This window comes from Neoarius graeffei, chromosome 9, assembly GCF_027579695.1.
Source record: "Neoarius graeffei isolate fNeoGra1 chromosome 9, fNeoGra1.pri, whole genome shotgun sequence".
NCBI classification, from domain to species: Eukaryota; Metazoa; Chordata; class Actinopteri; order Siluriformes; family Ariidae; genus Neoarius; species Neoarius graeffei.
In genome coordinates, this window is record NC_083577.1 from 1,232,918 (window position 1) to 1,305,006 (window position 72,089).

The following is a 72,089-nucleotide window of genomic DNA, read 5'->3' on the forward strand; positions in this document are numbered from 1 at the left end:
CTTAGGAATATTAGTAAAATGTACCATACTTTTGAAGTGTTCATGAATCATGATAAGGGGCTTTTTTTTTTGAGGTTGGTTGGGGGCCCCCCTACAACGACCGCTGGTGGGGGGCCCCAAGCAGCTGCCTACCTATGCCTCTATGTTAAGACCGCCCCTGCATGTCGGTCCTTGTTGCACATTCAATTGAAACAGTGATTGTGCCTCTCTCATTAGTGGAGTAGAAATGTTTTCAACACAACTCTGGTTTGGGTCTGTGAAGTTCTCCATGCTGACCTGTGCCATATTGAATCTCAAAATATTTCTGTACTTGTCCTTGATACAATTGCCACATCTGATGCTGTGTAAAGCTTTGAGGTCCGTGGATCTTCGTAGTTTAAAGTGCCGGCCATGTACCATGTGATGCACAGAGCGGAATGTAGCATCTTGGTTGAGCCGTTTTTTTATAGTTTGCCTTCCCACATGCAATTTCTCTCATGCAGAAAGCAGGGACATTTATGTAACGGTGTCTGATGCATTTCTTCTGCCTCTGTCGGAAAGCAGAGTCAGTCCTGTAATGATCTTTTATATGTTATTTCCTCTTCTGCTGGATAGCAGAGTCAGTCCTGTAACTATCTCTGAAATGTTGTTTCTGTCTCTGTTGGAAAGTAGAGTCAGTTCTGTACCGCTCTTTGATATCTCATCTCATTATCTGTAGCCGCTTTATCCTGTTCTACAGGGTCGCAGGCGAGCTGGAGCCTATCCCAGCTGACTACGGGTGAAAGGCGGGGTTCACCCTGGACAAGTCGCCAGGTCATCACAGGGCTGACACATAGACACAGACAACCATTCACACTCACATTCACACCTACGGTCAATTTAGAGTCACCAGTTAGCCTAACCTGCATGTCTTTGGACCAGATGTGTAAGCTGCCCATGCCACACGCACCAATGTAACCCCATACCATCAGAGATGCAGGCTTCTGAACTGAGCGCTGATAACAACTTGGGTCGTCCTTCTCCTCTTTAGTCCGAATGACACGGCGTCCCTGATTTCCATAAAGAACTTCAAAAAGCCTTGGCCCAGAGAAGACGTCTGCGCTTCTGGATCATGTTTAGATACGGCTTCTTCTTTGAACTATAGAGTTTTAGCTGGCAACGGCGGATGGCACGGTGAATTGTGTTCACAGATAATGTTCTCTGGAAATATTCCTGAGCCCATTTTGTGATTTCCAATACAGAAGCATGCCTGTATGTGATGCAGTGCCGTCTAAGGGCCCGAAGATCACGGGCACCCAGTATGGTTTTCCGGCCTTGACCCTTACGCACAGAGATTCTTCCAGATTCTCTGAATCTTTTGATGATATTATGCACTGTAGATGATGATATGTTCAAACTCTTTGCAATTTTACACTGTCGAACTCCTTTCTGATATTGCTCCACTATTTGTCGGTGCAGAATTAGGGGGATTGGTGATCCTCTTCCCATCTTTACTTCTGAGAGCCGCTGCCACTCCAAGATGCTCTTTTTATACCCAGTCATGTTAATGGCCTATTGCCAATTGATCTAATGAGATGCAATTTGGTCCTCCAGCTGTTCCTTTTTTGTACCTTTAACTTTTCCAGACTCTTATTGCCCCTGTCCCAACTTTTTTGAGATGTGTTGCTGTCATGAAATTTCAAATGAGCCAATATTTGACATGAAATTTCAAAATGTCTCACTTTCGACATTTGATATGTTGTCTATGTTCTATTGTGAATACAATATCAGTTTTTGAGATTTGTAAATTATTGCATTCCATTTTTATTTACAATTTGTACTTTGTCCCAACTTTTTTGGAACTGGGGTTGTATTATTCAGCTAGGGTTTTCATATTTTAACTGAATTTGGAGAGTTGGACAGACCAATTTCTGTGACCACACCAGGTCATGCCAATGTCACTCAGTTGCTACTAGCTTCGTTGCACAGTGGGAGCTCTTGTCGGTGCAGGCTACAAATCAGTAACTTAAACAAATGAATATCACTTACCTTGTGTACCGATTGTTGAGAATATTGTATGTGTGATGTTATCTATTGGAGTCCGGTGGTCTCTAGTCAAATGGTCTTTGATAAGTTCTTAAGATTGCCAGAGGTGCTCAGAGCACTTTCAGCAAAGGGTGTCAAACCGAGTGACACAGATATGACGGCTTGTCATCATTATTGGTCTCCTCAGAAATGTGAGCCAATCAGTGTGAATGGAATGCCAACCTAGAATTCTAAAGAACCTTCGGTTGCTGGGTGGTTGCTATGAGAAGTAGGCCTAAATTCAAGGAATTTTATTTCTGAAATTTAGTTTAGATTTGGGGGCGGCACGGTGGTGTAGTGGTTAGCGCTGTCGCCTCACAGCAAGAAGGTCCTGGGTTCGAGCCCCGGGGCCGGCGAGGGCCTTTCTGTGTGGAGTTTGCATGTTCTCCCCGTGTCCGCGTGGGTTTCCTCCGGGTGCTCCGGTTTCCCCCACAGTCCAAAGACATGCAGGTTAGGTTAACTGGTGACTCTAAATTGAGCGTAGGTGTGAATGTGAGTGTGAATGGTTGTCTGTGTCTATGTGTCAGCCCTGTGATGACCTGGCGACTTGTCCAGGGTGAACCCCGCCTTTCGCCCGTAGTCAGCTGGGATAGGCTCCAGCTTGCCTGCGACCCTGTAGAAGGATAAAGCGGCTAGAGATAATGAGATGAGTTTAGATTTGGGGTTTTTTTTAGTTTAGACTTAGGGAAGTGAAGGGAAGTGCAGTGAAATCTCCTCTTTTACATGTTTTTAGCTCACCTGTGTGTGTGTGTGTGTGTGTGCAGGGGTGCTTTAAGACCACCTGAGGCCCCTGGGCTACAGAGATGGCCTACAGGGGGCCTCTCTTCGCTCTACCACCACCAGTTGTCACTGTTGTGCTCAAGGGCAGTATATCGGCTCCGATGTGAATGATTTCACACCTCCAATAATGTACGATTACGGTCGTTTTTATTAATTATTATTTCTTATATTACGAGACCCCTGATTGGCCGAGGCCCCCGGCCAAAGCCCAGGTAAGCCCATGCATTAAAGCGCCTCTGTGTGTGTGTGTGTGTGTGTGTGTACGCACGTGCCCACGTGGGTCTGGTTCTGTGTGTGTGTGTGTGTGTGTGTTTGGTAACACTCACTTTTTCTCTGGGTCTCTTATTAGCAGCACCTACCAGGGCAGAGTGTTCTAGAATCCTTCTAGAATGTTTGTAGTAGCTTAATAACCAAACATTCTCCTGACCGTTACACCAGAGAGGGTAAAAGCAGAGCGAGAGGTCCAAACGTTCGTCAAGTTCCGTGTTCTATTTTCGCAAGGGGGAGGGGGAAATCCCCCTTTATGCAGACCAAAGTCGAGCTCTCATACACTGATATGAAAGTTCGTTGAAAAGTTCATATTGTGACGTGATGCACTTATGCAGAATTATTCACGTTTGCTCCCATTGAAACGTGTTATGTTGCTCTATCTTGGTCAGTATTCCAGGATCTTTGGTTACACTCTGTGTGTGTGTGTGTGTGTGTATCTTGCCTATATATATACACACACACACACACACACACACACACACATATATATATATATATATATATATATATATATATATATATATATATATATAATGTGTGTGTGTGTGTGTGTGTGTGTGTGTGTGTGTGAGTGTCTGTGTCTGCCTTGTGTGTGTGTTTTGTCTGGCAGGGTTTTTATAGGCTATGTTTGTTTGTGTCTGGGTCTCTTATCTGCATTGTCTACCAGTGCAGAGTGTTCTAGAATCCTTCTAGAATGTTTGTAGCTTAATAACCAAACATTCTACTGACCGTTACACTCTGCTGTAACTGCCACAGTCTCTGCTCTCTCTCTCTTTCTCTCTCTCTCTATCTATTGCCGCTTTTCCACTACAAACGCGGCTGAGTTGGGCTGAGCCGTGCGGTGCTGAGTCGGGCTGAGCCGTGCGGTGCTGAGTTGGGCTGAGTCGGGCTGAGTGGGGCTGTTGGAGTTGCATTTCGACTACAACCGCGCTGAACCGTGCTGGCTGGAAGTGGGTGGACACATTGGGTGGAGTTAGCGAAAGTGGGTGGACGTCACGTGATGTCGTTAAGCAGCGCAAACAGTGACATCAGTGAGCTTTTAAGCGGTAGTCTCACGACCCGAATAGTAAACAATAAACATGGAGTCGTTAGTGTTGCTGGTCTTGGTGCTGTGGCTTGTTGTCACCGACAATGCCAACAGATACTGGCAAGAGCGTATAGATGAGGCGAGGCGCATAAGGCTTCAGAAATTCTCGTAATTCGTAATTCTTCTTCCGGGTTTACGGTGTTTACAGATCCCAGCGTGCTCGCGGGGCATGTGTGGGCATGTGAGGACACTCCTCCTCACCAATCAGTGCACAGGGGAGTGTCTGCTCACGCCCCCAGCCTCACTCGGCTCGCTTTGGCTCGCTTCAGCCCCACTCCAAAACGGTGCGAGTTTTAGGGGCTAAGCAGGGCTGAAGCGAGCCGAGTCGTGCTGTTCTTTGGTAGTCGAAACGCGAGCCGTGTCGGGCTGAAGTGAGCTGAAGTGAGCTGAAAAAGGGTAGTGGAAAAGGGCCATATCTATCTTTCTCTCACCCAATCACCACCCCCACACACTGTATAACACTATCATTTTTTAAATGGTTTTGGTCAACAGCTCTCACTCCTTTTCTTGCTAGAAGTGTCTTTTACTAGTTAAGAGGAGAAATTTCTCCTCTTCCTTTTTACATGATTTTCAACTTTATTCAGAGGTTTTACATGGTTTAAAACGTGGATTTTGGCTCTGTAATCTCAGTTTAAAATGGCTTTTTCTGGTGGTCCCCACTCTAACGTCTAGAGTGGAGGAGTGCACTATGACATCATCATTCCAAAGTTTTACCATTCATTTCAATGGGAAAAAAATGCCAAAAAACATAGATTACGGGCAAACGACAAGCGATAGCTTAACCATTTGAACAAGTGCTCATGTCCAAATCGGGCCAGACGTCTCAGAGTTGGAATGGTGTCTCTATCTCAAACACCCTAGGAGGAGTAGTGGATCCAAAAAGCGTGCCGGAATAAGGCAGAATAATAAGTAAACCTAGACTGCATTTCCGCAGAGAAAATGCAAAGTGTGCTTGCTGAGCTGTACCGTAGCAGAACAGCTAGCATGCTAAAAGCTAGCATGCCAACATGCTAATGCCAATATGCTAACAACTAGCATGCTAACAGTTAGCATACTAACATGCTAACAGTATACTAACATGCTAAAAGCTAGCATGTTAACATGTTAATGCTAACATGCTAATAGATAATGTGCAAACAGCTAGCATTCTAACATGCTAATGATTAACATGCTATTTGTTAAAATTCTAACATTTTAAGGCTAATATGCTGACAGCTATCATGCTAACAGCTAACAGGCTAACATGCTAATGGTTAGTATGTTAACTTTTAGCATGCTAACACGCTGAGGGTGACATGCTAACAGCTAACATGCTAACAGTTAGCATGCTAACATGCTCAGGCGAACTTGCTAACAGCAAACATGCGAACTCTGCATGCTACCATGCTAATCCTAACATGTTAACAGCTCTCATGATAACATGCTAATGGTGAACATGCTAACAACTCACGAGCTAACAGCAGGCATGATATCGTAATGGGTAACATGCTAACAGCTAGCATGGTAACACATGAATGCTTATATGCTAATTGCTATCATGTGTGCGTGTAAGTATTCCTAATAAAGTGGCCATTGAGTTGAAGTTGATTTGCTGTCAAAGTTTTAGATGAGCAGATCCTTGCCAAATGCATCATCACCTACGGGGGAAGGGAGGAACGACTCAGTCAAGCTTCCAGTGATTAGCGGCAAAATGGAGAAAAACTGGACGGATGAAAGGCGAGAGAAAGGCGAGTGCGGGTCAGAACCGATATCATGTGTGTGATGGTGATTTGGCCTGAGGTGCCGTATGAAGTTTGGTGGATGTGTGCTGAAGTGTTACTGAGCAAAACTCCATTCATTTGAATGGGGCCAAAAATCAATGGAAGCCTACGGAGGTAAAAAGAGATGCGTGAAAACCAAGGAAAAGACGAGTGCAGGTCTCAGATGAGGGGATGGATCTGTGCGGGACTTGGCCTGAGGCATCAAGTGAAGTTTCTTGAAGTTTGGTCACTTGGTTAAAAAAATTGATGGCGAGTGAAAGTTTTTTCTCCTGAAACTCCATTCATTCTCAGTGGGGCCAAAAATCAATGCAAGCCTATGGAGGAAAAAGGGATGAGCAAAAAGAAAGGAAAAATATGAGTGCTGGTCAGAACCAATTGCATGTATGTGTCGGGGGAGTTGGCCTGAAGTATCACATGAGGTTTGGTGCATCTGCGATGGAGCGTGTCCGAGTAGGATGATTCGATTCATGAGCCCTATTCATTCTCTATGGGAAAAAAACAAAAGAAAAATGACAAGAACAAGAGAACGGGCACATTGATCCAAAAGCTGTATACAAGCACACTACACCGCTTCGGGCCAGACGTCTCAGAGTTGGAATGGTGTCTGTATCTCGAACGCCTTAGGAGGAGGAGTGGATCCAAAAAGCGTGCCGGAATAAGGCAGAATAAGTAAACTTAAGAACAACAATAGTGTGCTTGCCTTTGGCAAGCACAATAATAATAATAATAATAATAATAATAATAATAATAATAATAATCCTGTCATACATATAAAGTGCAGGGTCTAAGAGAAACAGAGAAATAATGAAATAAAAAGTAGTCAAAAATAAATGAAATGGTAAATAATAATACAGAACAAAAAATAAAATCAGTGTGAGAAAGGGAAAAAAGCAAGATAATTTGAAAAAGTATGTACAAATAGAACTAGAAGGGCACTTGGTACATTGGATACCTCCACCAAGCTACATTTTATCAACATCAAAATCAAATCACTTGAACCGAGGATAATACTAAAGCTGTCCATCAAATTTAATCAAAATCTGTTCACTACTTTTTGAGTTATGCTGAGGCCAGACAGACAAATAGAGATGAAAACATCACCTCCTCTGAAAATGTTGGTGGAGGTAATAAAAGTACAATCATTAAAATAATAGAAAAGTAAAGTAAAAGTAAGGCAAATAATAAAAACTATTGAAATATAAAGTGAAAAAAGCTATTATGTTTTTTCTTTATAATTTTCTAGAACAATAATGCAGCTTTTAATCAAGGGTTTATCTTAGTGCTTACATTCCGTACGTTATTGTTTCCATAGTAACAGCTAGTTCAGAGGGACTTCTATGGCAGATGGTCAGCATAATCTTAAAATGAATGACAACACATGAAACATGAATAACATTTTAGGATATACTGTAATCACTGATGTGGTGAAGCTTTCTCTAAAGAGATATTTATTTAACATTTCATTGGAAGGAGCCCTGCGATGATCTGCCAACTTGTCCAGGGTGTACCTCACCTGTTGCCCATAGTCAGCTGGGATAGGCTCCAGCTTGCCCACAGCCCTGCACAGGATAAGCTGCTACAGACAATGGATGGATGGATGGATGGATGGATGGAGTCTCCAGTGTCAGGGCTTTATAACAGTCAGTCAGAGGTCAAGTGAAGTTTCAAAAGATTTGATGTTTTCCAATTTCAAGAGAGAGGAAAAAATAGATTGTACTGTACGTGTTTATAGCTACAGAAAATACATAATATTGATACTATAATTGTTACTTGAAATTCCTCCTCTGTATTTAACCCATCTGAAGCAGTGAACACACACAAGTGAGCAATGAGCATGCATGCACACACATATATCCAGAGCAGTGGGCAGTTATGCCACAGCACCCAGGGAGCAGTTGGGGGTTAGGTGCCTTGCTCAAAGGCACTTCAGTCATGATACAGAGGGAATCAAACCTGTGACCTTTTGGGCTCAAGGCTGCTTCTCTAATCTTCATGGCTACCCTGCAATTACTGTCATGTAAAAAGAAACAAAACACTTCAGGACATGCTGTTATAAGAAAACAAGACCATCAATGAGGACATAACTCACTCCGACCCCGTCTAGTCCAGAAGGAACACTCTAAAGTGGGCCACCTTGCGCAATAAATGTTGCAAGCCACACTATCCATCCATCCATCCATTATCTGTAGCTGCTTATCCTGTTCTACAGGGTCGCAGGCAAGCTGGAGCTTATCCCAGCTGACTACGGGCGAGAGGTGGGGTACACTCTGGACAAGTCACCAGGTCATCACAGGGCTGACACATAGAGACAAACAACCATTCACAGTCACATTCACACCTACGGTCAATTAAGAGTCACCAGTTAACCTAACCTGCATGTCTTTGGACTGTGGGGGAAACTGGAGCACCCAGAGGAAACCCACGCGGACACGGGGAGAACATGCAAACCCCATACAGAAAGACCCCCGTCAGCCACTGGGCTCAAACCCAGGACCTTCTCACTACCGCTGAGGCTCGCCCACGGGAGCACCACTCCTGTCCGCATCACGTGCCGAACAGGTTTGCTCTCCTTAGTGATGCACCCGCTGAGAAACCTGAAAGAGCTCTGGTTATAGGGGACTCTATCATATGGCATGTGAAATTAGCTCAGCCTTTAGGGGCACCAGCAGCTTTAGTCAGGTGTATACCGGGAGCCAGGGCGCCGGACATAGCAGGTAATCTTAGGGTCCTAGGCAAGCATAGGTTCTCAAAGATAGTTATCCATGCAGGAGCTAATGATATACGCCTTCGTCAGTCTGAGGTTACCAAGAGTAACTTTGTAGAGGTGTTTAAATTAGCGAAGGCGATGTCCGATGCTGTAGTATGCTCTGGCCCCATCCCAATGCGGCGTGGCGATGTAGCTTACAGCAGGTTATGGTCGCTGAACTGCTGGCTGTCCAGGTGGTGCTCTGAAAACAGTGTGGGCTTTATAGATAATTGGGCTAATTTTGAGGGCACTGCTGGCCTGTTAGGGCGGGACGGGATCCATCCCACTCGGGAAGGTGCTGCTCTCATTTCTTGCAGCATAGCTCATAGTCTCAGAACAGGCCTAGTTAATTTCTGACAATCCAGAGCCAAGGCCAGGGAGCAGACGAACAGGCTAAACCGACTGTCTGCTAGCTGCACAGAGTCGTCACTCAGGGTCCACTACATCGAGACTGTGTCTGTTCCCCGAGCTCAACAAAAAGGTAGAAATTTTCAGAGAGTTTGTTCCAGTAACCTAATCAATATAAAATTAGATCATACTGACTGTACAGCTGCTGCCAGCACCTTTGATCTAAAGGTGGGGCTATTAAATATTAGATCTCTTACATCTAAAGCGCTAATGGTTAATGAACTCATTACTGATCAGGAGTTTAATGTACTTTGTTGAACTGAAACATGGATTAAGCCAAATGAATATATAGCATTAAATGAAGCGAGTCCTCCTGGATACAGTTATATACACCAGCCTCGTCTAACTGGCAGAGGAGGAGGCATCACGGTTATTTATAACGATTATCTAGGTGTAACACAAAAACCTGGTTATAAATGTAATACATTTGAAGTTCTTCATACTCATATAATGTATGTAGCCTCGAAAAATAAGTCTACCCAGTTAATTCCATTGCTTATTATTTACAGGCCCCCGGGGCCATATTCTGAGTTTCTTTCTGAATTTGCAGATTTTATCTCAGATCTGGTTATTTCCTTAGACAAAGCTTTAGTTGTCAGAGATTTTAATATTCACTTCGATAACCCAGAAGACCCTTTAAAAACAGAGTTTGTGTCCATTTTAGATTCAGTCGGGATTAATCAGAATGTCATAGGACCGACCCATAATGGTGGTCACACCCTTGATCTAATACTAACATTCAAATTAAACATAGACAATATAGTCACACTTCCACAGTCTGAAGTTATCTCAGATCATTATCTCATCTCATTCAAAATATGTCTGAGTAATAATATATGCACCTCACCACGCTACTGTATTAAACGTACTTTCATGTCAACTACTACACAGAGCTTTATAAATGATCTCCCAGAGTTGTCAACTTTGATTGGGTCACTGTCAGCCCCTGCAGAACTTGATCAGGCAACTGAATGCTTAGAGTCAACATTCCGCCGTACTTTAGATAATGTAGCTCCTCTAAAAAGGAAAATGGTCAGAGACAAAAAATTAGCACCCTGGTATAATGATGACACTCGCACATTAAAACAGACCACTCGAAAATTGGAACGTAAATGGCGTCAAACAAAATTGGTAGTGTTCAAATTAGCGTGGAAGGAGAGCTTCCTGAAGTATAGAAAAGCTCTTAGTGCTGCGAGATCAACATATCTCTCCTCCCTAATAGAAGATAACAAAAATAATCCTAGATTCCTATTTAATACTGTAGCAAAATTAACCAGGAATAAGTCCACTATCGACACATGCACACCTGCAGTATGTAGTAGCAACGACTTCATGAATTTTTTTTTCAATGACAAAATTGAGAATATCCGACAAAAAATTGAAACTACTAATTTAAGGTCAGACAATGAAAGTGACCTTGTAGTTAACTATATAACTGTATCAGATCATCAGTTAGAATGTTTTACTCCCCTAAAAGAAACTGAATTACTTTCATTAATCTCTACATCAAAAGCCTCAACTTGCGTACTAGATCCCTTACCGACACATCTATTCAAACAGATAATACCTGGAGTAATTGAACCGCTTCTAAAAATAATAAATTCTTCTCCTAGGATTGGCTATGTACCCAAATCCTTTAAACTAGCAGTTATCAAACCCCTGATTAAAAAACCTGACCTTGATCCCTGTCAGCTGTCCAATTATCAGCCGATATCAAACCTCCCCTTTATCTCCAAGATCCTTGAAAAAGCTGTGGCACAGCAGTTATGCTCATATTTACACAGGAATAACATCCATGAAATGTATCAGTCAGGATTTAGACCTCATCATAGCACAGAGACAGCTCTGGTTAACGTAGTAAATGACCTACTGTTGGCGTCTGATCAGGGCTGTGTCTCGCTACTTGTGTTGCTTGACCTTAGTGCAGCATTTGATACCACTGATCATTCCATTCTTCTGGATAGACTAGAAAATGTTGTGGGAGTTAAGGGAATGGCCCTCTCCTGGCTCAGGTCTTATCTAACTGATCATTATCAGTATGTTGATATAAATGGTGATATTTCTAGAAGTACCGAGGTAAAGTTTGGTGTTCCACAAGGTTCTGTCTTGGGTCCACTGCTTTTTTCTCTATATATGTTCCCTCTGGGTGATATTATTTGTAAACATTGTATTAGTTTCCACTTTTATGCTGATGACACACAGTTGTATGTCTCTGCAAAACCTGATGAGAGACACCAGCTTAATAGAATTGAGGAATGTGTAAAGGACATTAGACACTGGATGCTTATTAATTTCCTTCTGCTTAACTCTGACAAGACTGAAGTACTTGTACTCGGACCACATACAGCTAGAAGTAAGTTTTCTGATTACACAGTAACTCTGGATGGCCTTTCTGTTTCTTCACGTGCAGCAGTAAAAGACCTCGGAGTGATTATTGACCCCAGTCTTTCATTCGAAACTCACATTGATAACATCACCCGGATAGCTTTCTTTCATCTCAGAAATATTGCAAAGATAAGAAATTTAATGTCATTGCGTGATGCAGAAAAACTAGTCAATGCTTTTGTTACCTCCAGGTTGGATTATTGTAATGCCTTACTGTCTGGATGTTCCAATAAGTGCATAAACAAGCTCCAGTTAGTTCAAAATGCAGCAGCAAGAGTCCTTACTAGAACTAGAAAATATGACCACATCACGCCTGTCTTATCCACACTGCATTGGCTCCCAATCAAATTTCGTATTGATTATAAAATACTACTGTTGACCTTTAAGGCACTAAATGGTCTCGCACCACAGTACCTGAGTGAACTTCTGCTCCTCTATGACCCACCATGCCTACTTAGATCAAAAGGTGCAGGCTATCTGCTGGTACCTCGTATAGTGAAGGCTACATCAGGGGGCAGAGCCTTTTCTTACAAAGCCCCACAGTTATGGAACAGCCTTCCAAGTAATGTTCAGGAATCAGACACAGTCTCAGCATTTAAGTCTAGGCTGAAAACATATCTGTTTAGTCAAGCCTTTTGTTAATGGTGTTCATGAGGTAAAGGTGTAGATCTGGAGGGTCCTCAGACATAGAGTGTTTTGGTAAACTGGGATGTATGGATGCTGTCAGTCCCCACTCGCTTGCTCACTCGAGTTTGTTGATGGTGTAGTGGCTGCTGCTTTATGTCCCGGGGCTCCCTCATGCCTGTGTTACCTTCTGGCTCTCTCCTTTTAGTTATGCTGTCATAGTTAGTTGCCGGAGTCCCTGCTTGTACTCGGTGCAATATGTATACTGCTCCTACTTATTCAGGTGACATTGGGCATACCTAACAACCTGTGTTTTCTTTCCCTCCCCCCCACCCCAAATCTGTCCCTCTGAGTTACATGGAGTCAACAGGAAATCTTTTGGTGGAGAGGGTGGAGACCTCGACTGGCTATCGTAGCCTGCAGGGAATCGGCCATCCGACTTTCTGTCGCATGTCCCAGACCCGGTGAAATGTAACTGAATTGTCTTGGCCAGCCCTAAGGGTCCCATCTGCATCCCATCATTGCTGAGGAGTGTGCTCCCATCACCCAATCAAGCATCCAGCCAGAGCAGGTCATGATATATTTTTACCATATTAACATGCCATTGTTGTGTGTTATGCCTGATGTAAAGACTCACATCTCTGCAAGCCTACCACACAGATTTAATACTTGTCATTTTTAGGGCATACCTAACAACATGTGTTTTCTTTCTCTCTCTCTTCCCCCCCCCCCCCCCCAATCTGTCCCTCTGAGTTACAGTACAAGTTGGTCCTGGGATTGAGATGCTGGCCTCTTCTGCCCCTCGGACCTGCTTGATCCATCCTGGTGCCCTGTGTCTGGTCGGAGTTTTATCACACCGCTCCTGTGAAGGACGGCCCCATGAGGACAGTTGAGGGTCATACCTGGAGGATGCTCTGGACTCTTACAGTAATGCTTTTATGGTTGAGGACTACAGTTGTCTTGCTAACTTTAGGACTGCAGTTATCATGAACAGTTTTGCATTCAAGTTTCCATCAATGAAGAGTTTATAACATCAACAAAACTGTCCTCATGTTAAAACTGTTAATATTATAGTCAGGCTGTCTGTTGTTGCCCAAATGAGGATGGGTTCCCTTTTGAGTCTGGTTCCTCTCAAGGTTTCTTCCTCATGTCGTCTGAGGGAGTTTTTCCTTGCCACCATCGCCACAGGCTTGCTCATTGGGGATACAACCCCGATTCCAAAAAAGTTGGGACAAAGTACAAATTGTAAATAAAAACAGAATGCAATGATGTGGAAGTTTCAAAATTCCATATTTTATTCAGAATAGAACATAGATGACATATCAAATGTTTAAACTGAGAAAATGTATTACTTAAAGAGAAAAATTAGGTGATTTTAAATTTCATGACAACAACACATCTCAAAAAAGTTGGGACAAGGCCATGTTTACCACTGTGAGACATCCCCTTTTCTCTTTACAACAGTCTGTAAACGTCTGGGGACTGAGCAGACAAGTTGCTCAAGTTTAGGGAGAGGAATGTTAACCCATTCTTGTCTAATGTAGGATTCTAGTTGCTCAACTGTCTTAGGTCTTTTTTGTCGTATCTTCCATTTTATGATGCGCCAAATGTTTTCTATGGGTGAAAGATCTGGACTGCAGGTTGGCCAGTTCAGTACCCGGACCCTTCTTCGATGCAGCCATGATGCTGTAATTGATGCAGTATGTGGTTTGGCATTGTCATGTTGGAAAATGCAAGGTCTTCCCTGAAAAAGACGTCGTCTGGATGGGAGCATATGTTGCTCTAGAACCTGGATATACCTTTCAGCATTGATGGTGTCTTTCCAGATGTGTAAGCTGCCCATGCCACACGCACCAATGTAACCCCATACCATCAGAGATGCAGGCTTCTGAACTGAGCGCTGATAACAACTTGGGTCGTCCTTCTCCTCTTTAGTCCGAATGACACGGCGTCCCTGATTTCCATAAAGAACTTCAAATTTTGATTCGTCTGACCACAGAACAGTTTTCCACTTTGCCACAGTCCATTTTAAATGAGCCTTGGCCCAGAGAAGACGTCTGCGCTTCTGGATCATGTTTAGATACGGCTTCTTCTTTGAACTATAGAGTTTTAGCTGGCAACGGCGGATGGCACGGTGAATTGTGTTCACAGATAATGTTCTCTGGAAATATTCCTGAGCCCATTTTGTGATTTCCAATACAGAAGCATGCCTGTATGTGATGCAGTGCCGTCTAAGGGCCCAAAGATCACGGGCACCCAGTATGGTTTTCTGGCCTTGACCCTTACGCACAGAGATTCTTCCAGATTCTCTGAATCTTTTGATGATATTATGCACTGTAGATGATGATATGTTCAAACTCTTTGCAATTTTACACTGTCGAACTCCTTTCTGATATTGCTCCACTATTTGTCGGCGCAGAATTAGGGGGATTGGTGATCCTCTTCCCATCTTTACTTCTGAGAGCTGCTGCCACTCCAAGATGCTCTTTTTATACCCAGTCATGTTAATGACCTATTGCCAATTGACCTAATGAGTTGCAATTTGGTCCTCCAGCTGTTCCTTTTTTGTACCTTTAACTTTTCCAGCCTCTTATTGCCCCTGTCCCAACTTTTTTGAGATGTGTTGCTGTCATGAAATTTCAAATGAGCCAATATTTGGCATGAAATTTCAAAATGTCTCACTTTCGACACTTGATATGTTGTCTATGTTCTATTGTGAATACAATATCACCTTTTGAGATTTGTAAATTATTGCATTCCATTTTTATTTACAATTTGTACTTTGTCCCAACTTTTTTGGAATCGGGGTTGTAGATTAGGGATAAAATTAGCTCATGTTTTAAGTCGTTCAAATTCTGTAAAGCTGCTTTGCGACAATGTTTATTGTTAAAAGCGCGCTACAAATAAACTTGACTTGACTCGCTGTGAGGTGACAGTGCTAACCACTACACCACCGTGCCACACTATATACACTATATACAAGCTATATATAGAAGCTATATCCACCCTAGGAATACCGACCTATTTGCCAGAAAGAATCCAAAATGGTGAGGAATTGGCCAAGAAGCAGTGATTTTTGTTGAACTGCTCATTAAGGCTTAATTAGTCCATAACTTCATTAATAATTGTAATGAAGCAAATCTGGCTAGAAGTTATATGCACCCTAAGTCCCCCTACCTTCATGCCAGAAAGAATCAAAATCGGTGAAGAACTGAAGAAGAAGTGATTTGTGTGGAAACTGCTCATTAATGATTGATTACTCTGTCTCTTCATTATTAATGGAAATTATGCAAATTTGGGTAGAAGCTATATGCACCCCAGGCAGACCTACTTTCCTGCCAAAATGAATAAAAATTGGTGAAGAATTGAGAGAGAAGAAGCAATAATAATCAATGTCAGACTGGCAACAGTAACCCATCACTGTAACTCACACCACCCCGTCAGTGGTTATTTAAAAAAGACCACTACAGGAGGATTTAAAACATGAATAGACAAATGTATGTGTTACTTCACTGGTCTTCAGATGCACATGGAAGAGATTTTTCCCACAAGAAATATACTTCATTTGGAAATTATTTTGAAAAGAACAAATTCACCCAATCTGATTATCCCCACAGGTCCATGTCAGACAGAGGTTTGTGAAACAAATCCTTTAAAAATAACCCTAATCTGTCTGGATTGATTTTTTCAGAGAAGACTCCTGACCCCTGTTGCATTCTCCAGAGTCCGGAGATAAGCTGAGTACACAGCTCAATAGTCAGGAGAATTTAAAAAAAAAACTCGAGCATTCATTTAGGTCAGATGATCTCTTATTCTGGATAAATCCTCCTGGCTGTGGTTCAGGACTGGATGAGGGTTGTTTAATTCTCTTCAAGCATGAATCAGATTTAATATAACCCCTTCAGGCACAAGGAAAAAATGCTATGGAACTTTATGTGTACAATTGTACACATTATATCTGAAGGGGATAAGACATTGGTTGGATGTTTTGGTACAGCTATACGACTGAAGTCTGGTCTTTTCCCGTATTGACTTGGATGTGTCTGATTAACAGCCTTTGTACTTTGATTGATCTCAGTCTTGGATGAGTACTATCAGGGTCACTAAAGATGACCTTGGTCTCAACAGATAATTTGTACTCATTATGTTTGCTGCTGTCTTTTTTTTTTTTTTGTACATGCACAAAGTTTGACAAGAAGTACTTCCTTCTTCTAGAAAACAGACTAATGATTGGCACAACATACAAATGTAGCCATGTAACTTACATGTACGTTACAGGCAGTTAGCAGATGCTCTTATCCAGAGTGATGTACAACATGCCCAGAGCAACCTGGGGAGCAGCTGGAGGTTCGATACCTTGCTCAAGGGCACGTCAGGCATTCCTGCTGGTCCAGGGAATCAAACCAGTGACCTTTTGGTCCCAAAGCTGCTTCTCTAACTATTACAGAGTCTTGCAAAAGTATTCATCCCCCATGGTGTTTGTTCTGTTTTGTCGCATTAAAAGCTGGAATTAAAATGGATTTTTGGAAGGTGAGCACCATTTGATTTACACAAGATGCCGGCCACTTTAAAGGTGCAAATTGTTGTTTTATTGTGACACAAACAATAATTAAGATGAAAAAACAGAAATCTGAAGTGTACATAGGTATTCATCCCCCATGGTGTTTGTTCTGTTTTGTCGCATTAAAAGCTGGAATTAAAATGGATTTTTGGAAGGTGAGCACCATTTGATTTACACAAGATGCCGGCCACTTTAAAGGTGCAAATTGTTGTTTTATTGTGACACAAACAATAATTAAGATGAAAAAACAGAAATCTGAAGTGTACATAGGTATTCACCCCCTTTCGTATGAAACCCCTAAATAAGAACTGGTCCAACCAATTCACTACATAAGTGACATAATTAGTTGATTAAGCTCCACCTGTGTGCAGTCAGTGTCACATGACCTGTCACATGATGTCTGTATAAATCAACCTGTTCTGGGAAGACCCTGACTCTGCAACGCTACTAACACTTTTCCACAATTCCAGCTTGTAATGTGACAAAACAGGACAAGCACCAATGGGGATGAATACTTTTGCAAGACACTGTATGTTTCCACTTTCACTAAAGTATTGTTCAGTTTGTAGAGTTTGTTACAGCCACCAAAGAGATGATAGCCTAGTAAACTAGACCCACCTGCCTAGTGGCCAAAAATATTTTTGCCTACGAGTTGGTCTAGCCTCGGACCATATCAACAACACACCCCGGGCATCAAATCGTGCCCGCCAATCACAACGCAAGGTTTTTGTTTGGATTCTTTGGGCGGGCTTTTGCAGGAGTGACGACAAGGCTGCGCGACGCTGGAGAAAGCACAACAGGAAAGATGGCTATGGCTATTGAACAGCGCTAGTTTGACTCCGCTTTGGAATCAGTTTTAGAAGAATTAGACTTGGAGTTTTCGTTGAAACATGAGCAGGAAGAGGCTCTCCTCTCATTCCTTTTCAAGAAGGACGTTTTCGCTGTTTTGCCGACCGGCTATGGCAAAAGTCTGATCTACCAGCTGGCTCCCCCACTGCTTTCTGTCGCTCTGACTACGTCACAGTCACTGTTGCGCTGATTGGTCAGAGCGTTGGCCTATACGCACAGAGACAGTTTGAAAGACAATGGGTTGTTCCCACCCACACCCTTCAGAAATGTCTACGACCGAGACCAGACTAAATATTCACATTTAGTCTGGCTTGCCAGCCTAAAATGATGTATTTGGTGTGGTGTGTTTGTTTGTCCTAATGACCTGATTTCTGTGAAACTTGATGGAAATATTTAGCATGGGCCAAGGGAAGAACTTACTGTATTAAATTTTGGAGTGGATCCGAGTCACAAGGCAGATCCACAAGTTTAGTTTCACTGTCGCTAACATTGCATGATGCAGGATTTGGCCTTGGAGAGCATACATTCTCTGAGTGTCCTTCTTATGTTATACCTGTTAAATATTTATCTGTAATTTCATCTACATCTGATTCAAAACCTGAGAACAATTATGGAATATTGATCAATATCAATAATTAATATTAAAATGCATTTTATATGGGTTTTTTTGCTTTAAAAAAATCATATATATATATTACAGCTGCTGGTCATGTAATTAGAATATCATGAAAAAGTCGATTTATTTCAGTAATTCCATTCAAAAAGTGAAACTTCTCATCTCATTCATTATCTCTAGCCGCTTTATCCTTCTACAGGGTCGCAGGCGAGCTGGAGCCTATCCCAGCTGACTACGGGCGAAAGGCGGGGTTCACCCTGGACAAGTCGCCAGGTCATCACAGGGCTGACACATAGACACAGACAACCATTCACACTCACATTCACACCTACGCTCAATTTAGAGTCACCAGTTAACCTAACCTGCATGTCTTTGGACTGTGGGGGAAACCGGAGCACCCGGAGGAAACCCACGCGGACACGGGGAGAACATGCAAACTCCACACAGAAAGGCCCTCGCCGGCCCCGGGGCTCGAACCCAGGACCTTCTTGCTGTGAGGCGACAGCGCTAACCACTACACCACCGTGCCGCCAAAGTGAAACTTGTATATTATATTCATTCATTACACATAGACTGATATATTTAAAGTGTTTATTTCTTTTAATTTTGATGATTATAACTGACAACTAATGAAAATCCCAAATTCAGTATCTCAGAAAATTAGAATATTGTGAAAAGGTTCAATATTAAAGACACCTGGTGCCACACTCTAATTAGCTAATTAACTCAAAACACCTGCAAAGGCCTTTAAATGGTCTCTCAGTCTCGTTCTGTTGGCTACACAATCATGGGGAAGACTGCTGACTTGACAGTTGTCCAAAAGACAACCATTGACATCTTGCACAAGGAGGGCAAGACACAAAAGGTCATTACTAAAGAGGCTGGCTGTTCACAGAGCTCTGTGTCCAAGCACATTAATAGAGAGGCGAAGGGAAGGAAAAGATGTGGTAGAAAAAAGTGTACAAGCAATAGGGATAACCGCACCCTGGAGAGGATCATGAAACAAAACCCATTCAAAAACGTGGGGGAGATTCACAAAGAGTGGACTGCAGCTGGAGTCAGTGCTTCAAGAACCACCACGCACAGACGTATGCAAGACACGGGTTTCAGCTGTCGCATTCCTTGTGTCAAGCCACTCTTGAATAAGAGACAGTGTCAGAAGTGTCTTGCCTGGGCTAAAGACAAAAAGGACTGGACTGGTGCTGAGTGGTCCAAAGTTATGTTCTCTGATGAAAGTAAATTTTGCATTTCCTTTGGAAATCAAGGTCCCAGAGTCTGGAGGAAGAGAGGAGAGGCACAGAATCCACGTTGCTTGAGGTCCAGTGTAAAGTTTCCACAGTCAGTGATGGTTTGGGGTGCCATGTCATCTGCTGGTGTTGGTCCACTGTGTTTTCTGAGGTCCAAGGTCAACGCAGCCATCTACCAGGAAGTTTTAGAGCACTTCATGCTTCCTGCTACTGACCAACTTTATGGAGATGCAGATTTCATTTTCCAACAGGACTTGGCACCTGCACACAATGCCAAAGCTACCAGTACCTGGTTTAAGGACCACGGTATCCCTGTTCTTAATTGGCCAGAAAACTCGCCTGACCTTAACCCCATAGAAAATCTATGGAGTATTGTGAAGAGGAAGATGCGATACGCCAGACCCAACAATGCAGAAGAGCTGAAGGCCACTATCAGAGCAACCTGGGCTTCAATAACACCTGAGCAGTGCCACAGACTGATCGACTCCATGCCATGCCGTATTGCTGCAGTAATTCAGGCAAAAGGAGCCCCAACTAAGTATTGAGTGCTGTACATGCTCATACTTTTCATGTTCATACTTTTCAGTTGGCCAACATTTCTAAAAATCCTTTTTTTGTATTGGTCTTAAGTAATATTATAATTTTCTGAGATACTGAATTTGGGATTTTCATTAGTTGTCAGTTATAATCATCAAAATTAAAAGAAATAAACACTTGAAATATATCAGTCTGTGTGTAATGAATGAATGAATATAATATACAAGTTTCACTTTTTGAATGGAATTACTGAAATCAATCAACTTTATGATATTCTAATTATATGACCAGCACCTGTATGTATGTGTGTATGTAAAAGTTATTCCATGAAATCGAGTCGTACATGAGCTGATGGGTGACAATGTGTGTAGCACTGAGTTGGCTATAAACCATGTACGATGAGATTAAGTGGAATAACTGTTTTATTCTATCCACATTCCCTGGATTTTGGGAAACAGAGCATTTTTATTTAATTTTTTTGCAAATTCAATAAATAAAAACTTTATACAAAACGTCCGACAAAATCATTTCAGCTTAGAATGTAAACAAACCGGCGAAATGACAGGAGCAACTTGTGAAAAATGCAATGATAATAATAATTCTTGAAAAATAAAAAAGATACTTTTATTCCATATTTTACTGTTTTGGGTTTTTTTGTTTTGTTTTTTTTTGCATTTTTTGGGGTTTTGTTACCGAGCAGTTTTTATTTCGTCCTCGGTTGGTTCAGCAACACGCTCCGCCATTTTGTTTTTCTCTACTCACAGTATATGAGCTGATATCCTAGTAGTAGAGTAGCCAATCAGAGCGCGCGATTGCTCATATCCAGTGAATGTGGATAGAATAATTCCTGATATTGTGCACGTTTTTATGAATGAGTTGAACTGTCAACAATATCTTGTTTCCTATACCTATTATTGCCATTAGGTTGTGTTTCTGTCTATCCAAAATGCCTGAGCATGTCATATTTCATGTCAAATGCGCCCCTCTGAAATTTATACCTGTCTATGCCACTGCACAGTGTGTCATTCATTACAAGGAATATCTCATGATAAAGCATGAACTAATTGCCTGTAGCACATCATTAGAGCTTTATGAGGTGTTATTGGCATTTGGAAATTCTTCCAAGGAATCATTCCCAACTTGCCAAGAATTATAATCACAGAATGAATGGTTTACACAGAAAGCATTACCACAGTTTGCTTGTCATTTGTGTCAGTGGTGAGCTTGTTCTATACCACAAGGGTTTAGACACAATAGTTTGATTTCATTGCTTGAGAAAAACAGATCACACACTCTCACTCACAAACAGGCTCTCAAGTCCATCACCATGTCTGTGCTTCCATACAGTGATACGGAGGAATCATAAACCCTGTTATGAGGATTACAAATGTCCCCACTCTGAGAGAGCTTACTCAAGTGTCACATAATTTCCATTCGCTTATGACGCAGATGACACGTATGAGAATGACATGCTAACATCAGCATTGTTCCTCTGCCACGGTTTTTGCTCTTGTGGGCATGAATGTGATTATTGGTAGTCCTCTGCTAATGAATGATAAAAGCTATCGTGCTAACGTAGAGGTGAGACAGCACAGCAGTACCAAGTCACCACATGGAGAAGTAAAGGCAGAGAAAATACTCTCTGGAAAAAATACTGGAGTCATTGCCAGTTTTTCAGAGGAAGCGAATGGTGTTTGTACAGGATCAGAGACGGCTGCTGGTTTGTGCCATGAGACAGGAAATGCTTTCTGTCGGTATTATTACACACTATGGAGATTCATGAGGCTGTAACTTTACAGATGATGTAATGGCAGCAGGACTGGAGTCAGAAGACTGGATGCAAGACTTGTCCAAGTGATAGATCTGTAGAGTGTGAATCATTATAAGAGCTGTAAAAGAATAATGTTGATTTATTATATTAATTATGAGTCATATGTAGTGATGCTGTAACAAGTGAACCTGAATTAACAGTCAGATCCAATGGAATTCAGCTACTTTTGAACCACTGCTTTGGATGTGTGTGTGTGTGTGTGTGTGTGTGTGTGTGTGTGTGTGTGTGTGTGTGTGTTATTTACCAGCTTAAAGTGCTGATGACACGTTTTTGACATCTTTGGCGATGTTTTATAACATAAAAAGTAATTCCCGATGATCCATATATTAATTCACGAAGGCGCCTATTTTACAAGTTATGATAAAAAACGCGGCTATTTGGGCAAATTTGACGGGGCTGCAGCACCCAGGAGACGAAAGAGGAGGAGGAGCTATATGACGTCAGTGAAAGAACCTTCCTCCTAACTTACCAGTTTGTTGTTGATGCGGCAGGTGTTCAGTTTATCATTATTAGTATTTTTATTAGACATTATATATATTAGTTATTATGCCTTCACGTTGTGTTGCCGGCTTTTGCTCCAAAGCCCACAAGGATGGGGTAAGTCTATTCAAGTTTCCCAGAGATCCCGAGCTGCATGCGAAGTGGGTGAAGCAAGTCAGGCGCACTCGTGATGAGTGGGAGCCCTCACCAACATCCGTCCTGTGCTCTGAACACTTCGATTTGGATTGTTTTGACACCCTTCCCAGCTTAAAGGAATCTCTTGGGTGTTCAGTTCAGCACAAACGTGTGTTGCTGCCATCAGCAGTGCCTACAGTATTCCGGAGGGGGTCTACTAGTAGCTATGCCGGATCCAGCAGTCGCCTGGGACAAGGCGACTCCTCCAAAAACAGTCCTCCTGTCAGAACATGTGTTGAGAAACGACATAAGATAAAGGTACGTAGAGCTATAGAGTGCTCCGACATGATGCTAAAAATAGTAACCATGCGGTCTGCACGGCCATCTTGGAAGTGACTCGCTCCAGAGCGCTCATAGAGTACACATCATAGAGTACACATTCATGATAATCATAAATGTAATCATAAAGTCGGCGTGATATCAGTCATGTATTTGCTTGTGAAAGCTTGCGGCTTTCATGTAACTGCCGCCTAGCAACGAGAGGCAAAGGGTAAAGAGGGTAGGCTATCATAGATTCTATTCGGAAGAGATCAATACATGATTGCTTAAAAATTAGGTATTTTAACAATTTGCATCTGTTTTGTGATTATCGTGACACTTGTGTGTTATATAGAACTGTATGTCTTATCAGCACATTGAGGATCTTCCACCGGAGGCTTTATCAAGCACTCGTAGCAACACTACACTTTACCCTTTGCCATGCGTTGTTAGGGAACGGTAGCAAGTACCCCGATGACTGACTTCAAGAATATGTAGAAAAAATTTAGAAATTATACTTTCCAAAAGTCATTTGAGCTTAGTGTATTGCATTTCCATTTATATTGTAGGTTCTTGCTGATGTTTTTGCGGAGTATGACGCAGCTGCTGAATCAGAAGCTGCAGAGTTTGTATGTACTAGTTGTGAACATTCACATTATTATCAATCTCATTTATTTAAAATCAGATAAAATCATGCCATCATGATCACTGCTTAAAGTACCAGTATTTGGTTGTTCTTTTGTTCAGAGTTAGAGCTAGCACTAGAGAGTTCACCGGCGTTTTCATGCGCCATTTCCATTGAGTAGAACAGCCAGTGAACCGCAGCGTGTTCTTCTGCTGACGTCACAACATGGCCGCGAGCCACGGACCCAGTTTTCTTGCGCTGTGCAATTAAAAGTTGGATATTCGCGTAACAACAGCTTCTTTTCACGTAATTATAACAGAAATCTAACATGTTTGCCATGTTGTATAGTTTATTTAAGAAATTGCATAGAGTCATTTTCGTGTCATCAGCACTTTAATGCTCCATCACAGAAGTGTAAGTTACCTTCACCAAGGGCACTGACCCAACGCCATACCATGACACACCCTGGCTTTTGGACTTGTTCCTGCTAACAGTCTGGATGGTCCTTTTCCTCTTTGGTCCTGAGCACATGACACCAAGGTCCCTCCGAGCCCAAAGAAGTCGATGGCGCTTCTGGACACGATTAACATAAGGCTTCCTTTTTGCATAGTATAGTTTTAACTGGTATCTGTGGATGTAACTCCGTATTGTAGCTTGATAAAGGTTTTCCAGAGTGATCCCAAGCCCATGTGGTTCTATCAGCTGTAGATGAATGACGGTTCTTGATGCCATCTGAGGGATCGGAGATCACGGGGGTTCAGATTAGGCTTGAGCCCTTTACACACCGAAATTCCTGCAGATTCCTTGAATGGTTTAATATTATGCACCGTAGAGGGTGAAATATCCAAATCCCTTCCTATCGTTCTTTGAGGAACATTGTTTTTAAACATTTTGATAATTTTCTCATGCATTTGTTGATAAACTAGAGAACCTCAGCCCGTCTTTACTCCTCAAACACTCGGCCTTTCTTGGATACTGATTTTGTGCCAAATCATGATTACAGTCACCTGTTAACATCACCTGTTTCACATCACATCATTATTTAATTTACTAGCCCTAAATTGACCCGCCCCAACTTTTTTAGACAGTGTTGCAGGACTGAAACACAGGAATAGATGCATATTAACAAATGAAATAAACAAAACATGAAATATACTCAGTTCATACTGTGAAATATAGTCAAAGAAAATTTTAAATCGCTGCTTTCTTTTTTTCTTTGCATTTTCCATACTGTCCCAACTTTCTCTGATTTGGGATTTTACATTCACACACACACACACACACACACACACACACACACAGGGGCAGTTTAGCACTAATCTACTCTGATGTATGTTTTGGGGAGGCTGAAGGAAAACACAGAAACCCACATGGACAGGAGGAGGACATGTGAAGCTCTGCAAAAAGAGGAACCTAAGCTCAGGACTGAACCACTCAAGATAGAACCAGGGAACCTGGAGCTTTGAGGTGGCAATGCACCACCATGCCACCATTTTGGATATTCATAGTATCGCTACATATTAAGTCATAAACCCACACTGAATAATTATACTCAAATCCTACATTATGGTATTGGTTTGTTCACTCCACTGTCTTCAGGTGGCTGCCAAATCAGACTTAAATTTCTGACTTTTGCTTGGCTACAAAACCAAAAACAAACCCCTCCCACCTGAAATCCTGCTCTGTTTCACGGCTCGAATGGACCCATCAACCATCAAGACACAAGAAAGACCTGCATTAATTTGAGATATATGTCTAAAATAAACGACCTACAGATTAGTGACCCTTATGGCTTACCGGACGGAGTTTTCATGACCGTGTCAGTGGATATGGAACTGCCAGCGGAATACCCAGACGTGTATAATTACCTCATTAACTTTCCCTCGGTGTTCAGTGGTGAAGCACTGCGTGCTTATAAATCTCTGGACAGTTATCTTTACAGAAATTCAGGATTTGTCAGCGACTCAGATGTGGCATCTTGTAAACAAGAAAATAACAATCCTCATTGGATGGGTAAGTCACTTAAGTATTGAGTATAGCACTGACCAGCCGATTATAGAATAGAATAGAATAAGGTAATTCCAGCTGTAATTCCAAATCGTCCGTCTTGTTTACCATGGATCTGGCGTTGGAGAGGTAGAGGCTTAGCAGTGGAGGTTTGAGTGGCTGTTTTCTGAGCTTAGTCAACAGGCCGGCTCTGCCTGCAGCCTCGCTTTTGCTTCCGCTCCCGGCGCCGCCTCCTTCGCTTTGCTTCTGATAACAATCCACGGAGACCCCGCTGGTCTCACTATCTCGTCCGGAATGTTGTGCATGCGATGGAAATCGCTACAAACCGTCATTTTCTGCTGGAAACCAATGTCCAGTAAGTCCATACGGTTGTAGTGGATATTGAAGTCCGGTACAGACGAACAACACGCAAAAATACACACAAAAAACATAAAAAACGTGCACAGGTAGGGAGAGCTTGTAGCCGCAGCCGTTGTAGTAGAATTGTATATAGTAGGGTTTTCCAGAAGAAAAGGTAGAAGTAAAAGCAGAAGTAGAACCAGAAGTAGAAGGCGGAAATATGGTGTTTGACCGACAAGATGGCGTCTGTCACAATCTGGATCGGCTGTGACGTCACATGCAAGTGCTCCATTCAAGTGGTGGAATGATTTGGGCTGTCTGGCTTTCAAATGAACACTGAAGATACACCTACAGGGCACTAATAATAATTAAAAAAAAAAACAATCCCCAGCTCATACTGATTTTGATGCTTTAACATTTCGCCTGTGGTCTCAGGTGTGTCTGTCACGCATATTGTGTTAAACATGTCTTCAATAAGTGCTCTCAGAGATACAAGAAACATCAGCAAAGCAATTCCAAGTGACACGTATGCATACAAGCTCTAGAAAACTCAAACATGTGCCTCATACAACATGAATCCTTGACACTATTACCCAATAAATCTTTCCAGTGTTGGAGGTGAACTAAAAGTGAGACCAAAATACACACACACCACCAGAAACTTGCCTATACACCTCAAAATGAATTACACTCCCACTCTGACAAGTCGTCTTATACAAGAGGAAATTTCTAATATAGGGAGCAAAATTAAACAAACAAACAAATAAAAACTCCAATAATATTCTCTGGACAGCTGTTATCATGATCTATTAAAGTTCACTGCCATGAAAACACTTTCCTTTCCATTTGGCATGAAGGTGTATAGAACTGTATCATCCTCCATTTCCTCTGATTGTTTTGCCTGGATGTGTGGAAGTCTGAAGTTTGGGAAGAGTCAGATAGATCACACTCTTTCCTCCTTGCTAGGTATTATAAAGGACATGACATGGAAGAGTAGTCATAACATACTGAACATCTGCGAAGTTTTTCCCTGAATTCATTTCACAGTTCAGTCTTTGATCCAACTGAAACAGGAAGATTTAACTCATAAAGTCAATTCAGAATTACTTTACACAACATTTTACTGACCTCTGTAATTGACTCCACTCTGCCATCATGTCCACAAATAAAAGTTTTGCATTATCCATATTATTCTATCCACATTCCCTGGATATGAGCAATCGCATGCTCTGATTGGCTACTCTACTACTAGGCTATCAGCTCATGTACTGTGAGTAGAGAAAAACAAAATGGCGGAGCGTGTTGCTGAACCAACCGAGGAAGAAATAAAAACTCTACTCAAAAACAAAACCTCCAAAAATACAAAAAAAGCAACAAAATATGGAGTAAAAGTATTTGATGGTAAGGCTGTATCCTTTTTTTCAAGAATTATCGCATTTTTCACAAATTGCTCCTGTCATTTCACCAGTTTGTTTACATTCTAAGCGGAAATTATTTTGTGAGACATTTTGTATAAAAGTTTTTATTTATTGAATTTGCAAAAAAATAAAAATGCTCAGTTTCTCAAAATCCAGTGAATGTGGATAGAATAAAACAGTTATTCCACTCAATCTCATCATGCATGGATTATAGCTGCTATCAGCTCATGTACGACTCGATTTCGTGGAATAATTGTTAATTGTAGTGAATATCTATTTCTATGCCTATGTTAAAAAAATAAGTGAACAATTAAAATATATATGGTAATACTTTCTGTGAAGATCATATTTCTAATGAACTCTGGATATTTATAAGTAATTATACATTTGTTTAAAAAACAACGTTGCATTTGATAGCTATCTTCATTGTGAGTTATGAATTGTTAGCATGATGCATAATAAGTACTCTTCATAGCACATATCACTAATACCAAATAAACAGAAGAAACATTATGAAATATGTTTTTTAATTAATTACCAGTAAGATTTTCAAGTAAGCAAGCTACAACATTTTATAACACAGTACAAGGGCATATTTTTATTACCCAACTAATAGGTAATGACCGAAAAGTTGTGATTTCTAAGTAAAATTATATATTTTAAACAAATTATTTATTAAGTGAATTTCAAGCACTCTCTCTCATTTGATTTTGTTTTTATGCCATTTCAAATGTTTTTCTTGCAGCTGTGCTGCAGTTACTTTATACATATATTGATTAGATAAATAATTTACAAAAGTTGTTGAAAAAATTGTAGCATGATTTCTCGATAATCTCTCTGGTGTAATTAGTCCCTTACATGTGATTTTTTTTTTTTAGACCAGTTCTTTAAACAGGAATTTAATATTGAGTAAGTGTGAGTTTAGACACCATATAGCCAAAGTTTCTGTTTATTTTTGCTGTGCTTGCGGAAACATCCTGAAGAACCACACTTGCATTGGCTAGCTGGCTAGTGAGGTCACACTGGTTTGTACATCCGAGCTGTGAGAGTCAGAGGTGTGTGATCAGGAATAAGAGTCATGGCCATGGGAGAGCAGTGGATGACCAGCGGATTATGGCGGAAAACCCTTTAGTTTGAGGTTATAAGAGTCATTCAGCATTCAAAGGATTTGGCAGTGAGTCATGAAATGGATTCATCAGGGGGCCGCTGTGAACCCGTCTGCTGGAGCACTCGGCCTTTTACATTGTACTTGACATATTTCTGGGTCAAGGCACAAACTCAGAGGTTCTCAAGCCTTTTTTTTCTTTGTCAGTAATCCCAAAATCTTTACTGTGTGCGTAAATAAAACTGCAAAAAATTGTATCTTTCTTTTGCAAATAAAAGCATTTTGAATATATTAAAAATAAACTTAATAGGCAACCTATTATAAGATTTAACTCTGGTCATTACATGTTCCTTTCACTCATTTCAAAGGTTTGTCAGATTATTTTGCTTCTTTCTAAAAACAAATGCTTAAAAGTTGAAAAATAACCTGATATTAGCTCAAGACAATATCTCATCTCATTATCTGTAGCCGCTTTATCCTGTTCTACAGGGTCGCAGGCGAGCTGGATCCTATCCCAGCTGACTACGGGCGAAAGGCGGGGTTCACCCTGGACAAGTCACCAGGTCATCACAGGGCAACACACAGAGACACAACCATTCACATCTACGGTCAATTTAGAGTCACCAGTTAACCTAACCTGCATGTCTTTGGACTGTGGGGGAAACCGGAGCACCCGGAGGAAACCCACGCGGACACGGGGAGAACATGCAAACTCCACACAGAAAGGCCCTCGCCGGCCATGGGGCTCGAACCCAGGACCTTCTTGCTATGAGGTGACAGCGCTAATCACTACACCACCGTGCCACCCCTCAAAACAATATAACATTTTAAAAATGTATATCTTAAAAACAGGCTAAGACCTTTTGTAAAAACAAATTATTATTATTATTATTATTATTATTATTATTATATGAAGGGGTAACAGGAGGACAGAGGACGGGAAGGAGCAGTAGCCTAGCCTAACAATAAGCAATACCGGACAATGTGCAATATAAAGTGCAATATCTCTCCTGCCGCTGCCCCCCCTTTTTCCCCCCTTCCCCATATCTTATTATTTATATATTTGTATATGTAAATAATTTATTTTAATTTATCTAGAAGTTTTCTCTATTTATTTTCTCTGTTTATCTGTAATGACGCTGCTGGAATCTTAATTTCCCTGAGGGAACCCGCCCAAAGGGATCAATAAAGTTTTATCTAATCTAATTAAAAATAAGAAATATTAGATAAATCTGCCCATATTCATGGTATTTTCACTTGCTACAGTATCATGAATAGAGGAAAGGGATCTAATACGGTATCTCTAATTCTGAGAACATTATCTCACTACATAAGCTGGTTAAACCTATTTCTAGACGTGTTTACTCATTTTAAGCTTAAAAGTGTCATTCTGTTGGCAGTTGATTTAGCTTTTTTCTATAAATAAATGCTTGAATTAAGCCTACAGTACCCTCCACAATTACTGACACCCCTTGTAAAGGTTAGTTCAAAAGGTTAGGGGGAAAAACACCTTTTGGTGAAGTCACTTCATCTCACACTGAAAAAAAAGGAGAAAAATCCAACCTTTAATTTAAATAAATTTATTCACAGAATCAATTTGGGGTGCCAATAATTGTGGAGGGTACTGTATTTCATATTTTTTATGAGTGCAAAGACATTTTTTACACTAAATGCACTATCTTGCACTGGTTTGAAAAAATATCACTCAAATCTTTAGTCACAATCATCAGATTATGATAAACATGTAATATCACTGTTTATGATCACATGATGCTCATGAATCTAATGAGATTTTCACTAATTGAAATAAAATTTAACCAACACAAGAATGCACAGTGGTAAAGCCATTTGTGCTGTTTAGATTATGGACATACACTGCAAATTTTGGGTTGATTTTGTTGTCATTTTTATAGCATGCTATAGAAAATACACTGATTTTTAGTTTATATAAGGAGCCAATTTGCTGACTGAGATCTGGAGTAAGATGGGCATAGGAAGATAAATTCAGTGAAGGCTCATAACAGTTCAGGTCAAAATTATGTGAAAGGAAATTTTTTGTTTCCCTTTTTTGTTTTAGTTGTTGTTTTAAATTGTTCCACAGATCAAGTTTTACATACATTAAAAAAAAAAATCTCATGTGACCCCATGTGTGGTTGCAAAACCAAGGTTAAGAGTTACACATTAGTTAATGATTAAAGTTTGAAGTTATCCAGATGTTGATCATGGCCATTCTATCAATCACAATAGACCTGGGGGAAGCAATGGACTGATGGTTAGGGAAGCAGCTTTGGGACCAAAAGGTCACTGATTTGATTCCCTGGACCAGCAGGAATGGCTGAAGTGCCCTTGAGCAAGGCACTGATCCCCTCACCTGGTCCCCAGGCTGTTCTGGGTCTATTGTACGTTGCTCTGGATATGAGTGTCTGCTAAATGGCTGGAATCTAATCTAATCTAAGGGAATGAAAATAACAGTTTGGGTGCTGCACTGTAAAACAGCAGGAATGTCATTTCTGAATAGAAATAGGAGCAACTGATGACGTTCCAAATAGAAAAACCAAAACATAAGAAGGCTGGAAAGGCCACTGTTCTTCAAAAAAATAAGTGGATTTTGGACTGAAATCCTTTCTTACATGGAAAAATGTGGGTCCAGTGTGGACCTGGCACATCTCTTCCCCTTCTTTGGAAAGATGAAGAGACACCAGTTTGTCAATGAGGTTTTTGAGCCAAAGAAGGAAATGGCTTGTTTCATAATGTGTAAGATGTTCATCATCAGAGAGCCTTCATCACTTCCTGATTTCTGGGAAATTCCCAGGCTTGATGATGTAAAAAAAAAGATGCTCTTTATGTTAGGAGTAGCGTCATAATGGAGTAGCCACAATTCCATGCAATTTCATATTTGAAAAATGAGAGGAAATGTGACAAAGCATTATATAACATTGCTGCCTCACATCTCCAGGTCTCACAGTTTGATTATGGGCTCCAGATCCTGTCTGTTATCGCTGTGGTTACATGGAATTCCTCTGGGTTCTCCAGTTTTCACTCTCCTCCCAAAAATAGTCCAGTTGTTAGATCAGCTATGTTAAAGGTCTATGTCCATGTGCATACTAGTAGTCTCCTGAGATGGATTGGTCTTCTCTGTAGGATGCATTCCCACATCACACCACACTGTTCCCAGGATAATCTGGATCCACCACTACCTTGACCAAGTACTTTTTAGTAATGGATGGGCTAGCTTCATTCCGAGATGACAGCTGCATCTCTGTACGGCAAGACTTGCGGGCGTGGCTTGTGTATTTACATCAAGACAGAATGTCAAGTCAAGTCATTTGTATAGTGTTTTTAACAATAGACATTGTCGCAAAGCAGCTTTACAGAATTTTAGTGACTTTAAACATGATCTAATTTTATCCCTAGTCTATCCCCAATGAGCAAGCCTGTGGTGATAGTGGCAAGGAAAAATTCCCTGAGACAACATGAGGAAGAAACCTCAAGAGGAGCCAGACTCAAAAGGGAACCCATCCTCATTTGAGTGATAACAGACAATGTAGTTATAACAATTTTAACAGTTTTAACATGAAATCAGTTTTGTTGATGTTATAAAATGTTCACTGATGGAAACTTGAGTACAAAACTGTTCATGACAACTGCAGTCCTAAAGTTAGCAAGTCAACTATAAGCTTTCTTTTTCTTTTTTTCTCCTCCTGCATAAAGACCACAAGCAGAGGCCATCCACATCGGATCTGCTTAATATCGACAGATCTTCGATTAAGAGGTACGTGAATCCTTCCATCATAGCACACCTTCAGCCTGTTCAGTGTGCTGAGTGCAGGATGTCTAGTCATTCTTCCTCCATCGCTAGCGATAGCTTTACTTGTGATAAGTGCAGATTAGTTAGCTCGCTGACGGAGAAGATTACAGTGCTAGAAGCGAGTGTCCAGGCTTTAGAGAAAGTCAGTGAGAATGAGAACAGTGTAGTTTCTGTAGAGGAAAGTCTGGACGCCCTAGGTGGAGTTAGTAATCCCCCAACTCCGGCATTAGAGCCCTTACAGCGGGGTGATTGGGTGATGGCTCGGCGGCATAAGCATAGAGCCAAAGCTACCGCTGAGGCTCACCCACGGGAGCACCACTCCTCTCCGCGTCACGTGTCGAACAGGTTTGCTCTCCTTAGTGATGCACCCACTGAGAAACCTGAAAGAGCTCTGGTTATAGGGGACTCTATCATACGGCATGTGAAATTAGCTCAGCCTTTAGGGGCACCAGCAGCTTTGAGCCAGGGTGCCGGACATAGCAGGCAATCTTAGGGTCCTAGGCAAGCACAGGTTCTCAAAGATAGTTATCCATGCAGGAGCTAATGATATACGCCTTCGTCAGTCTGAGGTTACTAAGAGTAACTTTGTAGAGGTGTTTAAATTAGCGAAGGCGATGTCCGATGCTGTAGTATGCTCTGGCCCCATCCCAATGCGGCGTGGCGATGTAGCTTACAGCAGGTTATGGTCGCTGAACTGCTGGCTGTCCAGGTGGTGCTTTGAAAACATTGTAGGCTTTATAGATAATTGGGCTAATTTTGAGGGCACTGCTGGCCTGTTAAGGCGGGACGGTATCCATCCCACTCGGGAAGGTGCTGCTCTCATTTCCTGCAGCATAGGTCATAGTCTCAGAACAGGCCTAGTTAATTTCTGACAATCCAGAGCCAAGACCAGGGAGCAGACGAACAGGCTAAACCGACTAATTCCATTACTTATTATTTACAGGCCCCCGGGGCCATATTCTGAGTTTCTTTCTGAATTTGCAGATTTTATCTCAGATCTGGTTATTTCCTTAGACAAAGCTTTAGTTGTCAGAGATTTTAATATTCACTTCGATAACCCAGAAGACCCTTTGAAAACAGCGTTTGTGTCCATTTTAGATTCAGTAGGGATTAATCAGAATGTCATAGGACCGACCCATAATGGTGGTCACACCCTCGATCTAATACTAACATTCGGGTTAAATGTAGAAAATATAGTCACACTTCCACAGTCTGAAGTTCTCAGATCATTGTCTCATCTCATTCAAACTATGTCTGAGTAATAATATATGCACCTCACCACGCTACTGTATTAAACGTACATTCACGTCAACTACTGCACAGAGCTTTATAAATGATCTCCCTGAGTTATCAACTTTGATTGGGTCACTGTCAGCGCCTGCAGAACTTGATCAGGCAACTGAATGCTTAGAGTCAACATTACGCCATACTTTAGATAATGTAACTTCTCTAAAAAGGAAAATGGTCAGAGACAAAAAATTAGCACCCTGGTATAATGATGACATGGGGTCAAACAAAATTGGTAGTGTTCAAATTAGCGTGGAAGGAGAGCTTCCTGAAGTATAGAAAAGCTCTTAGTGCTGTGAGATCAACATATCTCTCCTCCCTAATAGAAGATAACAAAAATAATCCTAGATTCCTAGTTAATACTGTAGCAAAATTAACCAGGAATAAGTCCACTATAGAGGATTTCGACGTGACGTCACAGGTGACGTGATGCCCCGGTGTCCGCCATTTTGAAGGTCAAGCTAGCTAATGTCAACAACAGTAGCTAGTATGTTACTGTAGCAATGTTTACGTTCAGTCATTTGGATGACTGTTAAAACCTTTCAGTCTCAAGTTTTTCCTTTACTGTATTTACTAGTTTACTGAGCTAGCGCGCTCGGGCAGGCTGGGAGCGAGCGCGCTAGCTCAGTAAACTAGTAACTGGGTTCTCTTTATCTACTTTTAGGACTTGTGTGAAAATCTGATGATGTTTTAGGTCATATTTATGCAGAAATATAGAAAATTCTAAAGGGTTCACAAACTTTCAAGCACCACTGTATTTAACAAAAAAAAGAGCAAGTTTGCTAAGAGCTTTCTTTGCAATGCACAGCCTCACTAAAGGCATTAGTAGTTGCTAAATCCAGTCAATAATAATAATAATAATAATAATAATAATAATAATAATAATGATTTATTTCACAGACTCTCAATCCTCTAACAATAAAAATAATGATATAAACAAATAATAAATTGTAACAATAAAAGTACAGGTAGTCGTCGACTTACGACTGCATTTGGTTACGACTGACCGGTCGTAAACCAATCTGGTCGTAAGTCGGTCTATGTTAAATGAATGTAAGTATATTGTGATGTGTAATGGTATTGTAATCATCTTAAAGTCTTATTTTATCAACATTTTCTTATTTCATTATCTTGGCTCATTATTTGGTTTAAGTCAAACACTGCATACTCAGGGGTGAAATTAACTTTTATTTCTTGCCATTACTATTATTTTGAGCCATAGTGTGCACGCGCGCAGCGAGCGCCGAAAAATACACCTAATTATTTATTATTGTCTACTTATCAAGTATTCACTAGGACTTCTTATCACTCAGTAGTACTAGTATAGGACTTTTTATCACAATATCACTCTTTCATCCACCTGTATCAGTTTTTGATTATAAATAAATTGCAAACATAATTTCAACAACACAATCGTTTTAATTATTTTTTTTAGCTGAACAGTTGAAAACTAACTTTTCATTTTGGACATTGGACACAGAGCAGTGTAACAGAACAGAAAAGTGAAAGTTACTTTGATTACCAGCTGCGCACGTTATAGCACAACATCTGGTTAAGCCGCACGTGCGCTGGAGCTCGCTCGTTGTTTGTCCAGCAAAACACTGCACACATAATAGAAGAGGCTGGATGCAGTGTTGCCAGATTGGGCAGTTTTAAGTGCATTTTGGCGGGTTTTGAACATATTTTGGGCTGGAAACCGTCAGCAGTATCTGGCAACACTGGCTGGATGCTGGGCGCTGCCAGGAGCTGGGGTGGAAACTGTCACACTCAGCTAGCTCAGCTGGGAAACACTTGCCAGTCATAACCAGATGGCCGTAAAGTCGATCGGTCGTAAGTCGCATAGGTCGTAAGTCGACGACTACCTGTATATGTATATTAGAGTCTCCATGTATTAAAAATTATGAAAACCAATTAACCAAAATGAAGCTGAGTATTCAAATTGTAAGAATGATCTCATCTCATCTCATTATCTCTAGCCGCTTTATCCTTCTACAGGGTCGCAGGCGAGCTGGAGCCTATCCCAGCTGACTACGGGTGAAAGGCGGGGTTCACCCTGGACAAGTCGCCAGGTCATCACAGGGCTGACACATAGACACAGACAACCATTCACACTCACATTCACACCTACGCTCAATTTAGAGTCACCAGTTAACCTAACCTGCATGTCTTTGGACTGTGGGGGAAACCGGAGCACCCGGAGGAAACCCACGCGGACACGGGGAGAACATGCAAACTCCGCACAGAAAGGCCCTCACCAGCCACGGGGCTCGAACCCGGACCTTCTTGCTGTGAGGCGACAGTGCTAACCACTACAGCACTGTGCCACCCTGTAAGAAAGATGTTGATAATTAATGATATTGTTCTAAAAGTAATGCCTTTAGACCAGTCTTGAAGGGTTCACATGAGTCAGATTTACAAAGGGACAATGGGTGCTTGTTCCACAGTCTCAGTCCAGCTGATGAAAATGTTCCATCACCATAACTTTTGGTGTTGGTCCTTGGAGCAGCCAGGAGCTTCTTCCCATTTGACCTCAGAACGTGAACGTTGGAATATATGTGCAGCAGTTCCTCTCAGTATATTGCAGCGACTCCATGTAATGATTTGTAGACCAGCATAAGTCACTTATACTTGATGTGGACATTAATTGGCAGCCAGTGGAGCCTCTTCAAAACATCGGTGACAGCTTCACCATGTTGAGGTCATGCTACAACTCTGGCAGCTGAATTTAGGACATGATGGCATTTCTTGAGCTCGTACTCTGGCAGACCGTAAAGCAGGCATTCACAATGCATTCACATGGTGTTCATTTTTAACCCCAAACCAATGAAATATAAAGTGTTAAGGTATGTTAATATATTGTATTGCCATTAAGCGTTACATATATGTGGTAATTAATAATTGAAACTATTTTACATTTTGGACAATAACATTTATTATTCCAAGCATGTGTATTTTAATTAAATGAACAAATGCTCACATGAAAGAATGAGCAAATAATAAGCTAAATAATTCAGTAAAATGATTTCCCCGTGCCTGATTGTTTCACTGTTACCCAATCAAGAGCTTAATGTCCCTTATAAATCAGATGCAGCTGAGCGGTATTTGGCGTATGAAGGAGGTTCTGTATCTATACCATCACCTGCCTCCCTCCACCCCCCATGGCTCCGCTGCCTCCTCATCCCCGGTCCCTTTCGGCTGACCAGTTCCCAGTCTGCAGGCAGCCAGAGTCCAGCTGGCTGAGAGTATCAGTGCAGCCGGGAGCTGGTTAACATTGAGAAGGAGCGGCTCCAGTTGCTCTGAGACCTGTATGGCCAAAGGGAGTGGCACCATCAGGAGCAAATGGCTCTTAAAAAGGCAAAACTGGATCTGTTTGTAAGACAGGTGGAGTTTCGGAGCGGATTCACTGGAGTGCAGTCATGATTATTTCAACTGTTGTTCACAATGCCAAGTTGGCAATGTTTTGCCCTTATATATAATATACAATGTTACAGGTGCAGCAATTTGTAATTACTTGTCTACTAATAGAGTTCAATTTCATTAAAATGTGCCATTATCAATGTGATATTATAATATTTCCTTTAATACACATAATTCTACAAAATATTGGAATATATTCATCACGTTTTGCATATATTTATTGAATAATTAACTTGATGTACTTGCAATGTACAAGAAAAAGAATTGAACACCAGCAGCAGATTCAACACCAGTCTCCGCCCACTGACTGTGAGAGTCCCTCGGAGGCGCATCGCATTCTGTGTATTCAGCTGTGAGTGAGCTCTTAAAGACTTTCTTTGTCGTGAAAGAGTGATCTAAGTCCATCATAACTTAAGAGCAAACTAAAGTACTACTTTGGCTATGATGGTGTTCGAGAAAACCACGATAGCTTAAAGATGGTTCTTAAGAGGCAGTTAAAGACATTGTTAGTGATAAGAGGCTTTCAGGAAACCCACCCCAGAATTCCACCTTCACTTAATTGTGTTTTCTCATTACCTCCACCAACATTGTTTAAAGAGGTTATGCTTTCGCCTCTGTTTGTTTGTTTTTGTCTGTTCCCAACAGAACAAAAAGTAGTGATCAGATTTTGATGAAATTTGGAAGAAAGATGAGCCATGGGCCAAGGAACAATTGATTAGATTTTGGTGCAACTCTGGGTATGTATGTGGATCCAGGATTTTTTTTTTTTGTCTGTCCCCAACGTAACTCAAAAAGCAGTGAATGGATTTGGATGAAATTTGGTGGAAAGTTTTAGTACTATCGTCAGTTGAAGTGATTTGATTTTGATGTTGATAAATATGTAGCTTGGTGGAGGTATGGACTTTACCTAGTGCCCTTCTAGTTAATTACAGGAAACAATCATGGAGTTGTTGACAGCAGAGTCTGGCAATTTATATGTAAATACAACCCCGATTCCAAAAATGTTGGGACAAAGTACGAATTGTAAATAAAAATGGAAAGCAATAATTTACAAATCTCAAAAACTGATATTGTATTCACAATAGAACATAGACAACATACACTATCAAATGTCAAAAGTGAGACATTTTGAAATTTCATGACAAATATTGGCTCATTTGAAATTTCATGACAGCAACACATCTCAAAAAAGTTGGGACAGGGGCAATAAGAGGCTGGAAAAGTTAAAGGTACAAAAAAGGAACAGCTGGAGGACCAAATTGCAACTCATTAGGTCAATTGGCAATAGGTCATTAACATGACTGGGTATAAAAAGAGCATCTTGGAGTGGCAGCGGCTCTCAGAAGTAAAGATGGGAAGAGGATCACCAATCCCCCTAATTCTGCGCCGACAAATAGTGGAGCAATATCAGAAAGGAGTTCGACAGTGTAAAATTGCAAAGAGTTTGAACATATCATCATCTACAGTGCATAATATCATCAAAAGATTCAGAGAATCTGGAAGAATCTCTGTGCGTAAGGGTCAAGGCCGGAAAACCATACTGGGTGCCCGTGATCTTTGGGCCCTTAGACGGCACTGCATCACATACAGGCATGCTTCTGTATTGGAAATCACAAAATGGGCTCAGGAATATTTCCAGAGAACATTATCTGTGACCACAATTCACCGTGCCATCCGCCGTTGCCAGCTAAAACTCTATAGTTCAAAGAAGAAGCCGTATCTAAACATGATCCAGAAGCGCAGACGTCTTCTCTGGGCCAAGGCTCATTTAAAATGGACTGTGGTAAAGTGGAAAACTGTTCTGTGGTCAGACGAATCAAAATTTGAAGTTCTTTATGGAAATCAGGGACGACGTGTCATTCGGACTAAAGAGGAGAAGGACGACCCGAGTTGTTATCAGCGCTCAGTTCAGAAGCCTGCATCTCTGATGGTATGGGGTTGCATTAGTGCGTGTGGCATGGGCAGCTTACACATCTGGAAAGACACCATCAATGCTGAAAGGTATATCCAGGTTCTAGAGCAACATATGCTCCCATCCAGACGACGTCTCTTTCAGGGAAGACCTTGCATTTTCCAACATGACAATGCCAAAACACATCCTGCATCAATTACAGCATCATGGCTGCATAGAAGAAGGGTCCGGGTACTGAACTGGCCAGCCTGCAGTCCAGATCTTTCACCCATAGAAAACATTTGGCGCATCATAAAACGGAAGATACGGCAAAAAAGACCTAAGACAGTTGAGCAACTAGAATCCTACATTAGACAAGAATGGGTTAACATTCCTATCCCTAAACTTGAGCAACTTGTCTCCTCAAGGCCTCTGCATGCTCTTGCGACAAGGCTTTTGCAGATAGCTTTTCGCAGACAGTTGTAATTTATTGTTGAGCGGGGAGTATAGGCGTGCGCGATGTTATTCACCGGCACAACGCAAGACGCAAGGGGGCGCGAAGTCGCTAGGAGTAGTTGGTGGGTGTGGTTAGTGGAGTAGTGTTTATCCTCCGGTTACTTATAATGACTAGAACTGGAGTCGTATAGATGTACGTACTTCCTCAATCAACCGCTCTTCATGCTGCTCCATCTTCGCTCGTGTTTTTAAAAATGCCGGTCGTGAAAACAAAACAAACCGGGAAAGTAGGGAAGCAGAAGTGCATGTACAGCGGATGTAGAGTGGACCAATCAGAGCCCTCTTGTCTGCGAGGCTTCTGCGGTGGTCACAATTTTTGGGAGGTGCGCGCAGAGCGTCTGCAAAGGTGGGGGGGCTACGCAGACACTATCTGCGACACCGTCTGCGAGGACTGGGTTGTCAGCATAAATTGGCCTTTAGTCCCCAGACGTTTACAGACTGTTGTAAAGAGAAAAGGGGATGTCTCACAGTGGGAAACATGGCCTTGTCCCAACTTTTTTGAGATGTGTTGTTGTCATGAAATTTAAAATCACCTCATTTTTCTCTTTAAATGATACATTTTCTCAGTTTAAACATTTGATATGTCATCTATGTTCTATTCTGAATAAAATATGGAATTTTGAAACTTCCACATCATTGCATTCCGTTTTTATTTACAATTTGTACTTTGTCCCAACTTTTTTGGAATCGGGGTTGTAAATAAATAAATAGAGTTCATTATTACTTCTAGCCCACATTATTGTATCTGGAGTTACTTCACTCATTGACTTGTCACTGCTGATTGGATGTTAAACAGTGGAAATAAACAGCAAAAAACAGCTAGATGTTCTTTAATCCTTAGTTTGGAAATATATCAGAATACATGACATCTATTCTACAGTCAACTTCAAAAGACTATGCTGTTAAAAATCATTTATCAATTTATTTTCCTTTGCTTTAATGGATTGTTAACATTTTGATATCATTTTCCATGAAGTGATGTCCATGAGACCATGCAACATCTCACTCAGCCAATCCAGATTTGTTTTTGGATGCCAATGACTCTGAAATCAAACATGCATGAAAACCTCCCCGACCCTGCTGTAGGCATGAGGTCCTCCACTAAACTAGGAGTTCATCATCGAGGAGCTTTTACACCATGCTGCACTCTCTTTTGATCAGCAATCAGCTGCCAGTTTGTCCACATGACTGCATTTTAAGAAAGGCTACATAAATAAATCGTATAACATGACCGTACTGTATATATTTACTACTTTGCACATTTATTGCTTTGATCTATTCACTTCCACAATTAACACTGTTGCCTAAAAAAAAGCATCACAGCTAGAAATGTAATTTGTTGCTTGTGTCTGGCTGTGAACAAACACACAATTTGGTTTGATTTTTTTGCTGCACAATTAAAACCGACTAAAAAAAACAGTTTTTGCATTAAATATGGAAAAGATGATTTGTCTGGTGCAACAGAGATCGTTAAAGAGTCCAACAATGCCATCAGCATTCCATGGCTAGGCTGTCTGGGTGGGAGGGACATACTGTACTCTTTAGCTCCCATCAAGTACAACAACACGAGCCAATCCCAGGCACCTGTAAGCTCATGTATGTGGAATAGGGTGGACAGCGCTGTTCTTTGTGTTTGTTACATCACCCTGTGACACTAAAAAGATGAGGTTAGCTCAGACTTTTCTCAGATCAAACATGTGTCAGCGTTCATCCTCCCCGGTTGGTAGCTGTCATATGAAAGAGGAGAGCTGGCTGGTGGATGGGAATTGGCCAAGACCAAAATAGCAAGAAAAAGATGACATCAGATACTTTTTTAAAAATTAGTGATCAACTAGTGAAACTATTAACAATGTGTAGTCATGCAATACTGTTATACAATTATCCATACAGGACACTTTTTCAATGGAGTAAAAACGTGTTCTATTCCCTTCTAGCAGGTTTTATTAATTTGGTTTGATAGCATACAATATTGTTAGCATATCGCTTATCCTAAATGTATTACGTCACTCTACCCAATGGAGAATGAGTGTTGAATATGGTTTATGATATTACACGGTTGTCAAGACAACATGATGTCACACGTTGGAGACGTAAAACTTCCACACTAGCGAGTGACTGTGACAATTTGCAAACAAACATGGCCGCCAGGTTCGCTTCATTAAATATGGATTTTGAGAGAATTTTGAAAGAGAAAGATGCATTGAACACTCGAAAGGAATGTGTATGTATGTATAATAATAATAATAATAATAATATTGGCTGGGGGCGGCACGGTGGTGTAGTGGTTAGCGCTGTCGCCTCACAGCAAGAAGGTCCTGGGTTCGAGCCCCGTGGCCGGCGAGGGCCTTTCTGTGTGGAGTTTGCATGTTCTCCCCGTGTCCGCGTGGGTTTCCTCCGGGTGCTCCGGTTTCCCCCACAGTCCAAAGACATGCAGGTTAGGTTAACTGGTGACTCTAAATTGAGCGTAGGTGTGAATGTGAGTGTGAATGGTTGTCTGTGTCTATGTGTCAGCCCTGTGATGACCTGGCGACTTGTCCAGGGTGTACCCCGCCTTTCGCCCGTAGTCAGCTGGGATAGGCTCCAGCTTGCCTGCGACCCTGCAGAAGGATAAAGCGGCTAGAGATAATGATAATGAGATGAGAATATTGGCTGGGGTTTTCGTGGTCTATCAGATACAGTTGTGGTCAGAAGTTTACATACAGTGGCATGAATGTCATCTTGGATACGAATCTCATGGCAATATTTGGGCTTTCAGTAATTTATTTGAACTGTTCTTTTTCTGTGGCAGAATGATTGTACAGCATACATCTTTAATTAAGAACACCGGAATTTGGTGCACAAGTTTTCATTTTCTTTGGGTTTTCTGAAATGAACACAGGGTCAAAATTATACATACAGAGTCACAAATTTACATACACTCACTTAGATTAATTCAAAGGGGCTGAAACTTCCAAAATGTCTCTTATCTTGCCAAGGCTGAGGTCTCTTAACTTCCTGTTAGTGATTATGATTGACTACAGCCGGAAGCTTCTCTGTGCCTTCATACAAAGGGTTTGTTTACAGCACTCATTGGATTGACCAACACACAGTAAAATGAGAAAGTTCAAGGTGCTCAGTGCAGATCTGAGAAAGAGGATCGCAGATATACACAACTCCAGAATGTATCTTGGAGCTGTTTCTAAACAACTGCAAATTCCAAGATAAGTTCAAACAATTGTATCCAAGTTATTGTGAGGTGTAGTCACTTTGCCAAGCTACATACTTTGCTTCAAGAAAACCCAAACTGTCACCTTCAGCTGAAAGGAAATTGGTTTGGATGGTCAGGAACAACCTGGGAACCACCAGGGCACAGCCCTGCCATGAACTGGAAGCTGATGGATCACTGTCTACTGATGGTGGTGGTGGTGGTAGGATCATCATGCTCTGGGGCTGTTTTGCTGCCAGTGGAACTGGTTCATTGCACAAAGTGGATGGAATAATGAAGAAGGAGGACTACCTCAGAATTCTTCAGCATAAACCATCAGAAACCTGAACACGACTTGGAACTTGGCAGTCACAAAAGGACAATGAACCCAAACACATATCAGAGCTGGTTATGGAGGATAAAGCAGGCTAACATTAAGCTTAAAACAAGACCTGACTTCAACCCTATTAAAAATATACGGACTGTGCTTATAAGTCATCTCCATGCCAAGGAAAAAAAAATTAATTGAACTCTACCAATTCTACCATGAAGAGTCATGAAATATCCAACCAGAATTCTGCCAGAAGCTTGTTCATGGTAAACAAAAATGTTTGGTCAAGGTGAATCTTGCAAAGAGACATTTTACCCAAATATTAGGTGTGCTGTATGTAAAATTTTGACCATGTTTGTATAATTTTAACCCTGTGTTCATTTCAGAAAACCCAAAGAAAATTAAAACGTGTGCACCAAATTCTAGTGGGTTTTTTTATTAAATATGTATGCTGTACATTCTGCTACAGAAAACGAACAGTTCAAAGAAATTACTGAAAGCCCAAACATTGCCATGACATTCAAATCCAAGATGACATTCATGTCACTGTATGTAAACTTCTGACCACAACTGTACAGTATATTGTTTTGAATGAATGAGTCACTAAAAAAAGTGCAACTTGTTTCCTTTTCCATTCAATATCATGACTAGCCATCACTACTTCATATCATTGACTGTAAAGATTTGTGTAAACATCCTGTGGAAATTTCCAGTTCCCTTCTAATAAAACATCAAATACTTTGGGATGAGCATTGCATTGAATATCTGTCATTTCCGCTTGTTTGTCAGCTATGAATCCCAGTCTTGCCCAATCGCTTTATTATGCCAAGGTCAAGATGACTGACCTCAGCTGAGGTCAATGAGACCTGCTGAAGTTTTTGGACATGGCAGTGCCTTGGAAAAATGTCCATAAGTTCTTGGAAAGATCATGGGAAGCTTCACCACTATTCACAAATGTCTTGTCTACAGTGTCTGCAGTTCAGTAGACTCCCAGAGCCTTAGAGATGACCCTATCCAGTGGTTTATTTCTATTTTAGTCAGTGCATTTCCTTTTGCTCATGAGAGAGCGCTTGCTAAACCTTTCGGGTGATGCAGCATTTGATATGAGGGAGACTTAAACTGTAAGAAACTCACAATTGCAAAACAGTAATTTTTAAAACATTTAATCATGAATGAATTATTGAATAGGTCTGTTTATTTGGCAAAATTAATTTACTATTTTGCTTTTTTTTTTTCAAAATAATCATTTTCAGTGCAATTTAAGAACATTCCAGTAAAATGTTGCTAGGTTGGTGAGAGAGATTTTTTTGTTGTTGTTGTTGTTTTTCCAGCTAGAATATTTTTTTAATGTAGTCATCCATTTTTTCTTGCATTTATTACAATGTATAGCATTTGCATACATAATTTTTTTACTTTTTTTACAGTAACTACAAAACTACTGCTACAAAGTATTTACATGAAAGCAACGTGATTGGTCAGAACATGTTGATTAATTTTTTATAACAGCAACTCTGACAGTAGTTCCAGCTTATGAGACAAATCACAGGTTTATATGAATGTTCTGATTCTTACCCATTATCATTTCTAGAGTCATGACCAGATATGTTCTCTTAGAATTATTCCATTTAAACAATAAACAGATGAAAAGTGTCATCATTTGGCCAGGAAAAGTAGATAAAATGTGCAACTGTTGCTCTTTTGAAGCTCTCTGTAAAGAGATATCAGTGTTGGAGCTTTGATGTAAAGTTGATCCTTTAAACTTTCCTCCACATCTTCAGGATGGAGGAGTTTGTGGATTCTTGGTAAGATAATGAGATGTATTTATTAACTGAGAGAGAGAGAGAGAGAGAGAGAGAGAGAAAACAAGAGTCTGGTGAAGGAACATCCTGCAAAAAAGGAAGCCGAATTTACATACATCAAAGGAAGTTCCTTGGATGTTCCATAGCATTTAATGCAACCATAAATGGATAAAAACTCAACTGGTGGAGTTTTTCAAAGTAGCTCTTTAAAAAATAAAAATGGCTGTTGTATAAGAAAAAAAAGTCATTAAAATAATTAACTTTGTGGTGGTAATGGTAACACACCTTTACCACACCACTCTAACACCGATTAATTTCCTCTAACAGCATGAAGTGTTTTATTCCTCATCAGTGTTGGGCAGTAGCATGTTACTTTAATTTGAACATTTCCCGCAGTAATGAGTAATGTAATGGATTACAGTTTCTAAACTGGTAATTATATTACAGTTACTATTCCAAGTATCACCTCGTTACCTGGAGTCAGTTTGAATTTTGTCTGAGACACACTATCTCACTATGACATGGTTGTGCAGCAGGTCAGACAAACAATGATGGAGGATGAGCTCGTGAAAGAGAAATTCGCTTTCCAAAGATGGAAAATACTGTCATTATTTTGAATTTGTGACAACCAGAGATGCAAAGAGCATTGTGGTCCGTTGTAAACTCTGTCAGTCTGCAAAACAAAATGCTTTCAACTTGCATCATCAAATTTATTGAAGCATCTGATGCGGCAACAAAGCAACGTGAAACTTGTGGGGGAAAAACAGCCACTGATAGAACTGCATGCACTCCGGCTAAACAACAACAACTGGACTTCAGAACAGAAAACAGTGGCAGAGAGAAGTGAAGTGGAAAGGATGTGAATAAGCTCGTCGCTGACGGTATTGTAGATGTTTCCCGTTTCATCTGTTGACTTGCCCACATTTCAACACATTATCGAGAAAATACCCACGAAGAGCAATGCTGGGCTGCTCCAGAGGAAGACGTTTGCTGAGGACCTTGGGAAGGTAGAGAGTAACTAATCTCGCCTATTTAATGCTTCCCTGTGTCTCATATATATACATACACCTTCTTCTTTGTTGGCTTGCAGTGTAATGTTACACGTTGAAATACATTTAATGTTCTTAGACACTAAATCTTGTGAAATGAAAAGTCTTCTCCAGTTCATAAGGATACAGAAGACTGATTGGACCATGTGTCTTTGGGAGTAGACAGATGAGCCATCAGGCCAAATATGGGCCTTTAACACACCTGTGAGGAATTTGTAAACCTCAACAGACTTTTGTTCCAATAAAGTGGATTAATTTGTAAAATGAGCTAAATGGTTGTATGTCACTTTTTCGGGGGGGGGGGGGGGGGGTAGCAAAAGTAATGTAACGAGTAATGTAACTAATTACTTTTTAAAGGCAATAATTTGTAAAAGTAATGAATTACTCTTCCGGAGTAACTCGCCTAACACTGTTCCTTACACTCTACAGTTCAAGCTGGACTTATAAACTGACTCATACACAAGACGTTTGTGAAGAGTAAGCATTAACCTGCACGTAAATAATATGAATTTAAAATGCATGTGATGGAAGCAAATGAACTGAAAATGTTCTGTATGTACTTTCCAAACATCTTCAATTCAAATACGAATCCTCATTCCTAGATGTGGTGTGTACTTGATGTTCAGAAGCCAGGAAGGGTGTAATTGTTGTTTTTCCTGTTTAGTAAATCGTTTGTTTATGTAGGCGATAAGCAGAAATCTCCATAGTAAACATGAACCCAGACACACTGCTGAAGTCGAACCAGTGATCAGTGCACACTCCTAATTGTTATTATTGCCTGGAAGCCCTTCCTGCACCTCATTTCCTCAGTGATCATACCCCAGCCTAATTAGATAGGAGACAAGCATGTTTGGTGCCATTGTATCCTATCCAGCATGAGGCAGGGGGTCATGACACGGTCGTGTTCTATCAGAAATCAACTTTTCTTTTTACACATTACAGCACAGAGTCTGACCTTACCACCTCAATGACGGTCAGTTTTAAAGCCCAGCCTCTGTTCATGAGTGGAATACAAACATGGCCAATCTCCAGGAGTCAGGAAGCTACCATGAAAGAAACCAGAACATGAAGGCCGTAGTAGCTCATCTGGCCTGCCATCAAAACCCTGATGACCAAAACATCAAACAGAACTGAAATGTGACGATGTGAGAGAGGACCGACCTCCACGACAAACTGTTTACAACAGGAACATCAACAAAGGACTACATTTTGTTCCCTGAGTGAAGATCGACCCAAAACATCAATCAGAACTGAATTCATATGATAAATGAGAGGAGATACAATTCTAGTCAGAAGAAAATTCATGAAGGTGACCTAATGACTAATTTGTTTGCAAAAGAATTGACAATACAACGACCAAGTGTTGTGCAGAAGGTCGAGTTCTTTCAAATAAAACAATCAGAACTGAAATCCATTGAGAACTGAGGGAGGAGACACGATTTAACTGAAAATAAACAAAATTGTAAACAAATTGTTTACAACAGGAAAATCAACAAACAAATGACCAAGTTTTGTTGCTCAAGGGAAGATCGACCCAAAACATTGATCAGAACTGAAATTGGGTGAGAAATAAGAGAGGAGATACAATTCTAGTGAGAGGCCTAGAAAATTTGTTAATTTGGCCTAATTACTAACCCGTTAGCAAAAAAATGTGACAAAACAATACCCAAGTTTTGTGTGGAGTGACGAGTTCTTTCAAACAAAACAATCGGAACGGAAATCCGTGGAGAACTGATGGAGGAGATATGATTTAACTGAATTGTGGACAACAGACGCCACGCCATGGAAACAGATCATCGACCTTCTGGACCTTATGGTTGAATCATGACTGACTTCTGACCCCCTGGTCACCATGCTTCAGATAATGTGCATCAAGAGCACCAGACACCAGGAGCTACTCAGTTAGTGGAGTTTTTCAAAGCCACCGTTGGACTTGTTACCAAGGCAACATGTTCATATGGTCGAACATTCTCAAGAGCAGCGCATTCAACAAAAACAAGATTATTTAGACACATTATATATCCACTAAATCATGTGTTTTAGCATAGATATGACATGTGGTTATTAAATGACTTGAAATTCCCTCTGAAAAAGTAAAGGCACAATGTTAAGTCATCTGTATACTATGCTGCACAGCTATACATTCATTTTTTGTTTGTTTTCTTCTCAATGCACTCTTGGTCAATTCCCTTCCACCAATCATACGACAGCTACCAAGCAGAGGGTGCAGGCTCTCTGAGACACGTGCTTCATCCAAGACTCATGAAGTTAACCAACCATGACAGAGCGCTATACGCCCACTTCTGCATACATGATGATTGACTGATGTTGCTGTGATTGACAGAGGGAAGAGGGTGTTCCCTTCCCACCCAGAGAGCTCGGCCAATTATGTGAAAGACTGTCATCATCAGGATTCGAACTCTTAATCTCCCTCCAACAGGGTGAACAGCACTCTGAGAAGACCAAACTCAGGGATAATAAACACAAACATCTCTGTTCAACTGTCATAAAAAAAAAAACATGATGTCAGCTTGTAAATTACAATAATTTACATAAACACGTGATTGGATAAACTGCACAGAACAATGATGTACATGTCTGTGACCTTGTCATATTCTGGTAATGTGTTAACACACAGACACAGTGAAACATCAATACCCTTCGATATGATCCGTGTATGTGTAGATGCACTGAGTCCATAAAGCATATCACTGATTCTGAGTCAAGGTGGTGATTAATAACTTTAATTTTCTTTCATTTAGCTGAAATTAAATGTCATGGAACGGCTTCTGAATAGTGGAGTTGTGCCATATCATCAAGAGGTTGTAAGTTCAAAGTCTGATGATTACACAGACATCTGCAGCTTGGCGTTTAATAAAGCATAATTGGCCCTGCTCTTGAGGATGTGCTAGTCAGTTAAAGGCATCTGTTCATATAAACCAAGTGGGAGGTTCTAATGCTTTTATACCACAGCACTGCAAAATTCTCAAATCTAATTGGCCAGAATGTGTTGGTTATTTTTTCTATAACAGCAGCTCTGATAACAGCTCCAGCTTCACAGTGTATATTAATGCACTCATTATAATACATTATCGATTCTGTAGTAACATCTGACACAAGGATGATCCACACAAACAGATTTTTATCTCCACCAACTGTGTTGCAGGAGGTTATGTTTTCACCTCCATTTGTCACTTGCAAAAATTGGATATGTGGCTTGGCAGAGGTATACACTCTACTGAGTGCCGTTCTAGATATCAATGAGTTTTTGTTTATTTAGTATTCTTAGATGGAGTCGAGTGTGTCAAAGATAAAGCTAGAATTTTGAGTATTGGGGAAAGTGGAGTTACCCCTTAATCACCGTTGCTCCCAGGTCCGCTCTGACCCGGAGTGGTAGCACCTGCCTGGGTTCCAGCGATGAGTTAAATAGTACATCACCAATAAGGCGCTGGCAGCAGGGCGCTTTTCAGTGCAATGTGGCAGATGAACCCAACAGGGTCAATGGCACACCACCAGATGGGATGTGGAAGAGCCACTCAAATGGCCAATAGATGGCATCATTCAGCAAGTCAGATGTCACTGTGGGGCAACTTCCATACCCGTCAGGTCTGTGGCACTTCTGTGCACCACTTGGATTCAAGTCTGGAGATCCAGAGAGACAACATGATAGGGGCATGACATCGTTTGTCTTACCTTCCTGTGCAAGGTGCTTTGTTAGGAGTGGAGAATAGTATGCGAGAGCTCATGAGGCCAGATATTCCATGGCGGCTCAGTCAGGCCATTTGTGCCGCCGCTGTGGGCAACTCTGTCGCTCTGGTGCGGGTCTCACAGCCCATCTGTGTTTCTGTGCATCCTAATGAAGCAGTCATCATCGCTAGCGATGGACAGCCACTGCTGACGGAGAGATGACCTGAAGTAGACACAGTGCAAGGCAAGGTCAATGCTGCTTCAAGGACACTTGTAAGAGAGACTTGAAAGCATGCAACATCTCTACAGACACCTGGGAAGCGCAGGCTGAGGACAGAGCTGCCTGGCGCCGAGTTGTGCATAACGGTATCATGGAAGCAGACAAGAGAAGGGGAGAACTTGCAGTGGAGAAACGGAGACAACGGAAGATTGTAGCACCAAACGCACCCTCAACTGCACAACACATATGCACTGTGTGCAACAGGGCGTGCAGATCCAGGAGTGGACTCTTAAGCCACATTAGAAGCCACAACAGAAGTCACACCTCGAGAGGCGCACAGATGGTCTCCTGAGACTGGACTGCCGAAGAGAAGAGAAGAGAAGAGAAGAGAAGAGACTGTACAACACAGTGGTGGTGAGATGGAATAATCTCATCTCATTATCTGTAGCCGCTTTATCCTTCTACAGGGTCGCAGGCGAGCTGGAGCCTATCCCAGCTGACTACGGGTGAAAGGCGGGGTACACCCTGGACAAGTCGCCAGGTCATCACAGGGCTGACACATAGACACAGACAACCATTCACACTCACATTCACACCTACGCTCAATTTAGAGTCACCAGTTAACCTAACCTGCATGTCTTTGGACTGTGGGGGAAACCGGAGCACCCGGAGGAAACCCACGTGGACACGGGGAGAACATGCAAACTCCACACAGAAAGGCCCTCGCCGGCCACGGGGCTCGAACCCAGGACCTTCTTGCTGTGAGGCGACAGCGCTAACCACTACACCACCGTGCCGCCCAGAATAATAATAATGATAAAAATAATAATCAGTTCAATTTACATAGAGCCTTTCTCACACCCAAGGTCGCTTTACAAGGAATGAGGGATAATTCAGACACGCATGTTCTGCATGCGTTTATTGTCATTATTGTCCTAATTCTTGAAATTGTCATACAGTGGATAGCAATGCATTCTGTGTGTGTGTGTGTGTGTGTGTGTGTGTGTGTGTGTGTGTGCGCGTGTGTGCTGTTCTCGGCCTGGTTTACCTGCATGATTTCTGAAGCAGGATTTTAACAGCAGTGAAGTTTCTCCTGGCCATATCTCATCAGCTTAATGTTTAACTCTCAAGAGTGGAACATTTGGTCACTCGTCAGTGACTCCAAAAGGTACAAAAAAAAAAAAAAAACTAGCAAGGACAAATTACAGATCCCCAACACTCATACCACTAATACTGGATTCAATTTAACTCAGAAGTGGGAATGCAGAACTCCCAGCTCAGAATTACGTCTTATTTGGCCAACAAGCTGCCAAGCTACAAAGTACTAAAACAAACAAACAAACAAACAAACAAACAAACAATCCAAGACCATCCCAAGTTTACAAGTAGGAATTCTGAGTTAAGGGGCATTTCATTTGGTTTTACCTCGGAGGTTGGAAATTCTGAGTTATGAGTTTTAGTCATGTGCAGCATATAGGAAAGCACTTATCCCAATTCTATTCAAAAATAAACAGAGAGGATTTATGTATATATTTAGAAAATCATGACTAGGTCAGGAACATTATGAATGTGTTAGGAATATTATCTGTGCTTTAGGAACATTATGTATACCTTACTTCCTGTATGTTATGAATACATTAGGAGTATTAGCAAAAAAATAAATAAAAATCACACAAGCCAAAGGATTTTACAGTCATGCTGGTGTGTGTGGCCAAATACAAAGCTCACGGGACAAACAAAGACCATGATCGTTAATATGAACTTGTAACACTGACAGCATCATTCATTCATACTTAGTAACTGCCTGGTCAGGGTTATAATGGCTTAAATTAGGCAATAAGTTTGTTTATATTTTGGGTAATAGAATCAATCAAATTTGTTAGAATACATCTCCATCTCTAGTTGAGAGAAATTAGGAACTGGACTGATGTGTCTGAGGTTGAGGAACTGTCAGCGCCAAAATGCACACACCATGCTGACATCTGATGCCTTTCCACTGTTTTCAATGGCATAGTGTTAGATTTGATACAACCCCAAATCAGAAACAGTTGGGACGGTATGGGGAAATGTGAATAAAAAAGAAAGCAGTGATTTTTAAATTTACTTTTATTTGTATTTCATTACAGACAAAATGAACCCGCGATATTTCATGTTTTTTTGGTCAATTTCATTTCATTTGTTAATATACATCCACCATTCCTGAGCTTCAGACCTGCAACACATTCCAAAAAAGTTGGGACGGGGAAAATTTAGGGTGAATAACGAGGTAAAACAATTAAATAATGATGTGATGTGAAACAGGTGATGTCAACAGGTGACTGTAATCATGATTTGGTACAAAATCAGTGTCCAGGAAAGGCCGAATCTTTCAGGAGTAAAGACGGGCTGAGGATCTCCAGTTTATCAATAAATGTGTGAGAAAATTATTAAAATGTTTAAAAACAATGTTCCTCAGAGAAAGATAGGAGGGGATTTGGATATTTCACTCTCTATGGTGCATAATATCATTAAACCATTCAAGGAATCTGCAGGAATTTCGGTATGTAAAGGGCTCAAGCCTAATCTGAACCCCCGTGATCTCCGATCCCTCAGACGGCATCAAGAACCCTCATTCATCTACAGCTGATAGAACCACATGGGCTCGGGATTACTCTGGAAAACCTTTATCAAGCTACAATACGGAGTTACATCCACAAACACCAGTTAAAACTTTACTGTGGAAAAAGGAAGCCTTATGTTAACTGTGTCCAGAAGCGCCATCGACTTCTCTGGGCTCAGAGGTGTCTGGGATGGACCATCACACAGTGGAAACGGGTATTGTGGTCAGATGAATCAGTATTCCAGGTCTTTTTTGGCAGAAATGGACACCATGTGCTCTGAAGAGGAAAAGGACCATCCAGACTGTTAGCAGGAACAAGTCCTAAAGCCAGGGCGTGTCATGGTATGACGTTGGGTCAGTGCCCTTGGTGAAGGTAACTTACACTTCTATGATGGAGCATTAATGCAGAAAAGTCCACTGAGATTTTGAAGCAACATCTGCTGCCTTCAAGACGACGTCTTTTCCAGGGAAATTTCAACAAGACTGCAAAACCACATTCTGGAGTTTTTTTATTTTATTTCCTTTTTTATTTTAATCTTTTTTTCTTTTTTTCTGTGTTTGATGTTTGTTTGAGTGTTTTTGTCCGCTGGTTGTGGTGTAGCTCCGAACCCAGTTTTGGGCGTTGGTTCCCTCCAGGCCTTGGCTCGCTGTGGGTGATGCCTGTGCTCCCAGCTGTGGACTGCAGTGAGCTCGTTGCTCATTTTAACATCGTGGTTGTCCAGCGCTCTGTGCTTTAATGCTTGGCGTGATGTTCCGAGTGATGTTGCTCGGTGGCGTCGCGGCGGCTGTGCAGGCAGTTTGGGACACACCAGCGCTCTGCGTGGCGGTGCTTCTGTGCTCGCTTTGTGGATCCATGATGTGGTGTTCAAGCAATGTTGCTGGCGGCGTCACGGCGGCTGTGCTGGAGGTGTGGGACTTGTTTTCGTGCGCCTTTTGGTGGGACTGTGGCTGCTACACCACTGGAATGATATCCTGACCTCTATTTGGTGGACTTTTTTTTCTTTTCTTTTTTCTGCCTATTATTGTAAAGCGACCTTGGGTTTTGAGAAAGGCGCTATATAAATTGAACATATTATTATTATTATTATTATTATTATTCTGCTCACATTACAAAGGCGTGGCTGTGGAAGAAGAGGGTGTGTCCCCTCTGTCCCCAATAGAGAATGTGTGGAGAATTTAGAAATGATGAATATGACAGTGACGACCCCGAACTGTTCCACACCTTCAGACCTGTTTACAGGAAGAACAGGACAAAAATAACACCTGAAACACTTCATCACTTGGAGTCTTCAGTCCATAAACATATTTTAAGTGTCGGGAGAAGGAACGGGAACATTATAAAGTGGGGGATGATTTACTGTCACAACTTTTTTTTTTTTAATTTGTTGCACGAATAAAAAAGAAATAAGTTTTTATGGTGAAGAAACAATAAAATTCATGAGGGTAAAACATCAAATAATGTGCTGCTGTATTGTTTTGAGTGAAATACAGGTCACAGATTATTTACAAATCATTGTTTTCTGTATTAATTTCAATTTCTACATAATGTCCCAATTTTTTCTGATTTGGGGGTGTACATCATCATCAGCTTTAGTCATGTACACTCACTGGCCATTTTATTACAAACACCCACCCACCTGCTGTTCTCTGCAGTTCTGTAATCAGCCGATCCCTCAACAGCAGCACGATGCATCAAATCCTGCAGATACAAATCAAAAGCTTCAGTTAATGTTCACTTCAAACATCAGAATGTGTGAAAGTGTGACTTTCTTTCACTGTGGTATGGGTGTTGGTTTGAGCCAGATGGACTGGTTTGAGTATTTCAGAACCTGCTGATCTCCTCCTGGGGTTTTCATCTCCTAAGGTCAGAGGAAAATGGACAGATTGGTTTGAGCTTTTTTGTCAGGAAGGATATAGTAACTCTTATAATCACTCTTTACAACCGTGGTGAGCAGAAAAGCATCTCAGCATGCAACAGCAGAAGAACACATTGGGTTCCACTCCTGCAGCCAAGAACAGGGATCTTAGAACCAACAACAAGTTCCTATTAAAGTGGCCAGTAAGTGTATATAGTCCATAAAAGTCAAACCATATCTTACCACTCTCACTAGAACTGGCACTGAATTCAAAAAGGGATGGCAGGTTTACAAGGATGATTTTCAAGAATGTTTTTGGCTTTAATATCGTTTGTTTTTAAATCATAAAGTTAAGATAGAATAAAAGCAGAACTAAAAACTACAAAAGGCAGAATATTGGTGAAGGACAAATGTTTATTAGAAGCACGCTTATAGATTCAGCAGGCATGCACAGGCTTTCTGCAGGCTTCAATTCCAAATCCTAATGCAGCACACTTGATCCAGCTCATCACGGACCTCAGTAGGAACTCAATACTACACCCGGCTGCATGGTACAAGTGCTGGAATTAAACTCAGTAGAGCAGAAAATCAACAGGAGCAATATTGTTAGAAGGAAGTTTTTTTTTTTTTCTCCTGAGAGCAGACAGGATAAAGGAAACATGTCTGAAGTGCAGGAGACTCAGCAAACCTGCCAACTTTCATGCATTTTGCAGAGGAACCTTAACTTTAACATCAGAGTGCACTGCTACAAATTGTTTTCAAATATGGCAAAGATGTAAAAGCAATTTTCTGGCCCCCATCAATTGAAATGGCAGATCAACCAAATGATGTATGAATGTGCAGTGACTGACAGTTAGCTGTTTTGAACTCACTGATATGAACTGACCCTCTGGAGGCTCTTCCCCCTTTTTCCATTTTGCATTAGTAGTCACTACTCTCTCATCTTGATTGCATTGCATGAAGATGCACTTCACTTTCTGTTAAAATCAATGGAGAATATTTTCAGATGATTAATGTGAAGTTAAAGCTATCAGTGCATGTTCAAATTAGCTGACATTAGACATGTATATAGTTCAGTGGCTTTGCCCATAGTCAGCTGGGATAGGCTCCAGCTTGCCTGCAGCCCTGTACAGGATAAGCGGCTACAGATGATGGATGGATGGATGGATAGTTCAATGGCAACCCGTTACTGTTAGAGCTGGGACTTGAGCTCAGCCAAAACTTAGCCAGACACCAAAACAGCAACAGGGTAAAGGATTTTGTAAGGGATTAGCGTCAGGCTGCCAGGTCGCTCCGTTGTGTGTAGCTGTTGATGTTGATTATAAAAGTAACTCCAGTAAATTCCACAGGGAAATGAATCCTTAAGTCTGAGTGAAAAATACTGTGGCGAACATGCAGCGTGGAAGAGTCTGGAGACAGAAATCTTAGTTTCTCGGTCGTTAGTCTGTAGCTCTCGATAGCACTGGCTTGACCTCTTTATTAGCATTCGCTAACACTACTGATGAACGCTACACTGGCTGGAAGGTGACTTCATTGCTGCGCTGATGGTGCCGACTCGCTGTTAAACTCGCGTTGGCCATCTGTCACTTCCTACATAAACACACACTGCCATGGCCTTCTGTCCCGGCAATGAAGTCCTAACTAATGAGTGAGCAACTCTAAACTCTTCTCAGCCTCAAGACAACAAACAAAACAATCTCATTGGAGAACTCGATTTTAATGTTTTCAGGACAGTAACCCTTTCATTTTTTAAGCACGTGAGAGAAAATGAGGCCAAATTAGAATCAGAAGAGAATAATAAGAATGAAATCCATCTCATCTCATTATCTGTAGCCGCTTTATCCTGTTCTACAGGGTCGCAGGCGAGCTGGAGCCTATCCCAGCTGACTACGGGCGAAAGGCGGGGTTCACCCTGGACAAGTCGCCAGGTCATCACAGGGCTGACACATAGACACAGACAACCATTCACACTCACATTCACACCTACGCTCAATTTAGAGTCACCAGTTAACCTAACCTGCATGTCTTTGGACTGTGGGGGAAACCGGAGCACCCGGAGGAAACCCACGCGGACACGGGGAGAACATGCAAACTCCGCACAGAAAGGCCCTCGCCGGCCACGGGGCTCAAACCTGGACCTTCTTGCTGTGAGGCGACAGCGCTAAACACTACACCACCGTGCCACCCCAAGAATGAAATTATGAAAGAAATTAAATGTCAAGTCAACTTTATTGTCAAATATGCTATACATGCCCGACATACAGCACAGATGAAATTTCAGTCCTCTCTGACCCACGGTGCAAACAGGCAATGCAATAAATAAAAATAGAATAATTGAAAAAAACAAACAATATAAACAGTATAAACACTCTAGATAGGAACTAGACATAGACTAAACACTCAGACAATATAAACAGTATAAACACTAGATAAGAACAAGACAGACTAAACACTCAGACAATATAAACAGTGTAAACACTAGATAAGAACTCCACACAGACCTACACCTAAATAATGAAAGAAATTAAATATAACATTTGAAATGCTGATGTTTGGGCTTCTCTGAACGGCTAGAAGGCCCCGATGGTTCCCCTCTGATATAGTTTATATTAATTGGGATGCACTGAAAAACTGTGCATTCAAAATGGCAATTTTTTTCACATGAAAGAGAAAAAAAAACATATTTGACATATTCTTATTTATTGCTGCCTGTTACATCTTTTTCCTCTAAAAAAAAGTAATTTTTTGTGTGTGTACATCTTAACTAAAACAGAGGAGTTTCTAAAACCATGGAGGTACAAACTTTTGCACACAACTGTGCATTCAAAGCTTCATTTTATTCCCATAGTAGCACGTTTGATCCAAGTAACCACAAACATCAACAGAATTTCAATTCTAGATCTGGCTGCTTTGAATGAAAGTTGGGATTAAACTAAGCAGCGTGCTGAACTCGATGCTCTTATCGCACTGATTTCTTGTTGAAAACGAATAATGTTTGAAGCTAAATGAAGGAGAATCTGTGCTTCAGGCTTCCATGCCCCAACAATCTGCCTGCACAGATATTCAGCATCGACATATTTCCACTTTCAGTGAAAGTCTAACAAATTCCATTCCACCAGAAATCACTGACTTCTTTATAAATGGGAGAAATTGAAGTTGAATGCTGGTCTGATGAATGAAGGACGTTAATATTTTCTCTGCATATCCATGGTGCTGGTTCTTGAATTAAACATTGCTTGGTGAAAATAGTGGAGGTGTTGGAGGGCATCGGAGGGCAGCTCAGTGTTGTTGTTGTTTTTTGGGGGGGTGTTTTTTTGGCCTGAAATCTATGAGAGACTCATTTCTGATTCTCTCACTTCGCTCAGGGAAACATCAATAATTCAACAGCTACATGGGGAACATTTAACTCTGAGAGGAAAATATAATGTCAAAAGTAAAAAAAAGAAAGAAAAAATAAAGAAATAAGAAACTGTAGTATTCCATAAAGCTGAGATGATTGAGTTTTTTTTACTGATAATTTCAGACTGCAGATAGGTTTCCATCCAAATGGTTTTAGAGCTGTGAAACTTTGACGTCTGTAATGAAAATGATCTCCAAAATGGTGTATTTTTCTCAGGATACCAGATCATTTATTTACAAGGTGTTCAGTGGGGTTGAGATCAGGGCTCTGTGGAGGCCATTCAAGCTCTTCTACTCCAAAACTGTCGCAGCATGTGTTCATGGAGCTTTGTGCACAGGGACACTGTCATGCTGGAACAGGTCTGGGCCTCTTATTTCCAATGCAGGCTAACACTGTAATGCTACAGGACACAAAGACTTTTCACAAAGATTTTTCATAAAATCACCTACTCCACAATTATTGGCACCCATAACAATTCCTCGAAAATAAATGTAATTGAAGCATTTCTGTCATTTCTACTATAGTTTATAAAGTTGATCAGAGTATCTAGGAACCTTTAATTAGTAATTCATCACATCCTGTTTCCCTGGGGTATAAATATGATGTGAAACAGAGGCCTATTTCTCTTATCCACTCTTTAACATGGGAAAGACAAAAGAACACACCATTCAAGTCAGGCAGATGTGTGTAGACCTTCATAAGTCAGGCGATGGCTACAAGAAAATAGCCACTCGCCTACACCGGCCCGTATCTACAGTCAGAGGAATCATCAATACGTTTAAAACAACTGGAACAGCGGCAAACAAGCCTGGACGAGGATGCAAGTTTATCTTGCCACCACGCACAGTGAGGAGGATGGGAAGAGAAGTAAAAAGCTCTCCAAAGCTCACTGTTAGAGAATTGCGTCAAAGGGTAGCATCTTGGGGTCACAAAGTCTCCATAACAACCATCAGGCGCTATCTACATGCCAACAAGCTGTTTGGGAGGCATGCACGGGAAAAGCCTTTTCTCACTTACAAGCATCAACGTAAACATCTGGCGTTCGCTAAGCGGTACTGGGACTTCAACTGGGACCGTGTGCTTTGGTCAGACGAGACCAAGATAGAGCTTTTTGGCAACAAACACTCTAAGTGGGTCTGGCATAACACAAAAGATGAGTTTGCGGAAAAGCACCTCATGCCCACTGTGAAGTATGGGGGAGGATCGGTGATGCTGTGGGCCTGTTTCTCTTCCAAAGGCCCCGGGAACCTTGTTAGGGTGCACGGCATCATGAACTCTTTGAAATACCAGGACATTTTAAATCAAAATCTGGTGGCCTCTGCCCGAAAGCTGAAGATGGGTCGTCACTGGGTCTTTCAGCAAGATAATGACCCTAAACATGTGGCCAAATCTACACAAAAATGGTTCACCAGACAAAATCAAGCTCCTCCCATGGCCATCTCAGTCCCCAGATGGTCGAATATCCCTCTCTCTGTATTCTCCCATCTTGTAAAATGTTATAGGAGAAGATTAAGTACTGTCTTGTTGGCAAAAGGAAGTTGTACAAAGTATTAACATCAGGGGTGGCAATAATTGTGGCACACGTGATTTCATGTAAAAGATTTATTTCTTAATGTGGGATTTTTTTCCCTCTGAATAAATGCACTTGAATTAAAGGTTGGATTTTTCTCTTTTTTTGCATTGTTGTCCTATATTATTTTTAAAAAATGAATTTATTAGAAGCCTAAGAACATATCTTAACGAGGGGTGCCAATAATTGTGGAGGGCGCTGTAATATATATATATATATATATATATATATATATATATATATATATACACTGTACATAACTGTCCAATCAAATAGGCATAATCCAATACAGAAAATTACATCATTACATAAACCATTTTTACAGAGAATAGTGTAAAATTTGACAATATAATGATTGTGTTAATATAGCTGCAATTCAGTAAATAGTGTTATTGAGCCAAATAATATCTTATGAGGCAATATGTGACAAGTAAGGAACAAAACTTTTAGCAAGTTCTATTGTCGGAAAATAAAAGTCTGGGTGGTGTGATGAAGCAGAGTTGTGGCTGTGACAAGACTTTCACAGTCCGTGATGTTTCTGTTTTAGCCAGCGTTAACTTTTTCAGCAGTTTATGCTCCAGTAGCTCTTCTGTGGGATGGGCTATAAATGTGCTATAAATTCCATGAACATTTTATATCTTAAGTAGTTAATACAGAATCCACAACCAAATGCAAAGGAAGATGTGTTTAAGATTTAAAAAATGAGACATTTTTTCATGCTCCATGCGAATCAGCGAACCTTCGACACCCATGACCCTGTCGTAGGTTCACTGGTTGTCCTTTGGATCCTTGGACCACTTTTGTTCAGTGCTAACCACTGCATACCGGGAACACCTCACAAGCTGGGACCTTTTAGAGATGCTCAGACCCGGTCATCTAGCATTACAATTTGGCCCTGAACAAAGTCACTCAGATCCTCACACTCGCCCATTTTTCCTGCTTCCAACACATCAACTTCAAGAACTGACTGTTCTCCTGCTGCCTAATAAACCCCGCCCCTCGACAGGTCACACTGTAATGAGATAATCAGTGTTATTCACTTCACCTGTCAGTGGGTTTAATGTTATGGCTGATTGGTGTGTGTGTATATATATCACACACAGTGGTGCTTGAAAGTTTGTGAACCCTTTAGAATTTTCTGTATTTCTGCATAAATATGACCTAAAACATCATCAGATTTTCACACAAGTCCTAAAAGTAGATAAAGAGAACCCAGTTAAACAAATGAGACAAAAATATTATACTTGGTCATTTATTTATTGTATTTTATTGTATTACATTTTGTTTTATGTATGTATTTCATGGCCTTTTTAAGTTAGGTATTTTATTACTTTTACTTTATGTCTGCCTTATTTTTATTTTATTTCAAGTTCATTACTGTTCTACCAACCTGTGCAGCACTTTGGTCAGCTTCGGTTGTTTTAAAGTGCTTTATAAATAAAGTTTGAGTTGAGTTGAGTTGAGTTGAGTAAATGATCCGATATTACATATCTGTGAGTGGCAAAAGTATGTGAACCTCTAGGATGAGCAGAAGTGGTCGACCAACAAAGATCACTCCAAGAGCAAGGTGTGTAATAGTTGGCGAGGTCACAAAGGACCCCAGGGTAACTTCTAAGCAACTGAAGGCCTCTCTCACATTGGTTAATGTTAATGTTCATGGGTCCACCAACAGGCGAACACTGAACAACAATGGTGTGCATGGCAGGGTTGCAAGGAGAAAGCCACTGCTCTCCAAAAAGAACATTGCTGCTCATCTGCAGTTTGCTAAAGATCATGTGGACAAGCCAGAAGGCTATTGGAAAAATGTTTTGTGGATGGATGAGACCAAATTAGAACTTTTTGTTTTAAATGAGAAGCGTTATGTTTGGAGAAAGGAAAACACTGCATTCCAGCATAAGAACCTTATCCCATCTGTGAAACATGGTGGTGGTAGTATCATGGTTTGGGCCTGTTTTGCTGCATCTGGGCCAGGACGGCTTGCCATCATTGATGGAACAATGAATTCTGAATTATACCAGCGAATTCTAAAGGAGAATGTCAGGACATCTGTCCATGAACTGAATCTCAAGAGAAGGTGGGTCATGCAGCAAGACAACGACCCTAAGCACACAAGTCGTTCTACCAAAGAATGGTTAAAGAAGAATAAAGTGAATGTTTTGGAATGGCCAAGTCAAAGTCCTGACCTTAATCCAATGGAAATGTTGTGGAAGGACCTGAAGCGAGCAGTTCATGTGAGGAAACCCACCAACATCCCAGAGTTGAAGCTGTTCTGTACGGAGGAACGGGCTAAAATTCCTCCAAGCCGGTGTGCAGGACTGATCAACAGTTACCGCAAACGTTTAGTTGCAGTTATTGCTGCACAAGGGGGTCACACCAGATACTGAAAGCAAAGGTTCACATACTTTTGCCTCTCACAGATATGTAATATTGGATCATTTTCCTCAATAAATAAATGACCAAGTATAATATTTTTGTCTCATTTGTTTAACTGGGTTCTCTTTATCTACTTTTAGAACTTGTGTGAAAATCTGATGATGTTTTAGGTCATATTTATGCAGAAATATAGAAAATTCTCAAGGGTTCACAAACTTTCAAGCACCACTGTGTGTGTATGTATGTGTGTATATATATATATATATATATATATATATATATATATATATATATATATATATTAGGCTACTGGCTACTTTATGGATACAGCTAGCTTTTTGGACAGATGTTTGGTTTCATATCAATAAAGCTCTTTTTTATTTTGCCTCAACAATAAAAGATATTATGAATAATGGCACCAGCTATAGAGCTTCCCGATGTTAAAATTCTTTGAATGAATACAGTAGACCTGTCCTCTGGACACTTTTGAGTAGCAATTTTACGTCCTAGCATTCAGGATAGGGGTTTAGTGTTTCAAAAAGATCCAATGTTGGTTTTAACTGACTGATTTTGGATAAATATTTTGAGATCAGGTTTTGTGTAACATCATCAATGAATTTGCTCCTGGAATCATTAAAAACTGCTTTGTGCAAGAACATTTTTGTGAAAGCTTGTCTGTCACATTCCAGCCAAATTTATATGGGTTTAAACCTTATTTGTGGAGACTTGACTGATTTTTTAAAACAATTTCACAATTATTTTCAACATGGGGGCGGCACGGTGGTGTAGTGGTTAGCGCTGTCGCCTCACAGCAAGAAGGTCCGGGTTTGAGCCCCGGGGCCGGCGAGGGCCTTTCTGTGTGGAGTTTGCATGTTCTCCCCGTGTCTGCGTGGGTTTCCTCCGGGTGCTCCGGTTTCCCCCACAGTCCAAAGACATGCAGGTTAGGTTAACTGGTGACTCTAAATTGAGCGTAGGTGTGAATGTGAGTGTGAATGGTTGTCTGTGTCTATGTGTCAGCCCTGTGATGACCTGGCGACTTGTCCAGGGTGAACCCCGCCTTTCGCCCGTAGTCAGCTGGGATAGGATCCAGCTCGCCTGCGACCCTGTAGAAGGATAAAGCGGCTACAGATGTGAAGACTTTGTACCAATACCATACACTGCCATTTTCTTTTTTTTCACCCAATTTTTAAAGCCATGGTTCACTTGACATGCTGGGCCCGTGTGAACTTCAGGACATTTTGGTGTGAAAGCGACCTCTCTTACCTCAGCAACAGCATGCATAAGGTTCACTTTACAAGCCTGGACCGTGAACTTGAGTATTTTTTCACACATTTTTATTTTGGTGTGAAAGCCATCTGTTTTATATCCATGTTTTACTTGTATGGTGTTTATAATGCAGTTCAGCACTTAATCCATGTTTTACATATATGGTGATGTATACCATGCAGTTCAGCACTTTGAACATTGTTGACATTGCTTAACTTCTTTTTGCACTGTTCATTATTGCACTGTGCCAGAAATTTTGTGAGCTGATACCAATTACCAACGTGAAAATAGCTGATCTACAAAGTCACATGTTCACATGTCAATAAAAGCACTTTGCGATTGAAGATTTTTCTTAACATTTGTCTTATTAATGCTAATGAAGCAAACTTGGGGGTTGGAGGTTCACTTCAGACGGTTGTTGTACACATCTGGACTACATCCGGCCCTGATCCCGCACTGATCCAACTCACATCCGTACCTGATTTAGGCAGTGCAGAGAGAGGTTTTTAGTGATCCGTGCCAGACCTGGCCCACATCTGTTCCAGATCCAAAAATTGTATCTGTGCCGGATACGGGGCAGAGAGCAAAAGTTATGTGGGACGGATCCCTTTGCTGTATTCAGACCGGACTTTGGGGTACATCCGGTGCTGATCCAGCTCAGATCAAATTGCTATCTGGGTCATTAAATATGGAAGATTTTAAGAGAATTTTGAAAGAGAAAGACGCATTGAACACCCGAAAGGAATGTACATGTATAATAATAATAATAATAATGGCTTTTTTTCGTGGTCTATCAGATATATTCCATTCAGCTACTCATCTTTGACTCCTTCAGTATCATGCTCGCTGAATGGAATATATCTGATAGATCATGAAAAAAAGGCAAACAATATTATTTAAATATAATATAGATTGTTCAAAATATTTTGAACATCGAGGCATATTGGTGAATTATTAATGTGATGGATATAGTAAATACATTATCTAGAATAAAAAGTGTTTTATTATTAGAAAGAACACCAAAATTACATGAAGATGGATGGAATGATTGATGATGGATTGTTAAATATAACTTTGCACACAAAGCGTCTCTGTCATCTATTTGGAAAACCAAAGAGCGCAAACGACACAACAATGACTCAATACAAAAAAAAAAAAAAAACAGCTCAAATGCAGTTGAACACAACCAGCACCACAATAAAAGCCAAATAAGAAAACAAATAATATGGAACAGTTTCATATTTCCCTGGAAGAAATCATGAACAGATTTCCAGTCCAGTAATTCAAGCATTACATCATTTTCTCGCCATGAATAACTGGACAAACAGTTCTACAACTAATTAAAAACAGCTCCTTATTCACACAGAATTTGTGATTATTAGAGTTACAGCAGGCTACAGTGAACGATGCATCCAACTGCTTAAAATGAGATTTTCTTTTTTGATAATTATTCACCAAAGTGACTCCCAACTACTGGAGAAACGACCTTGAGGTCAATGCTGATGTTACCTCCGGCCTGTGTTCCATTTCATCTGAGAAAGCTGATAATGAGCTCCCATCAGCAGATACTTTATATGCAATGGCTTGGCATTTCACAGGAAATATCTGTCAGTGATATTTTTAGGAAGAAGGGGAAAAAAACAATAGAGCCAGTCATCTGCAGTGCGGATGTCTTTGTGTAAGTCTCATATTCCATTTCGTATTACTGAAGAACTATTAAGTTTAAAGTTTTGAGTTTTTTCCCCATCATACAATGTGACACTGAAAACACGATCTGAGGTGGAGTTAGAGGGCAAAAGCCTTTTTTCCTGGGTGATGCATCACCGATAGTGATGTAGAGGATCTGCTTTGATTGAAGAATTTTTTCCTCCGCCAACCTTAAGGAAAGGTGAACCCTGGGCCAAGAAACAATTGATTACATCCATCCATCAGCCGTAAGTGCTTATCCTGTGCTGGGTCACGGGCTGGATCCTATCCCAGCTGACTCTGGGTGAGAGGCAGGGTTCACCCTGGACAGGTCACCAGATCATCACTGGATGACATACAGAGACACACAACCATTCACACTCACATTCACACCTACGGTCAATTGAGGCTACATCCACACGACAACGGCAACGAGATTTTTTTTTTTTAGCGGGTAAAAAAAAAATCACGTCCACATGGGCAACGGATCAGTAAAATATCAGGTACATATGGCAACGCAACGCTTGCTGAAAACGATGCAATACACATGCCACACCTCTACGTGCGCTGTAAGACGGTCCCATCGGAGACACCAGAACAATAGAAGAAGTAGGACGCATGCGCATAAACCCCTTCTTCTACCCGGCATGAAGCACTCACAGGAACAAACACACAACAACAAGAAGAAGATGGCTGCGACTACGCAAGGAAATCGTGCCTTCTGTGTGTACAAATTAGTTTTATTAGTGTGCATAGTTTTATAACTTAATTTTCTTATTGTGTGTGAACATTTTGAAAAGCAGTCTTATCCAATAAAAAAAGAAATTCAAGAAATGGTTCAGTTACTTGTTTATTTAAAAGAAAAGCTGTTGTTGTTACGAATGATGCGCGCGAGAGCTTCTGCTTGTTCTAGTCATGTGGTTGTGACGTCATCGTAAACAAATCCGTTCTACTCATCCAGACGACTTCGCAACGGCGCCGTTGCCAGATTTTTCCACTCTGGAACCCGTTCTCAAAAAATATCGTTTTGGGGCACCCAAAACATCGGTGCCGTGTGGACGCCAGGCCGAAACGATGAAAAATTTTATCAGATTCACCTGAATCCGTTGCCGTGTGGACAGGGCCTTAGAGTCACCAATTAACCTAACCTGCATGTCTGTGGGGGAAACCGGAGCACACCCACGCGGACAACATGCAAACTCCACCCAGAAAGGCCCTCGCCAGCCACAGGGCTCGAACCCAGAACCTTTGTGCTGTGAGGTGATGGTGTTAACCACTACACCACCATGCTGCCTAATTAATTTCATTGTGATGCAAATCCAGATATGTATGCAGATCCAAGATTTTTTTTTTATCTGTTCCTAACATAAGTCAAAAAGTAGCAAACAGATTTGGATGAAATTTGGTGGACAGTTTTAATATTGTCCTCGGTTCAAATTATTTGATTTTGATGTTGATAATACATTATGTGGCTTGGTGCAGGTATCCACTCTACTCAGTGCCCTTCTAGTTATTCCTGTTTTCATCCCATCAGTGCGAAGCAGCTGCTTCTGCAATATATAAAACAATCCCCCCAAAAAAGGGTCATGTGATCTGTGGTACTGCTAAAGCTTCATCAGTGAGTACAGTAGGTGATCTTTCCCGAGTTGAACATATGGTCCTGACTGCAACCGAAAGCTGTCCTTCAGGTCAAACTATGAAACTGATGTAAGATGCAAAAAAAAAAAAAGGGGGAGTCCCATATACAATTCGTACATTGGGGGAGTGCCTGTTAGAGAGCGCACTTGTCCTGGGCCATCGGCATAGTGGGGTAGGGTGGCCAGTTCCTTTCCTCGCCGCCTTTAACTTCCCCAGTGTTTCCACCAGGTCCCCATTCACTGCTGGGTGGACAGGGAGCGAGCCCCAGATCCCCGTCGAGCCGAGGCTCGAACCAGGGACCGTTCGCTTAGCGATCAAGCGCTCTAACCACTTGGCCACCTGCGCTCCGATGTAAGATGAGAGTATACCTAATACTCGTTTCTTACTCTGAATTGTTGTTATACATGGACCTGCATGGATTCCCTACAGACTTACACTTCCTCAAACATTTTATGTTCAAGTCTCATCCTTGCCCTAGTAGACAATCTCACCTGGATACTGTAGATTCTTACCTATGACTTTTTAATGTAATCATAAAAACATCACTGCTGTTCATCCCAGGAGTCTTATCCACAATCTGCTCACACTGAACATCTCGTAAACACACTCGGGACCGTTTGAGTCTGGTTCCTCTTGACATTTCTGGACATTTTTGAATCTGTGGTCAGTCAGATTTAAGAGAATATATTACATCGAGATTACATAAACATAGTAGGTTTCTCATCAAAACATGATTTCATTGCTTAACTTAATTTAAACAAGTTTTGAATGACAAGATTAAATTATGTAGCGTGAGAGTGATCCATTCATGTAAACATTATGAAATTGTGTGGGGATGGTGGCGCTGATCGGAACTAAAACTACAGCATTAAATTACAACTAATGTGATTAAAGCATGTGTGGTGGTAATGTACAGTTGATGTTGCAGAACGCCAGTGACTTCAGTTCAGTCCTCAGCTTGGGTGAGAGCATGGAGTTCAGTTTTATTCAGGGCTTTGAAAATGTATGATCAAATCATGTTGGAAACCAAATTATATTATGTAACTCAATTTAATTTAATTTTGAATTAAGTAAATTCAATGAACTGCTTTTGTTTGTTTGTTTGTTTGTTTGTTTTTCCCCCTGTATACAGCCAGAGTTAAAGCAGGTCTCTGACAATGGATACCAATAAATGTTCCAAAAGTAACAAATTTGTTTTCTCCAGTTATATCACAATGTTAAAATATTGACATTGAAATGTCTCTGACTGAATAAATCGTTAGAAGACTTTCTGAAGCTTTCTGAAGGATTACACGTAAAACACAATCTTAAACAAGGCACGTGTGAAACCGAGCTGAAAATAAGACACTCTCAGGTTGATTTATGAATAAAATGAAGAGATAAATATCATACAGATGTTTTCCTGATGGAATTGTTTGTTGACTGAAGGTGTAGTGAGTAAGTGAAAGGAGCCCAGATATTTGTTTTTTCTTCTTCATTTTGTTTTAAAAAGTTTTTTGATTAAGAGGACAGCATGGTAGTGCAGTGGTTAGTACTGTCATCTCATCGCAAGAAGGTTCTGGGTTCGAAACTCATGGCTGACTGGAACCTTTCTGTCTGGAGTTTATATTTTTCACACAGGCATGAGAAAGTTTCCTCCCACTGTCCAAAGACTTGATGGTTAGGACAACAGACTACTTTAAATTGCCCCGAGATGTGAGTGTGAATGGTTGTTTGTCTCTGTGTTAGCCCTGTGATAGATTGGTGACCTGCCCTGGCTGAATCCTGCCTCTCGCCGGAAGTCAGATGGGATTGGCTCCAGCCTCCGCCAGAACCCTGATGGATAAGTGGTACAGATTATGGATGGATGTGAAGGAAAAAAACACTGATAGTCCTGACTTTCTCAAAGGTATCTTCTTCTCCTCTCATCCAGACAATGATTGTTCACTATCAACCTCTACTTTTATTCAGGTACTGTACAAGGGTTGGGTTGTTGGGTTTTTTTTGCATTTTGTTAGCTGCTAATTCTGAACTATGAGCGTAGCTATGTGATTATGCAAGCTACCATCATGAACAGATGTAGCTAATGTTAGCTATAATATAATGTTATGGTTATATAAGAGAATAAACAGCTCCTGAAATAATGTAATCTTTGCCACTGTTTAGGAACACTAGACACCACTGGGCTATCAGACTTACAGCCAACTCCATAACTATTATCGCTAACTGGAAGTCTTACTCAAAAACCATTGAACAGTCCATTGGAAATTGAGTATATTAAAGAAATTGAATATATCCATCAAATGAGCTCAGTTTAAAAGACCTAATAAAGTTCATCAGTGTAGGAAAAAAACTACCAAGAATTGTGGAAATTCGTCATCTACAGGGATCTTCTAATGTTACGCAATCTTGTTAGTCCTCTAGCTATCTGTGTGTGTCTGAATACAAACAGTCCACCAGACTACAGCATTGAAGTTGAGGATGAGCACCCTGACAACAATTAACTGGCTATATTTCTGTCTGGTAGTTAGTCTGTTTTTATTGTGTAGCAACGGACCAAGTCAAATCAAATTCTAGCTAACGTACTGCAAATGTACAGAGATTTCAGGCAGAATCATGTCTCGTCTCATCTCATTATCTCTAGCCGCTTTTTTCTTCAAAAACAAATCTCATCATTAACAATTTTAGGTGAGAAACAAAAGTTACTTTTCACATGAAAACAAGACAGGCTTCTTCTTCTTTCAGCTGTTCCCATTAGGGGTCACCACAGCGGATAATTTCCCTCCATCTCCTCCTGTCCTCTATCTTCTTCTGTCACACCAACCATCCTCATGTCCTCCTTCATCACATCCATAAATCTCATCTTTGCTCGTCCTCTTTTCTTTCTACCTGCCACCTCCATCTCCAGCATCCTTCTCCCAGTATAGCCTGGATCTCTCCTCTGTACATGTCCAAACCATCTCAATCTCACCTCTCTCACTTTGTCTCCAAGCCATCCTACATGTCCTGTCCCTCTAATATTCTGATTTCTAAACCTGTCCAACTTTATCACTCCCAGTGAAAATCCCAACATCTTCAGCTCTGCTCCCTCCAGTTCAGCCTCCTGTCTTGTGAAAATAGGAGTATTAAACTTTTTTTTATCTTTGACACAAGTGCATTTTATGGCTTGATACTATGAATTTTAACTGAGTAAGAGTTCAACACATTATTGAATGTTGGACTGTAGTGCAGGCTGTAGTGCATTGTGCTGCAGAGGAATGAGAGCTATATTAAGAGCCACAGTGAAAAAGTTTGGGTCAGTGTGCAAGGTTTCCACTGCGGTTAGTGAGTGGTACAGCTCTGGGGGGAAAAGCTGTTGGCAAAATCTATTGAAAAAGCAGCCTTCAGGAAAAACAGTAGGATAAAAAGGAAATAATCCATATAATTGGCATGGTCTTTACTGAGGTCTCAAATAATTAAAAATGGCACATTCTGGAGCAGACTCATACCCTGTTCAAATGATATTTTTGATCCAAACTCATTTTAATCCAAATTCCATTGTGCTTGAGCATCTTATTGAAATATCCTTTTTTTTTTTTTCTTTTTAGGAACATCTGTTTGAAACAAGTCCAGGGCTCCTGTGGGTTTATGATGTATAATTCCATCCATAATATATGTGTTATTATTTGCCATTTCAACCATAGAAGTGTCCATCCATCCATTATCTATATCGCTTATCCATCAAGGTCACAGGGGGAGCTGAAGCCAATCCCAGCTGATTTTGAACAAGAGGCAAGTACATCCTGGACAGGTCAGCAATCTATCACAGTGCTAACACAGAGATAAACAACCATTCATACTCACACCTATGGGCAATTTAGAGTAGCCAGTTGACCTAAGGTCAGGGTAAGTCAGGTCAGGTCAGAAGACCTGTTACTGGTATCCTCTAATTCAGTACTACCTGCTGCAGGGTCGGGTAGTCAGCAACTAAACTGTCTCCCCCACCAACTCCTTGGAGTATGGTGAGGAGGGTGGCTGGACACCCTGATGGAATTAAATACAGGATCCATCTAAAGGTCGTCAGCTCTGGAGAGCCAATAATGGCCATCCAGCAAAATCAAGTCGATTGCGGAGTAGCGCTCCTTTGACTATTTTAACCTTTAGCTTCTCAGCAAAGTGCCTATGGCCATTTAAGTGCTTAGGCATGCTGAATCTGACCTGAGTTGACCTAATTCACATGTCTTTGGACTGTCAGAGGAAACTGGAGCACCCAGAGAACATGGAAACTCCACACAAAAAGACCCCATTCAGGCATGAGGTTCAAACCCAGAACCTTCTTGCTTTGAGGTGGCAGAGCTAACCACTGCACCACCATAGAAATATATCACAAGGGAGTCTGTCATTTAATTATTTGTTCATCTGGCCAACAGGTGATGAGTTTATCCCATCATGCGCTGTCCTTCGTCCATCCAGCATTGTCCACATTTCATGAAAATCGCTTCTTCTCTCTCAATTCTTAACTGAATTTTATTCTTTGTGGCAGGAAGGTAGGTCTGCCTGAGGTGCATATAGCTTCTACCCAAATTTGCATAATTTCCATTAATAATTAAGATATGGAGTAATTAATCCTTAACAAGCAGTTTCCACACAAATTGCTTCTTCTCCCTCAATTCTTCACTGATTTTGATTCTTTCTGGCATGAAGGTAGGGGTACCTAAGGTGCATATAAATTCTACCCAGTGTTAGGACTAGGACTGTTTTGGCCTCTAGAGGCCGCTGTTATTTCCTTTTCGTGTCATGTTTGTTTTGGCCTCTAGAGGCCGCCACTGTTCCTGTGTTTTGTGTTTGTGTTAATTGCCTGTTTTGTCCTGATTATCTTCACCTGTGTTCAATTTAGTTTGTGTATTTATACCCCCTGAGTTCAGTCTTCTTGTCACGGAGTCTTTGTGCTGTTATGTTTATCTCCAGTTTCCTCTGTACCGTGTTCTTTATTTTGCATTTTGCTTTTCTTTTGGACCTAGTAGTTACTGTGTTTTTTGGATCTTCTGAGCTTTGGTATTTTTGCCTTTTCTTTTCTGTTTTTTTTTTGGCTTTTGTTTTGTACTTTTGGATTTTTTATTTTTTCCCTTATATCTTCTGAGTGTTTTTGTATCTTTACTTTTTGGATTTTTTTTGTACATATTGTAAATAAACCTTTTTGATTCTTTTTCTACTTCCGCCTCATGCCTCTGCATTTGAGTCATCCCCCTGGTGGCCTAGTGGGGGTTTGCTGGATTATCACACCAACGAACCAGGTTCGAATCCCAGCAAAACCCTAACAGAAAGACTCCATCATAACCGACTCAGCAGAGGCTGCTTCAACTGTCTACCCGGCCAACCTTCAGGGAATTACGGCAGCTTTGACATGCTTCGGAGCGACCATGGACGCTCATGGACGTACGCTCATCAGCCAATGTGAGGCCCTTGCTCGCCACGAGGAACTGCTTCAGCAAATTGGGAAAACCCTGGCACAGCTGACATCTCTGCCTGCATCTCCTGCTCCTGTGCTTCCTGCCATGCTGCCTTCTTCACCTCGCGAACCCAGCCTTCCTTCACCACAGAGGTATGACGGCAAGCACAGTGAGTGCCGAGAGTTCCTTACCCAGTGTCAACTCACCTTTGAGCTTCAGCCTACCACCTACACTACGGATCACCGCAAGATTGCCTTTGTGATCACCTTATTAGCTGGTAAGGCGCGAGCCTGGGCTACTGCTATCTGGCAAAGACAGGGACCTGAGTGCCTTGATTTCCAGCTGTTTTCTGAAGAGATGCTTCGGGTCTTCGATCAGGCGGACATCAGTACTGACGCAGCCCGAAAGCTCATGTCCATCCGGCAAGGAGGAAGCGTCGCAGATTACGCCATCTCGTTCCGGACGCTCGCAGCAGTAAGTGGATGGAACGAGACTGCCCTGGTGTCAGCCTTCCACCATGGTCTGTCTGACCCCATCAAGGACGGTCTGGCCTCTATTGGATGACCAAGTGACCTCGAAACCCTCATCTCACATGCTATTCATCTGGATAACAGGATGAGAGAACGCCACAAAGCCTTGAGCCCCCCCAGCCTCCCTACCTCTACCTGGAGACCGTCTACCTCCTTCAGTGACTGTCCAGAACCCATGCAAGTGGGTCATACTCGCCTCTCCGCATCTGAGAGGGAGCGCAGAAGGAGGGACAAGTGCTGCATCTACTGTGGCAAGCCTGGTCACTTCCAAGCATCATGTCCCGAACTCTTGGGAAAAGGACTGCCCCGTCCAGCCGAGGGAGGGGCCTACCCTCTCTCCCGGACTCCCTGGCCAAGAAATCTACATCCCGGTCTCCATCTCCTGGGGTGAGTCTGTCCACTC